The following is a 72089-nucleotide window of genomic DNA, read 5'->3' as shown; positions in this document are numbered from 1 at the left end:
GTGGAGATTCTTCTGCTTCGTGGGTTTATCCGGCGTAAGGTCGTCCGGAGTGCCATTTTCGCCGGGGGAGGGATGTTCAGTTTCTCTATCCGTGTTGCCATGTTCAGATGGTTGCTCTGAGGCCTGCTCGTCGTCTACCGGCTCACCCTGCTCTATGGCTGGGTCTTTATCGAGGTGGGGCTTGGGTCAGTGTTTGCGCCGACGCTTTGATTGTTTTTCAAGGGATCAGTCCCCCGTTCCATCCCCTTTTTCCTCGTTGTCGCTTCCTTTAGGGGTATCCACCATGTACACATCGTGAGATGAGGTAGCTGTCCAATGCCCTATGGGCGTTGGTTCATCTGTGTCTCCTGCATCGTCGTCCATGCTGTCGATGTCTGCGGAGTTGAAGTTGAGCACGTCGTTTAAATTGTCGACAGTGGCTACCAAGTGGGTGGTGGGCGGGCTTTGAATTTCTCCATCGTCCGTATCCCATCCTTGCTGACCGTAGTCCAGCCAGGGCTCTCCTGATAAAGAGAGAGACTTTAGAGAATTCAGGATGTCGTCGAAGGGCGAGTGCTGAAAGATTTCCGCGGTGGTGAACTCCATTATCGGCGCCCAATCGGATTCGATCGGCAGGGGCGTGCGAGGCTCGAAGTTTGGAGAGGAATTCGGCTCCTCGGAGTCACGGGTTGTGCGGAGCGCGGGGATGGCGTTCGGCTCGATCGCCTTTGAGATCACAGCCCCCGAGGTGACGTCCAACCGCTCATCCTCGATTGGCGCAATAGGCTCCTAATTAAGGGTTGGAACCGGTGCGTGTGCGGCCTCCAGGGCACTGTTCGGCGGCAGAGCTAGATCATGCCCCTCGAGACAGTGCGGCACGCTCGGCTGTGACTCGAATCCGTCGAAGATCAAATCCCCGCGGATGTCGGCCGTGTAGTTTAAGCTTCCAAACCTGACCTGATGGCCAGGGGCGTAGCTTTCGATCTGCTCCAGGTGGCCAAGCGAATTGGCCCGTAGTGTGAAGCCGCCGAAGACGAAGATCTGTCCGGGGCGAAAAATCTCGCCCTGGACTTCATCGTTATAGATGATCGAAGGAGCCATCGAGCCCAAAAGTGACTACACAGAGGAACTCTCAATGAAAGCACCAATGTCGGTGTCAAAACCGGCGGATCTCGGGTAGGGGGTCCCGAACTGTGCGTCTAGGCCGGATGGTAATAGGAGACAAGGGACACGAAGTTTTACCCAGGTTCGGGCCCTCTTGATGGAGGTAAAACCCTACGTCCTGCTTGATTAATATTGATGATATGGGTAGTACAAGAGTATATCTACCACGAGATCAAGGAGGCTAAACCCTAGAAGGTAGCCTATGGCATGATTGTTCTATGATGAAGTCGTCCTACGGACTAAAACCCTCCGGTTTATATAGACACCGGAGAGGGTTAGGGTTACACAAAGTCGGTTAAAATGGTAGGAGATCTTGAATATCCGCATCGCCAAGCTTGCCTTCCACGCCAAGGAAAGTCCCATCCGGACACGGGACGAAGTCTTCAATCTTGTATCTTCATAGTCCAGGAGTCCGGCTGATGGTATAGTCCGGCTACCCGAACACCCCCTAATCCAGGACTCCCTCAATGACCCGGAGTTGTACCTTGACCTTATGACAACTAGAACTGGATACTTAATAAAACACACCCCTTTCAAGTGCCAGATACAACCCGGTGATCGCTCTCTAACAGGGCAACGAGGAGGGGATTGCCGGGTAGGATTATGCTATGCGAGGCTACTTGGAGGACTTCAGTCTACTCTCTTCTACATGCTGCAAGACGGAGGCTACCAGAAGCGTAGTCTTCGACAGGATTAGCTATCCCCCTCTTATTCTGGCATTCTGCAGTTCAGTCCACTAATATGGCCCTTTACACATATATCCATGCATATGTAGTGTAGCTCCTTGCTTGCGAGTACTTTGGATGAGTACTCACGGTTGCCTTGTTCCCCCTTTTTCCCATTTCTCTACCCGATTGCTGCGACCAGACGATGGAGCCCAGGATCCAGACGCCACCTTTGATGACGACTCCTACTACTCTGGAGGTGCCTACTACTACGTGCAGCCCGCTGACGACGACCAGGAGTAGTTAGGAGGAACCCAGGCAGGAGGCCTACGCCTAGTTCGATCTGTATCCCCAGTTTGTGCTAGCCATCTTATGGCAACTTGTTTAACTCATGTCTGTACTCAGATATTGTTGCTTCCGCTGACTCATCTATGATCGAGCAATTGTATTCGAGCCCTCGAGGCCCCTGACTTGTATTATGATGCTTGTATGACTTATTTATGTTTTAGAGTTGTGTTGTGATATCTTCCCGTGAGTCCCTGATCTTGATCATACACATTTACGTGCATGATTAGTGTACGATTGAATCGGGGGCATCACAGACATCATGCTTTCCGTATTACTCTCCCTGCTCCTGCCTTCTTTGATTATCAGGCAAAAGGAAGACATTTTATTACCAGAGAGGAGGCAGATGAGTACGAGAGGAGGGCGGAGGCAGCTCGCCGCCACGCTGCAGCTCAGGAAGCAATAACCGCTGCATCTCAGTACGACCCCAGCTACACCTACGGGTATCCGCTAGGCCATCCCTGGCAATGAACCAACTTAGGCCAAAAGCCTAAGCTTGGGGGAGTACGTATTTCCCACCGACATTACATTTATGTTCACACACTCATTGCTAGATGTCGGTGCTCATACTCTTTCACTGTAATATCCATGCTAGTTTATTTTTCTTTTTCTTGCTTTCTTCTTGTGTGTTTGTTAAACTTTAAGAAAACCCAAAAAAAAAATTAGAGTAATTTTTAGTCAGTTTACTTTTCTTGCCGTAGTAGTAATAATTAAAAAGAAAACCCAAAAATATTTCCCATTCTTCTTTTGCTTGTTGGGAGCTTTCCCGTGTAAATAGTTTTTATTTCTTTTCTTTTCTTTGGGGGTCGATAGGAGAATACCATGATTAAAATTGTTGAAGTGGCTCTTATATGCTTTGTTGTTGATTTAACCAAGAGCCCATATTGCCTTGTCTTCTCCTGTTTATTGAATGCTCGCAGATTCCAGCTTAGTCCAATGCACGTGCACTCTTATTATTATTCACATCATTCGATCGTGCAAGTGAAAGGCAATTATGATGATATATGATGGACTAACTAAGATGAGAAAAGCTGGTATGAACTCGACCTCTCTTGTTTTTGTAAATATGATGAGTTCATCGTTCCTGATTCAGCCTATTATGAATAAACATGTTTGCAATGACAATTAGAGATCATAGTTGCTCATGCCATGCTTGATTAGCTATGAGTTATAATGGTTTACCTTGCGTGCCAACATGCTATTAAAATGGTTGTGATGTGGTATAGTGGGGTGGTATCCTCCTTTGAATGATTTAAGTGACTTGACTTGGCACATGTTCACACATGTAGTTGAAACAAAATCAACATAGCGTTCACGATATTTATGTTCATGGTGGATTATATCCTACTCATGCTTGCATCTAATGTTTATTAATTTTAATGCATGTTCATGACTGTTGTCGCTCTCTAGTTGGTCGCTTCCCAGTCTTTTGCTAGCCTTCACTTGTACTAAGCAGGAATACTGCTTGTGCATCCAATCCCTTAAACCCCAAAGTTATTCCATATGAGTCCACTATACCTTCCTATATGCGGTATCTACCTGCCGTTCCAAGTAAATTTGTATGTGACAAACTCTAAACCTTTAAATAAACATTCTGTTTTGTATGCTCGAATAGCTCATGTATCAACTAGGGCTTCCCTTATCTTCCATGTTAGGCGGATTATTCTCAAGAGGAGTGGACTCTGCTCCTCACTCACGAGAAAATGGTTGGTCACCGGGATGCCCAGTCCCATGCTTTATGCACACTAAATCAAAATAATTGCAAACAAAACTCCCCTTGGGACTGTTGCTAGTTCGAGACACTCGTTGTTTTGAGCAAGTCATGGATTGATGCTTGTTGGTGGAGGGGGAGTATAAACTTTACCATTCTGTTTGTGAACCGCCTATAATGTGTGTAGCATGGAAGATATCGCCATCTCTTGGTTGTTATGTTGACAATGAAAGTATGCCGCTCAAAATATTATTTATCTCTATTTCAAAACCGAGCTCTGGCACCTTTACAAATCCCCGCTTCCCTCTACGAAGGGCCTATCTATTTACTTTAATGTTGAGTCATCACCTTCTTATTAAAAAGCACTAGCTGGAGACGCAGCTGTCATTTGCATCCATTACTATTAATTTATATTGGGTATGACTACGATTGGATCTCTTTTACCATGAATTACAATGTCTAGTCAGTCCTTGATCTTTAAAGGTGCTCCGCATTTATGTTTTGCGGTCTCAGAAAGGTCTAGCGAGATACCATCTTGTTATATCATATTATGATTGTTTTAAGAAAGTGTTGTCATCCGAGATTTATTATTATGGCTTGCTAGTTGATTATGTTATTGATATGAGTAAACATGAGACCTAAGAGTTATTGAAAATGTGGTTAGTCATAATCTTTGCTAAAAACTTGAATGTTGGCTTTATATATTTACAACAACAAGAGCAAACAGAGTTCGTAAAAGTTTTTCTTTATCACTTTCAGTTTGTCAACTGAATTGCTTGAGGACAAGCAAAGGTTTAAGCTTGGGGGAGTTGATACGTCTCCGTCGTATCTACTTTTCCAAACACTTTTTCCCTTGTTTTGGACTCTAACTTGCATGATTTGAATGGAATTAACCCGGACTGACGCTGTTTTCAGCAGACTTTCCATGGTGTTATATATGTGCAGAAACAAAAGTTCTCGGAATGACCTGAAACTCCACGGAACGTCTATTTGGAAATAATAAAAAAATCCTTGCAAAAGATGAAGACCAAGGGGCCCACACCTTGTCCACGAGGGTGGGGGCGCCCCCCCTAGGGCACGCCCCCCTACCTCATGGGCCCCCTAGAGCTCCATTGACCTCAACTCCAACTCTATATATTTGCTTTCGGGGAGAAAAAAATCAGAGAGAAATCATCATGTTTTACGATACAGAGCCGCCGCCAAGCCCTAAAACCTCTCGGGAGGGCTGATCTGGAGTCTGTTCGGGACTCCAAAGAGGGGGATCCGTCGCCGTCATCATCATCCACCATCCTCCATCACCAATTTCATGACGCTCACCGCCATGCATGGGTAATTCCATCGTAGGCTTGCTAGACGGTGATGGGTTGGATGAGATCTATCATGCAATCGAGTTAGTTTTGTTAGGGTTTGATCCCTAGTATCCACTATGTTCTGAGATTGATGTTGCTATGACTTTGCTATGCTTAATGCTTGTCACTAGGGCCCGAGTGCCATGATTTCAGATCTGAACCTATTATTTTTTCATGAATATTTTTGGTGTTTTGTAGTGATTGTATCAGTAGCAACGGGAAAGTAAATAAGCGAGAACCAGTATATGGAAAGCTCGTAGACATCGTATCGGTGATGGATAATTATGCCGGATGCGGTTCATCATGTAACAGTCATAACATAGGGTGACACATAACTAGCTCCAATTCGTCAATGTAATGTAGGCATGTATTTCGAATATAGTCATACGTGCTTATGGAAAAGAACTTGCATGACATCTTTTGTCCTACCCTCCCGTGGCAGTGGGGTCCTAGTGGAAACTAAGGGATATTAAGGCCTCCTTTTAATAGAGTACCGGAACAAAGCATTAGCACTTAGTGAATACATGAACTCCTCAAACTATGGTCATCACAGGGAGTGGTCCCGATTATTGTCACTTCGGGGTTGCCGGATCATAACACATAGTAGGTGACTATAGACTTGCAAGATAGGATCAAGAACTCACATATATTCATGAAAACATAATAGGTTCAGATCTGAAATCATGGCACTCGGGCCCTAGTGACAAGCATTAAGCATAGCAAAGTCATAGCAACATCAATCTCAGAACATAGTGGATACTAGGGATCAAACCCTAACAAAACTAACTCGATTACATGATAGATATCATCCAACCCATCACCGTCCAGCAAGCCTAGGATGGAATTACTCACGCACGGCGGTGAGCATCATGAAATTGGTGATGGGGGATGGTTGATGATGATGACGGCGATGAATCCCCCTCTCCGGAGCCTCGAACGGACTCCAGACCAGCCCTCCCGAGAGGTTTTAGGGCTTGACGGCGGCTCCATATCGTAAAACGCGATGATTTCTTCAATAGGAGGTAAATTCTTAACATCTTCAGCTTTAATACATTTTTCTTTCATAGATTTCTTTGCCTCTTGCATATCTTCAGGACTGAGAAATAGAACACCTCTCTTCTTCGGAGTTGGTTTAGGAATAGGCTCAGGAATTGGCTCTGGAAGTGTCCAACTATTTTCATTTGTCAACATATTATTTAATAGAATCTCAGCTTCATCCGGTGTTCTTTCCCTGAAAACAGAACCAGCACAACTATCCAGGTAATCTCTGGAAGCATCGATTAGTTCATTATAAAAGATATCAAGTATTTCCTTTTTCTTGAGAGGATGATCAGGCAAAGCATTAAGTAACTTGAGAAGCCTCCCCCAACCTTGTGGGATACTCTCTTCTTCAATTTGCACAAAGTTGTATATTTCCTTTAAAGCAGCTTGTTTCTTATGAGCAGGGAAATATTTAGCAGAGAAGTAATAAATCATATCCTGGGGACTACGCACACAACCAGGATCAAGAGAATTAAACCATATCTTAGCATCACCCTTTAATAAGAACGGAAATATTTTAAGGATATAAAAGTAGCGAGATCTCTCATCATTAGTGAACAGGGTGGCTATATCATTTAATTTAGTAAGATGTGCCACAAAAGTTTTAGATTCATAGCCATGAAAAGGATCAGATTCAACCAAAGTAATTATATCAGGATCAACAGAGAATTCATAATCCTTATCGGCAATACAAATAGGTGAAGTAGCAAAAGCAGGGTCAGGTTTCATTCTATCTCTAAGAGATTCCTTACTCCATTTAGTTAATAGCCTCTTAAGCTCAGATCTACCTTTGCAGGCCAAAATAGCCGCAGAAGCTTCCATATCAAAAACATAACCCTCAGGAATAACAGGCATATCTTCATCATCACTTTCATCAATATAATCAGTTTCAATAATTTCTTTCTCTCTAGCCCTAGCAATATGTTCATCAAGAAATTCACTAAGGGGCACAGTAGTATCAAGCATAGAAGTAGTTTCATCATAAGTATCATGCATAGCTGAAGTGGCATCATCAATAACATGCGACATATCAGAACGAATAGCAGAAGCAGGTTTAGGTGTCGCAAGCTTACTCATAACAGAAGGTGAATCAAGTGCAGAGCTAGATGGCAGTTCCTTACCTCCCCTCGTAGTTGAGGGATAAGTTGTTGTCTTAGCGTCTTTCAAGTTCTTCATAGTGACCAGCAGATATAAATCCCAAGTGACTCAAAGAATAGAGCTATACTCCGCGGCAACGGCGCCAGAAATTAGTCTTGATAACCCACAAGTGTAGGGGATCGCAACAGCTTTCGAGGGTAGAGTATTCAACCCAAATTTATTGATTTGACACAAGGGGAGCCAAAGAATATTCTCAAGTATTAGCAGTTGAGTTGTCAATTCAACCACACCTGGATAACTTAATATCTGCATCAAAGTATTTAGTAGCAAATTAGTATGATAGTAGTGGCAACGGTAACAAAAGAGTAATGAAAGCAAAAGTAACATTTTGGGTGTTTTGTAGTGATTGTAACAGTAGCAACGGGAAAGTAAATAAGCGAGAACCAGTATATGGAAAGCTCGTAGGCATCGGATCGATGATGGATAATTATGCCGGATGCGGTTCATCATGTAACAGTCATAACATAGGGTGACACATAACTAGCTCCAATTCATCAATGTAATGTAGGCATGTATTCTGAATATAGTCATACGTGCTTATGGAAAAGAACTTGCATGACATCTTTTGTCCTTCCCTCCCGTGGCAGCGGGGTCCTAATGGAAACTAAGGGATATTAAGGCCTCCTTTTAATAGAGTACCGGAACAAAGCATTAGCACTTAGTGAATACATGAACTCGTCAAACTATGGTCATCACCGGGAGTGGTCCCGATTATTGCCACTTCGGGGTTGCCGGATCATAACACATAGTAGGTGACTATAGACTTGCAAGATAGGATCAAGAACTCACATATATTCATGAAAACATAATTGGTTCAGATCTGAAATCATGGCACTCGGGCCCTAGTGACAAGCATTAAGCATAGCAAAGTCATAGCAACATCAATCTCAGAACATAGTGGATACTAGGGATCAAACCCTAACAAAACTAACTCGATTACATGATAGATCTCATCCAAACCATCACCGTCCAGCAAGCCTATGATGGAATTACTCACGCACGGCAGTGAGCATCATGAAATTGGTGATGGAGGATGGTTGATGATGACGCCGGCGATGAATCCCCCTCTCCAGAGCCCCGAACGGACTCCAGATCAGCCCTCCCGACAGGTGTTAGGGCTTGGCGGCGGCTCCGTATCGTAAAACGCGATGATTTCTTCTCCTTGATTTTTTTCTCCCCGAAAGCAAATATATAGAGTTGGAGTTGGCGTCGAAGGAGCTCCAGGGGGCCCACGAGGTAGGGGGCGCGCCCTAGGAGGGGCGCCCCCCACCCTCGTGGACAGGGTGTGGGCCCCCTGGTCTTTATCTTTGTCAAGGATTTTTTATTATTTTTAACTAGACGTTTCGTGGAGTTTCAGGTCATTCCAAGAACTTTTGTTTCTGCACATAAATAACACCATGGCAATTCTGCTGAAAACAGCGTCAGTCCGGGTTAGTTCCATTCAAATCATGCAAGTTAGAGTCCAAAACAAGGGCAAAAGTGTTTGGAAAAGTAGATATGACGGAGACGTATCAGAAGGCGTCGCGGGGGCGTCCGGCGTCCTGCGGCTTGTCGAGGGGGCGTAGTCGAGGGAGGTGGAGTGCTTGGACACGTCGGTGAGGCACGAGGTCGACGGTTGCCATGGCGGTGCGAGCTGGCCGACGACGGGCGCATCGCGCGCGGGTGGCCCACGCGGATCTGGGGGAGAGGGGAAGGCGGAAAGGGCGAGGGGAAGCGTGAGGGGACAAGTGGGGAGGGGCCCAAGGAGGGGGGCGCTGGAGGCCTTATCCTCGGTGGGGCGTCGCCGGTGAGGTGGTCAGGGACGACCACGTCTTGTAGCGGCGCGGTCGGGGGCACATGCGTGTGGAGCGACCGGGGGAGAAAACCAGGCCGGCTTAGGTGGGCGGCCGGCTGGGCTGAGGCCTAGTTGGGCCACGGCCCAAGGGGTCGCCCCTTTTATTTTTTGTTTTCTTTTTGTTTTCTCCAAGTTTTAGTTTATTTTTAATTTTATTAAATGTAAAACTAGCTAAGAATTAGTGTTGTCGATTAACCCACTGCCACAAAAAGTTTCGCACAATAATAAATAGCTTACATTTGTTTATTAATTAAATAGCATTAAAACAATTGCTTTAGGCATTGTTTTACTCATTTTAGAGCAATTAAAATTTTTATAAAAAATATGATTTCTCCACCAATATTACCAAATTATTATTTGAAACAACTTGAACATTTTAGTTTGCATGCTTGACAAAATTTGAATATTGACTTCAAACTCGGTTTTGAATTTGAATTACGATTTGGATCAAGCGAAGATTAGCAACAGTAATATGATGACATGGCACCATTAGCAGGGGATCACTATAGCATAATTATATGGGCATTACACAGTTTTAGACCGAACAGTTTAGGGAAGTTAGAACAAAACCATCCGAATTTGACTAGGGTTTTGGACGTGAATCCAAGCTTTTTCCTTGCAAGGGAAGTCCAGGCGCCTCTTATATACCTAAGGGGTGATGGCCGATTAAACAGTACACAATCAAACAAATCATCTACCACTTTTTATTCTTTATCTTTTCTCCTTAACCCTAGTTCGTCTTCTTCTCGTTCTTCGTTTGTAGGGCGGCGATCCACGTGGCCCTAGGGGCGATCAGGTCGACCTAGGGCAGCCCATAGCCTCCGCGCGCCCTGACGGGGTCCCTCCCGGGCATGTGGGGTTTTCGGGTCTTCAAAAGCACCCGCCGGACTGCTTGCGCACTGCGCTTCCGGCGGGTCTCCTTCGATGTGAGCTGCGGTGCATCATCCCCGGTGTCGAGAGTACACGGTGATGTGTTCGTGTGCGAACACACTTTTTGGTGACTCCGCTGGGGACGAAGCTTTGAACGGGCTCTAGCCCGTTCTTGCTACAAAGAGATCATCGTCTAGGGTTTGCAATCTATAAATGTAATATGAATACTCAATCCCCGTGTGTAGATGCAAGTAATTCATATGGTGTTACTAGACCATTCGATGAATATACTCTATCGACCAACCCTAGTTTTTTAATCATGCATCTGATTACATGCAAGGGCCGATTCAAAGCAATTTGCATGCTTCAACTTCTTATGATACTAGTAACATGCACCATATGTACTCCAACTCTCATGCATCGGCAACCCCAGAAATCATTATGCCGATGAACAACATGATGAGTTTGGTCAATCAAGTTGGACACCTCTTGTAGGAACTTCCAATAGCATGCGACAAAGTGTTTTACCTTTTTATTCATCGGCAACTAATTTGCAATATACTTGTTCAAACATGCCGATGGATGGGAGAATTGGCCATCCTACTACTAGCTATTCGACTAGTTACTCTCAACCGTCATATGCTACACCTCATGTTAGTAACTTTTCGGCACCATATACAACTATAGATGCTCATAATTCGGCTCCGCACCTTCATGGTCACAACGGAATAAGTGAAAATTTTGCAGGAGTGCACATCCCATCATCTAATATTGTAGCATATAATGCATCCTCTGTGCAATTGCATAATTTTGGCAACACCTCATTGCCGAAAGAATCTAAAAGTATTGTGGAGCAACCCCTTACAGATTGGGAAGTGGCTACATTAAAAATGGATATAGCCCGAAATAACAAGATTAGTTCTCTTTGCCTTGAAGAGCATGATAAGGGATTAGTTCCTGATTATAATGCAGTAAAAGCTAGAGTTTTACAAAAAGATGAATCTTTGCCAATTGATAAAATTTGTGAGCAAAAATAAGGTTTTACAACAATGCATATGCCTTCACCTAGTACTACATCATATTATAAACCCCCTACACAATTGCAAAGTTTCAGCAACACCCATGTGTCATTTCCGAAAGAATGTAAAAGCATTGGGGGGGCAATCATATCCAGAGTGGCTGAAATTGAGAAAAAGCTTAAAGCCAATTTTGCCGCTCGCCAGCAGAAACAAACAGAAAAAGAATTGGCTCAAATAAAAGAAGCATTGCCAATTGGTAGAATCAATGAAAAAAGGATGATTTAGAATATGAAAGTGCTTCGGTTGAAAAAGCTGAATCAAGTAGTATATATTCCGAGTCCATCAAATCCAAAGAGTTTCGTGCCACAGAAATGGACAAGCCTCAAGGACAAGAACAAGTAGCCAAACAAAGTTTGGTTGACAAGGATCTTCAAAGTAACGACGCACGAAATCAAGAGAAGGGTGATGAAAAAGCGTTGGGGGGACATCCAAAGATGGATCAAGATATTGTTCAAGTCATATCACCATCATGCTCTCCAAACCTAATTGAAGAGGTATGTATATTCTGATTTGGTCATAACTTTGCTATTGATGCATCTACTAGAAAAATCTTCATAAGCAATATTGAGAGACCAATGAAGAGGGTAATTTATTTGTTAGCAATCAAATTGTCACAAAGCATATCGGTCAACATATTGCACCATTCAGAAAGACCGATAGTGAAAAATTATTACAATTGAAGCTTTCCCCGTTATTTTATTTCAAGTTTATACCTACATGGGTAGCTTTGCTTGTTTCATACTTGGATTACACTTGGTCTCGATTGAGGCATGTATGTTCTAACTATTTTCGTTTCAGAAACTTAAAGCCAAGGTTAAATTCTTTTGAGAAAACTAATGCTAGTATAATATCTTACACAATGACATCAGAAAGAGAATGCGAAAGAGAATTCATAGCTGAATGGGAAGATGGCCAATCTGCACCATTCATATGCTTGATTCCAAAGCTGTTCTCATAACAAGATTGACTAGAGAATGAAAATTGTACCTTCAATTCAAACATGTGTGATCAAATCTTTGATTTGTTGTTGAGAAATAATTATATTAGAATTGTTGATGACAATGTCTAACCATCTATCCATGGACGAATGTATTGTAAGTTGCATGATTCGTTCAAGCATAATTTTGAGGATTGCAACATGTTTCGTCAAATAGTTAAATCATCCACTGAAAAAGGATGATTGAAATTTGTTGAAACACCAAGAGATGATTAGTCTACTCCAATTGGTCCTGATGGCAAAAAGTTTATGCATTGGCTGCTTCAAGCCGATCCATTTAAAGAGAAGGTAAAAATTGCAGGTGACGGGATCAAGATTTCAAGAAGAGAAGTTGTTGAAGAGCATAATGAACATAATCTTGAGGGTGAGAATTCAGTCAAAGCTACAATGAAGATGCCAAGGACTGGGGGCAGCAAGTAAATCCAATGATCGATGAACGCAAACCAAAAGAAAACAAAGGCCGAAATAAGCACAAGTGTAAGAGATCAAAAATCACCTTCGCTGAACTATTGGATAAATATCAAAAGAAGAGTGAAGAGAAGAATGCTTATCGCCCAAATCATGCAAAGAAATCACAATCACCCCCAAGGCGCAAGTATGAGGATTGGTACTAGCAAAGTGAGAATTTTAATGCAACATATTAATATCCTTATTTTGGACCACCAATGCCAATGACGTGGATGCCTCCCTGTGCTCATGTAGATCCATATCCATCATGGGATAGGTATGATACAAGGGCACATTCTCCACCTTATTTTAGACAATCTCACCAATATTATGCAGCTCCGAGAAGATCATCATTTGAACAATCGCATGTCAAAGACCATTTTAATTATAAGGAATCGGTCTGGAGCTCAAGGAAGAAGAAAGAGGTGGTCAAGCAAGTTTACCGCATTAAAAGAGATGGTCGTAAGAGTGCTACTTCACATTTGGTCTCAAATGTAAAAGAGCCAATTAAAGAGTTAACATTGGCTATAAAAGGCAAAGAAGTGAAGCAACCAATTGTTAAAAATCAAAGCGCCAAATCTGAAGGGAAGAAGTTGAGAGTGCACAAGGCCAAAAAAGAGTTACCAATTCTTGACACAAAATCACAGCCGAGTCACCCACTCAGCTTATCATATTGGAAAAAAAAGGAATTACAAAAACTTAGTGCACAAGAGCTCTAAAAGAAGAAACATCGCATGGGTTCCCAAGAGGGGCAGTCAAAACAAAAATGATGTGCGACCTTCTATTGCAACAAGTGTTAGAAAAGTGAAGAAAGAGAAGGATGGAAGCCAAAAACAATTAAACCGAAGGTTTGCATCAACCCATCAAAATCTTTGGCTAGCACATCATCGATATTCGCCAAACTGCCATGAAATTCATCCCCACGTACAACCGGTCACCCTCCATGGGCTTATTTAGATCCATGGATGCAATATGATTTCTTATATTATGAAAGGGTATTATCAAATCACTATATATTTGATTAGCTACAAGTTTATTGCTGATCCAAATGGCCGAAATATTTGATTTGTCATTTCATTTGTTTATTTAGGCTATTCATGCTTTGGTGGATAAAGTTTACATGTACCGTATGTTAATGGCTGATATTTATATATCGTCCTAAGAATATGTCAAAGTATGGCTGGTGTAGTACCCTAACATCGTCCTTAGTTCGATTGGAGAGCCAGCCAAGGTACGTGTTTGAAATTTATACTTATACATATATTATGCTTGCATGGAGATGAGACATTATGACGGGTGCCATTAAAAATATTTTGCATAGACAAATTCATAGAAAATTTGGTGAGTGGGCTTATGCTTTGATTTAATATGATTTGGCCTACAAATCTTTCAAGTCCATGAGAGGCCAAATTATTGTTGGTTTTATTATTGAGCATCGGATTTACGACATGCATAATATTGATATTAGCCTTGTCTCTCTAGTACTATGGAGATTATGTTTTGATGGTTCATTTTGTAGCAATGGCCAAGGTGTTGGTGTTGTTTATATACCTCCTTATGATACTATTTTTGAAGCCTCGTGTCGCTTAGAATATTTTGGATTTGAGATCACTTGATGTATGTCTTGCATGTGGATACTAGTGGTGACATTGGGGTAATATAGGCATAGAGGTTGATACACGTTTTCATCCTACTTTCTTCGATAGAAACTTTGGGGTAATCTTTGAAGTTCTTTGTGTTGGATATGTATGTCTTGCATATCGAATAATTAACTCACGGATACTAACTTGTGGTGACATTGGAGTATCTACGTGACATTAGAGTTCATTGATGCGTATCATATGGTGTTATTGTAGTACGACCTCTTGGGCTGTTCGTGATAGTTATAGAGATGTCTCAATAGATTGATCGGAAAGATAATTTTGATGTGGTTTTCTACCTACAACAATTTCATATTATGTTCTCCGCTATTGAGTGATTCTTTGTTGCACGTTGAGGGATTGTTATATGATTCAATTATGTTAGCACTGTTGAGAGATTGCACTAGTGAAAGTATGAAGCCTAGGCCTTGTTTCTAAGCATTGAAATATTGTTTGTGCTCACTTTTGTTACTTTCTACCTTGCTGTTTTTATTATTTGAGATTTCAAAAACCTATATCTACTATTCATACTACACTTGTATCACCATCTCTTCGGCGAACTAGTGCACCTATACAATTTACCATTGTATTGGGTGTGTTGGGGACATAAGAGATTTCTTGTATTTGATTGCAGGGTTGTTTGAGAGAGACCATCTTCATCCTACGCCTCCCACAGATTGATAAAACTTAGGTCATCTACTTGAGGGAAATTTGTTGCTATCCTACTAAACTCTGCGCTTGGAGGCCCAACAGAGTCTACAAGAATAAAAATTTTGTATTAGACATCAGGGGGTTTGGGTGTCATCAACTTGAAAATTCAGAATGAAGAAATTCTTTTGAAACATCTGCATAAGTTTTATACTAGAGATGGTGTGCTTTGGATATCTCTAGTTTCGGGATGCTTATTATTTTAATGTAGTCCCACATGGAACTATACTTTGTGGATCATTTTGGTGGAGGGATATTATTAATCTAACAGATAAATATCTATCAAAAGGCACTATTCAGGTAAATGATGGAATTTCAGTGTTGTACTGGCCAGACACTTGGCTAAAACAAAACAATGTACCAGCCCTTAGAGATAGATTCCCCAGGTTGTTTTCTTATGTTATTGATGACAAAGTGTTTGTCCATGATGTGGTCCATACTGTGGATTGATACGTCTCCAACGTATCTATAATTTTTGATTGCTCCATGCTATATTATCTTCTGTTTTGGACATTATTGGGCTTTATTATTCACTTTTATATTATTTTTGGGACTAACCTATTAACCGAAGGCCCAGCCCAGAATTGCTGTTTTTTGCCTATTCCAGAGTTTCACAGAAAAAGAATATCAGACGGAGTCCAAACGGAATGAAACCTTCGGGAACGTGATTTTTGGAATGAACATGATCCAGGAGACTTGGACCCTAAGTCAAGGAAGCTTCCAGGAAGCCACGAGGTAGGGGCGCGCCTACCCCCCCCCCCCCCAGGCGCGCCCTCCACCCTCGTGGGCCCCATGTTGCTCCACCGACGTACTCCTTCCTCCTATATATACCTACGTACCCCCAAACGATTAGATACGGAGCCAAAAACCTAATTCCACCGCCGCAACCTTCTGTACCCACGAGATCCCATCTTGGGGCCTGTTTCGGAGCTCCGCCGGAGGGGGCATCGATCACGGAGGGCTTCTACATCAACACCATAGCCTCTCCGATGAAGTGTGAGTAGTTTACCTCAGACCTTCGGGTCCATAGTTATTAGCTAGATGGCTTCCTCTCTCTTTTTGGATCTCAATACAATGTTCTCCCCCTCTCTCGTGGAGATCTATTCGATGTAATCTTCTTTTGCGGTGTGTTTGTTGAGACCGATGAATTGTGGGTTTATGATCAAGTTTATCTATGAACAATATTTGAATCTTCTGAATTCTTTTATGTATGATTGGTTATCTTTGCAAGTCTCTTCGAATTATCAGTTTGGTTTGGCCTACTAGATTGATCTTTCTTGCAATGGGAGAAGTGCTTAGCTTTGGGTTCAATCTTGCGGTGTCCTTTCCCAGTGACAGTAGGGGCAGCAAGGCACGTATTGTATTGTTGCCATCGAGGATAACAAGATGGGGTTTTTTATCATATTGCATGATTTATCCCTCTACATCATGTCATCTTGCTTAAGGCGTTACTCTGTTCTTATGAACTTAATACTCTAGATGCATGCTGGATAGCGGTCGATGTGTGGAGTAATAGTAGTAGATGCAGGCAGGAGTCGGTCTACTTGTCTCGGACGTGATGCCTATATACATGATCATACCTAGATATTCTCATAACTATGCTCAATTCTGTCAATTGCTCAACAGTAATTTGTTCACCCACCGTAAAATACTTATGCTCTTGAGAGAAGCCACTAGTGAAACCTATGGCCCCCGGGTCTATCTTCATCATATTAATCTTCCAACACTTAGTTATTTCCGTTGCTTTTTACTTTGCTTTTATTTTACTTTGCATATTTATCATAAAAATACCAAAAATATTATCCTATCATATCTATCAGATCTCACTCTCGTAAGTGACCGTGTAGGGATTGACAACCCCTTATCGCGTTGGTTGTGAGGATTTATTTGTTTGTGTAGGTGCGAGGGACTCGCGCGTTGCCTCCTACTGGATTGATACCTTGGTTCTCAAAAACTAAGGGAAATACTTACGCTACTTTGCTGCATCACCCTTTCCTCTTCAAGGGAAAACCAACGCAGTGCTCAAGAGGTAGCAAGAAGGATTTCTGGCGCCGTTGCCGGGGAGGTCTACGCAAAAGTCAACATACCGAGTACCCATCACAAACCCTTATCTCCCGCATTACATTATTTGCCATTTGCCTCTCATTTTCCTCTCCCCCACTTCACCCTTGCCGTTTTATTCGCCCTCTCTTTTTTGTTCGCCTCTTTTCTGTTTGCTTGTCGTTATGGCTAGTCCCTTATCTACTCCGTTGTCCCCTGAGTTTGAAGTCTTCCACTTCAAACAAAGACAAGGAGAAAACTTAAAAGATTCCTGGTTGAGAACAATGGAGTCTTACCGTAATTGTACCTTTAAAGTGAACCTGAGAATTTTGCTTCGCAATTTTTATGTTGGATTAAATATGTCTCATAGACAACTCTTGGATTGCGTTGCCAAAGGCAATTTTATTGAAATTGATCCCCATATTGCGCATGAAGTTATAGAAGGTATAGTGGGAACACTACCTCATCAAAAGGGGCCTCATCCTACCCAGGAAGAGACACAAGTTTTTGAAAAAAATTGCAAAGTAACTAAGATTTTACAGAAGTCTCTTGAACCTCTTAAGAACGTTAGCGGAAATATTCACCGCATGAATATGTTGATTACTCTTTGCAATAAGCGGTTGATTCTTTAGATCTAAAAATTTCAGAATATGAAGGGAAACGTAAAGAACCTCCTGGATTCGAGCTTGATTCCGCTAAAAAGTTGAAAACCAAAGATGGCAATACCTAGATCTATCCTTGCTTTTATGCCTAGCTAGGGGCGTTAAACGATAGCGCTTGTTGGGAGGCAACCCAATTTTATTTTTAGTTTTTTTTTGCTTTTTCCTTCTATTTAGGAATAAATATTTGATCTAGCCTCTGGTTAGATGTGTTTTTATGTTTTAATTAGTGTTTGTGCCAAGTTAAACCTATAGGATCTTCTTGGATGATAGTTATTTGATCTTGCAGAAAATTCCAGAAACTTTCTGTTCACGAAAATAATTGTTAAAAATCACCAGAACGTGATAAAATATTGATTCCAATTGCTGCTGATCAATAAACAAATTGTCTAGGTCTTCCTATTTTGGCTGAGTTTTTGGAGTTCCAGAAGTTTGCGTTAGTTACAGATTACTACAGACTGTTCGGTTTTTGACAGATTCTGTTTTTCGTGTGTTGTTTGCTTATTTTGATGAATCTATGGCTAGTAAAAGAGTTTATAAACCATAGAGAAGTTGGAATACAGTAGGTTTAACACCAATATAAATAAAGAATGAGTTCATTACAGTACCTTGAAGTGGTCTTTTGTTTTCTTTCGCTAACGGAGCTCACGAGATTTTCTGTTGAGTTTTGTGTTGTGAAGTTTTCAAGTTTTGGGTGAAAGATTTGATGGATTATGGAACAAGGAGTGGCAAGAGCCTAAGCTTGGGGATGCCCATGGCACCCCCAAGATAATCTAAGGACACCTAAAAGCCAAAGCTTGGGGATGCCCCGGAAGGCATCCCCTCTTTCGTCTACTTCCATCGGTAACTTTACTTGGAGCTATATTTTTATTCACCACATGATATGTGTTTTGCTTGGAGCGTCTTGTATGATTTGAGTCTTTGCTTTTTAGTTTACCACAATCATCCTTGCTGTACACACCTTTTGAGAGAGACACACATGATTCGGAAATTATTAGAATACTCTATGTGCTTCACTTATATCTTTTGAGTTATATAGTTTTTGCTCTAGTACTTCACTTATATCTTTTAGAGCACGGTGGTGGATTTGTTTTATAGAAACTATTGATCTCTCATGCTTCACTTAGATTATTTTGAGAGTCTTAAATAGCATGGTAATTTGCTTAAATAATCCTAATATGCTAGGTATTCAAGATTAGTAAAAACTTTCTTATGAGTGTGTTGAATACTAAGAGAAGTTTGATGCTTGATGATTGTTTTGAGACATGGAGGTAGTGATATCAAAGTTGTGCTAGTTGAGTAGTTGTGAATTTGAGAAATACTTGTGTTGAAGTTTGCAAGTCCCGTAGCATGCACGTATGGTAAACGTTATGTAACAAATTTGAAACATGAGGTGTTCTTTGATTGTCCTCCTTATGAGTGGCGGTCGGGGACGAGCGATGGTCTTTTCCTACCAATCTATCCCCCTAGGAGCATGCGCGTAGTGCTTGGTTTTTGATGACTTGTAGATTTTTGCAATAAGTATGTGAGTTCTTTATGACTAATGTTGAGTCCATGGATTATACGCACTCTCACCTTTCCATCATTGCTAGCCTCTTCGGTACCGTGCATTGCCCTTTCTCACATTGAGAGTTGGTGCAAACTTCGCCGGTGCATCCAAACCCCGTGATATGATACGCTCTTTCACACATAAACCTCCTTATATCTTCCTCAAAACAGCCACCATACCTACCTATTATGGCATTTCCATAGCCATTCCGAGATATATTGCCATGCAACTTTCCACCATTCCGTTTATCATGACACGTTCATCATTGTCATATTGCTTTGCATGATCATGTAGTTGACATAGTATTTGTGGCAAAGCCACCGTTCATAATTCTTTCATACATGTCACTCTTGGTTCATTGCATATCCCGGTACACCGCCGGAGGCATTCATATAGAGTCATACTTTGTTCTAGTATCGAGTTGTAATCATTGAGTTGTAAATAAATAGAAGTGTGATGATCATCATTTTCTAGAGCATTGTCCCAAGTGAGGAATAAAAAAAAGAGAGAAAGGCCATAAAAAAGAGAAGGCCCAAAACAAAAACAAAAATGAGAGAAAAAGAGAGAATGGAGAATGTTACTATCCTTTTACCACACTTGTGCTTCAAAGTAGCACCATAATCTTCATGATAGAGAGTCTCTTGTTTTGTCACTTTCATATACTAGTGGGAATTTTTCATTATAGAACTTGGCTTGTATATTCCAACAATGGGCCTCCTCAAGTGCCCTAGGTCTTCGTGAGCAAGCAAGTTGGATGCACACCCACTTAGTTTCTTTTGTTGAGCTTTCATATATTTATAGCTCTAGTGCATCCGTTGCATGGCAATCCCTACTCCTTGCATTAACATCAATCGATGGGCATCTCCATAGCTCATTGATTAGCCTCGTTGATGTGAGACTTTCTCCTTTTTTGTCTTCTCCACATAACCCCCATCATCATATTCTATTCCACCCATAGTGCTATATCCATGGCTCACGCTCATGTATTGCGTGAAGGTTGAAAAAGTTTGAGATTACTAAAGTATGAAACAATTGCTTGGCTTGTCATCGGGGTTGTGCATGATGAGAGCATTCTTGTGTGACGAAAATGGAGCATGACTAAACTATATGATTTTGTAGGGATGAACTTTCTTTGGCCATGTTATTTTGAGAGGACATAATTGCTTAGTTAGTATGCTTGATATTATTTTTATGTCAATATTGAACTTTTATCTTGAATCTTTCGGATCTGAATATTCATACCACAATTAAGAAGAATTACATTGAAATTATGCCAAGTAGCATTCCACATCAAAAATTCTGTTTTTATCATTTACCTACTCGAGGACGAGCAGGAATTAAGCTTGGGGATGCTTGATACGTCTCCAACGTATCTATAATTTTTGATTGCTCCATGCTATATTATCTTCTGTTTTGGACATTATTGGGCTTTATTATTCACTTTTATATTATTTTGGGACTAACCTATTAACCGGAGGCCCAGCCCAGAATTGTTGTTTTTTGCCTATTTCAGAGTTTCGCAGAAAAAGAATATCAAACGGAGTCCAAACGGAATGAAACCTTCGGGAACGTGATTTTCGGAACGAACATGATCCAGAGACTTGGACCCTACGTCAAGAAGCTACCAGGAAGCCACGAGGTAGGGGGCGCGCCTACCCCCCCCCCAGGCGCGCCCTCCACCCTCGTGGGCCCCACGTTGCTCCACCGACGTACTCCTTCCTCCTATATATACCTACGTACCCCCAAACGATCAGATACGGAGCCAAAAACCTAATTCCACCGCCGCAACCTTCTGTACCCATGAGATCCCATCTTGGGGCCTGTTCCGGAGCTCCGCCGGAGGGGGCATCGATCACGGAGGGCTTCTACATCAACACCATAGCCTCTCCGATGAAGTGTGAGTAGTTTACCTCAGACCTTCGGGTCCATAGTTATTAGCTAGATGGCTTCCTCTCTCTTTTTGGATCTCAATACAATGTTCTCCCCCTCTCTTGTGGAGATCTATTCGATGTAATCTTCTTTTGCGGTGTGTTTGTTGAGACCGATGAATTGTGGGTTTATGATCAAGTTTATCTATGAACAATATTTGAATCTTCTGAATTCTTTTATGTATGATTGGTTATCTTTGCAAGTCTCTTCGAATTATCAGTTTGGTTTGGCCTACTAGATTGATCTTTCTTGCAATGGGAGAAGTGCTTAGCTTTGGGTTCAATCTTGCGGTGTCCTTTCCCAGTGACAGTAGGGGCAGCAAGGCACGTATTGTATTGTTGCCATCGAGGATAACAAGATGGGGTTTTTTATCATATTGCATGAATTTATCCCTCTACATCATGTCATCTTGCTTAAGCGTTACTCTGTTCTTATGAACTTAATACTCTAGATGCATGCTGGATAGCGGTCGATGTGTGGAGTAATAGTAGTAGATGCAGGCAGGAGTCGGTCTACTTGTCTCGGACGTGATGCCTATATACATGATCATACCTAGATATTCTCATAACTATGCTCAATTCTGTCAATTGCTCAACAGTAATTTGTTCACCCACCGTAAAATACTTATGCTCTTGAGAGAAGCCACTAGTGAAACCTATGGCCCCCGGGTCTATCTTCATCATATTAATCTTCCAACACTTAGTTATTTCCGTTGCTTTTTACTTTGCTTTATTTTACTTTGCATCTTTATCATAAAAATACCAAAAATATTATCCTATCATATCTATCAGATCTCACTCTCGTAAGTGACCGTGTAGGGATTGACAACCCCTTATCGCGTTGGTTGCGAGGATTTATTTGTTTGTGTAGGTGCGAGGGACTCGCGCGTAGCCTCCTACTGGATTGATACCTTGGTTCTCAAAAACTGAGGGAAATACTTACGCTACTTTGCTGCATCACCCTTTCCTCTTCAAGGGAAAACCAACGCAGTGCTCAAGAGGTAGCAAGAAGGATTTCTGGCGCCGTTGCCGGGGAGGTCTACGCAAAAGTCAACATACCAAGTACCCATCACAAACCCTTATCTCCCGCATTACATTATTTGCCATTTGCCTCTCGTTTTCCTCTCCCCCACTTCACCCTTGCCGTTTTATTCGCCGCCTCTTTTCCGTTTGCTTGTCGTTATGGCTAGTCCCTTATCTACTCCGTTGTCCCCTGAGTTTGAAGTCTTTCACTTCAAACAAAGACAAGGAGAAAACTTAAAAGATTCCTGGTTGAGAACAATGGAGTCTTACCGTAATTGTACCTTTAAAGTGAACCTGAGAATTTTGCTTCGCAATTTTTATGTTGGATTAAATATGTCTCATAGACAACTCTTGGATTGCGTTGCCAAAGGCAATTTTATTGAAATTGATCCCCATATTGCGCATGAAGTTATAGAAGGTATAGTGGGAACACTACCTCATCAAAAGGGGCCTCATCCTACCCAGGAAGAGACACAAGTTTTTGAAAAAAATTGCAAAGTAACTAAGATTTTACAAAAGTCTCTTGAACCTCTTAAGAACATTAGCGGAAATATTCACCGCATGAATATGTTGATTACTCTTTGCAATAAGCGGCTCGATTCTTTATATCTAAAATTTTCAGAATATGAAGGGAAACGTAAAGAACCTCCTGGATTCGAGCTTGATTCTGCTAAAAAATTGAAAACCAAAGATGGCAATACCTAGATATATCCCTGCTTTTATGCCTAGCTAGGGGCGTTAAACGATAGCGCTTGTTGGGAGGCAACCCAATTTTATTTTTAGTTTTTTTTGCTTTTTGCATCCATTTAGGAATAAATATTTGATCTAGCCTCTGGTTAGATGTGTTTTTATGTTTTAATTAGTGTTTGTGCCAAGTTAAACCTATAGGATCTTCTTGGATGTTAGTTATTTGATCTTACAGAAAATTTCAGAAACTTTCTGTTCACGAAAATAGTTTTAAAAAATCACCAGAATGTGATAAAATATTGATTCCAATTGCTGCTGATCAATAAAAAATTGTCTAGGTCTTCGTATTTTGGCTGAAGTTTTGGAGTTCCAGATGTTTGCGTTACTTACATATTACTACAGACTATTCTGTTTTTGACAGATTCTGTTTTTCGTGTGTTGTTTGCTTATTTTGATGAATCTATGGCTAGTAAAAGAGTTTATAAACCATGGAGAAGTTGGAATACAGTAGGTTCAACACCAATATAAATAAAGAATGATTTCATTACAGTACCTTGAAGTGGTCTTTTGTTTTCTTTCGCTAACGGAGCTCACGAGATTTTCTGTTGAGTTTTGTGTTGTGAAGTTTTCAAGTTTTGGGTGAAAGATTTGATGGATTATGAAACAAGGAGTGGCAAGAGCCTAAGCTTGGGGATGCCCATGGCACCCCAAGATAATCTAAGGACACCAAAAAGCCAAAGCTTTGGGATGCCCCGAAAGGCATCCCCTCTTTCGTCTACTTCCATCGGTAACTTTACTTGGAGCTATATTTTTATTCACCACATGATATGTGTTTTGCTTGGAGCGTCTTGTATGATTTGAGTATTTGGTTTTTAGTTTATCACAATCATCCTTGCTGTACACACCTTTTGAGAGATACAAACATTATTCAAAATTATTAGAATACTCTATGTGCTTCACTTATATCTTTTGAGTTATATAGTTTTGCTCTAGTACTTCACTTATATCTTTTAGAGCACGGTGGTGGATTTGTTTTATAGAAAATATTGATCTCTCATGCTTCACTTAGATTATTTTGAGAGTCTTAAATAGCATGGTAATTTTCTTAAATAATCCTAATATGCTAGGTATTCAAGATTAGTAAAAACTTTCTTATGAGTGTGTTGAATACTAAGAGAAGTTTGATGCTTGATGATTGTTTTGAGACATGGAGGTAGTGATATCAAAGTCGTGCTAGTTGAGTAGTTGTGAATTTGAGAAATATTTGCGTTGAAGTTTGCAAGTCCCGTAGCATGCACGTATGGTAAACGTTATGTAACAAATTTGAAACATGAGGTGTTCTTTGATTGTCCTCCTTATGAGTGGCGGTCGGGGACGAGCGATGGTCTTTTCCTACCAATCTATCCCCCTAGGAGCATGCATGTAGTGCTTGGTTTTTGATGACTTGTAGATTTTTCCAATAAGTATGTGAGTTCTTTATGACTAATGTTGAGTCCATGGATTATACGCACTCTCACCTTTCCATCGTTGCTAGCCTCTTCAGTACCGTGCATTGCCCTTTCTCACATTGAGAGTTGGTGCAAACTTCGCCGGTGCATCCAAACCCCGTGATATGATATGCTCTTTCACACATAAACCTCCTTATATCTTCCTCAAAACAGACACCATACCTACCTATTATGGCATTTCCATAGCCATTCCGAGATATATTGCCATGCAAATTTTCACCATTCCGTTTATCATGACACGTTCATCATTGTCATATTGCTTAGCATGCTCATGTAGTTGACATAGTATTTATGGCAAAGCCACCATTCATAATTCTTCCATACATGTCACTCTTGGTTCATTGCATATCTCGGTACACCGCTGGAGGCATTCATATAGAGTCATACTTTGTTCTAGTATCGAGTTGTAATCATTGAGTTGTAAATAAATAGAAGTGTGATGATTATGATTTTCTAGAGCATTGTCCCAAGTGAGGAATATAAAAAAAAGAGAAAGGCCATAAAAAAGAGAAGGCCCAAAAAAGGAAAAAATGAGAGAAAAAGAGAGAAGGGACAATGTTACTATCCTTTACCACACTTGTGCTTGAAAGTAGCACCATAATCTTCATGATAGAGAGTCTCTTGTTTTGTCACTTTCATATACTAGTGGAAATTTTTCATTATAGAACTTGGCTTGTATATTCCAACAATGGGCCTCCTCAAGTGCCCTAGGTCTTCGTGAGCAAGCAAGTTGGATGCACACCCACTTAGTTCCTTTTGTTGAGCTTTCATATATTTATAGCTCTAGTGCATCTGTTGCATGGCAATCCCTACTCCTTGCATTAACATCAATCGATGGGCATCTCCATAGCTCATTTATTAGCCTCGTTGATGTGAGACTTTCTCCTTTTTTGTCTTCTCAACATAACCCCCATCATCATATTCTATTCCACCCATAGTGCTATATCCATGGCTCACGCTCATGTATTGCGTGAAGATTGAATAAGTTTGAGATTACTAAAGTATGAAACAATTGCTTGGCTTGTCATCGGGGTTGTGCATGATGAGAGCATTCTTGTATGACGAAGATGGAGCATGACTAAACTATATGATTTTGTAGGGATGAACTTTCTTTGGCCATGTTATTTTGAGAGGACATAATTGCTTAGTTAGTATGCTTGAAGTATTATTATTTTTATATCAGTATTGAACTTTTATCTTGAATCTTTTGGATCTGAATATTCATACCACAATTAAGAAGAACTACATTGAAATTATGCCTAGTAGCATTCCACATCAAAAAAAATCTGTTTTTATCATTTACCTACTCGAGGACGAGCATGAATTAAGCTTGGGGATGCTTGATACGTCTCCAACGTATCTATAATTTTTGATTGCTCCATGCTATATAATCTTCTGTTTTGGACATTATTGGGCTTTATTATTCACTTCTATATTATTTTTGGGACTAACTATTAACCGGAGGCCCAGCCCAGAATTAATGTTTTCGCCTATTTCAGAGTTTTGCAGAAAAAGAATATAAAACGGAGTCCAAACGGAATGAAACCTTCGGGAACGTGATTTTTGGAATGAACATGATCCAAGAGACTTGGACCCTAAGTCAAGGAAGCTTCCAGGAAGCCACGAGGTAGGGGGCGCGCCTACCCCCCCAGGCGCGCCCTCCACCCTCGTGGGCCCCACGTTGCTCCACCGAAGTACTCCTTCCTCCTATATATACCTACGTACCCCCAAACGATCAGATACGGAGCCAAAAACCTAATTCCACCGCTGCAACCTTCTGTACCCACGAGATCCCATCTTGGGGCCTATTCCGGAGCTCCGCCGGAGGGGGCATCGATCATGGAGGGCATCTACATCAACACCATAGCCTCTCCAATGAAGTGTGAGTAGTTTACCTCAGACCTTCGGGTCCATAGTTATTAGCTAGATGGCTTCCTCTCTCTTTTTGGATCTCAATACAATGTTCTCGCCCTCTCTCGTGGAGATCTATTCGATGTAATCTTCTTTTGCGGTGTGTTTGTTGAGACCGATGAATTGTGGGTTTATGATCAATTTTATCTATGAACAATATTTGAATCTTCTGAATTCTTTTATGTATGATTGGTTATCTTTGCAAGTCTCTTTGAATTATCAGTTTGGTTTGGCCTACTAGATTAATCTTTCTTGCAATGGGAGAAGTGCTTAGCTTTGGGTTCAATCTTGCGGTGTCCTTTCCCAGTGACAGTAGGGGCAGCAAGGCACGTATTGTATTGTTGCCATCGAGGATAACAAGATGGGGTTTTTATCATTTTGCATGAATTTATCCCTCTACATCATGTCATCTTGCTTAAGGCGTTACTCTGTTCTTATGAACTTAATACTGTAGATGCATGCTAGATAGCGGTCGATGTGTGGAGTAATAGTAGTAGATGCAGGCAGGAGTCGGTCTACTTGTCTCGGACGTGATGCCTATATACAGGATCATACCTAGATATTCTCATAACTATGCTCAATTCTGTCAATTGCTCAACAGTAATTTGTTCACCCACCGTAAAATACTTATGCTCTTGAGAGAAGCCACTAGTGAAACCTATGGCCCCCGGGTCTATCTTTCATCATATTAATCTTCCAACACTTAGTTATTTCCGTTGCTTTTTTACTTTGCTTTTATTTTACTTTGCATCTTTATCATAAATATACCAAAAATATTATCCTATCATATCTATCAGATCTCACTCTCGTAAGTGACCGTGTAGGGATTGACATCCCCTTATCGCGTTGGTTGCGAGGATTTATTTGTTTGTGTAGGTGCGAGGGACTCGCGCGTAGCCTCCTACTGGATTGATACCTTGGTTCTCAAAAACTGAGGGAAATACTTACGCTACTTTGCTACATCACCCTTTCCTCTTCAAGGGAAAACCAACGCAGTGCTCAAGAGGTAGCATGGATCTGCCCGGTTTGTTTAATTTACCCCTTTCAGCACAAGCTTTTCAGGAATGGTAGTAGACGTCAGGAATATTGGAGAATATTTCTTTAAATGCAAACATGTCAGATGTTTGGACATGGTCCACCATATCAGGCAGTATAGTGTCAGTCATTTACCTAATGAATTTGAGCACAAACAGGTGGATCAATTATTCAAATGGATCTGGAGATGTTCATGCATTCTCAAGATAAAGGTGTTTGGATGGCTACTTTTAATGGACATACTAAAGTGATATGCTTCAAAGATGACATTGGCATGTGGATGATGGTACCTATGTTTTATGTCCTATGTTGGTTCATGAAGATAGAGCACATTTGTTCTTTGAATGTAACTTCAGTCAGAGAGTATGGAACTATCTACAATTTTCTTGGGTGATGCAGCCCAATGGTTCTTGGTTTCAAATGGTCAAGGAGTTCAGGGATGCTTTTGGTAAGCCATCTTCTCTGAAGTAGTTTTTACTGCTGCCTGGAACATCTGGATTGTGGGGAATGGGAAGGTATTCATAAATGAAGCACCGAGATTTGTTGCTTGGAGAAGAAATTTCCTTCATGACATAACACTTTTGTCTCACAGGATCAAATGTAAATACACAGAGGGCCTTTGAGATGGAATTCCTCTCTGCCTTAGTCTAGATGCTTTTGGTTTTCTTTCTTTCATGTTTTCTAGAGGCAGGTGTGTAAATACTTGTATTGGACTTTTTCCTTGTGCTTTATTAATAAAGGACAGTGGGGCTTTTGCATTGCAGTACACAGTAAAAAGAAAAGGAGCCTCCTCCGTTCCCAATTCCGTTTGGTCATTTTTGTTGGCATTGGACTAAATGTCTCCCCCTCATCCCAATTATGGACTAAACGTCTCTCCCTCTTTTCGATATATTGTGAAGTGTCTAAATTGTTTAGATGGACCCATAAGTTCCATAATAAACATGTTAGAAGTACTAAAAATGTGCACACCTAACCATTTTATTACAAACCATAAGTTTGTTTATGCAAAAAAATATTTTTAATATACAATTTGAGAAATTGTATACTTGAGGATGATTTCTCGATGATCATGTACCGCTGTTATGAGTGAGTCCCCAAGTAATATGGCGGGCCATACTTGCCAATGGTATTTACATCTCGAGCCCATACGCTAGGCTTAGTAGACTTGATCCATCAAAGGAGAGGAGCGGGCCACAAGGATTACGAAATTAGATCCACCCTAAATTCTTTAGTATTGCAATGGAATACTAAGCAAATATGTAGCCATATGAAATTACCATTTGAATCTTCGTGTGTTGATATTTTCACATTGAATCCATGGGAAATTGAAATGTGAATAAGTTAACTAAATTTGACGCCACAACTCTTGTTTATGCATCAGTGGGATATCCACATCAATATATGTGAGTCATTTTCTGCATTATTCATATCTACTTTCTCACATGCGCACTCACATATCCAGTATTTTGTCTACTCCCTCCATTCCCTTATACAGGGTCACAAACTCAAATTACAAGTACCAAGGTAAACTTTAATGACTGCTTTGCAATCAAATTTTCTTTTTGTTAACCGGGATCATTAATAGGTGAAAGGATCGATATAGTTGACTAGAGGGGGGTGAATATGCAACTAACAAGTTTTAGCTTTTCTTTACCAATTTAAACTTTGCATCAAAGTAGGTTGTCTAGATATGCAACTAGGTGAGCAACCTATATGATGCCACAACAACAAGTACACAAGCAAGCAAGGAATGTAATACAAGATAAGCTTGCACAAGTAAAGGGACGAGATAACCAAGAGTGGAGCCGGTGAAGACGAGGATGTGTTATCGAAGTTCCTTCCCTTTGAGAGGAAGTATGTCTCCGTTGGAGCGGTGTGGAGGCACAATGCTCTCCAAGAAGCCACTAGGGCCACCGTATTCTCCTCACGCCCTCACACAATGCGAGATGCCGTGATTCCACTATTGGTGCCCTTGGGGGCGGCGACTGAACCTTTACAAACAAGGTTGGGGCAATCTCCACAACTTAATTGGAGGCTCCCAACAACACCACGAAGCTTCACCACAATGGAATATGGCTCCGCGGTGACCTCAACCATCTAGGGTGCTCAAACACCCAAGAGTGACAAGATCCACAAGGGATTAGTGGGGGGAATCAAATTTCTCTTGGTGGAAGTGTAGATCATGGCCTCCTCAACCAATCCCTAGAAAATCAACAAGTTTGATTGGCTAGGGAGAGAGATCTGGCGAAAATGGATCTTAGAGCAACAATGGAGCTTAAGGGTGAAAGAGGTGGTCAACTCAGAGAAGAAGACTCCCCTTTTATAGTGAAAGAACAAATCCAACCATTATCCACTAACTCAGCCTGCGAAGAGCGATACTACCGCACCAGACAAGCGATACTACTGCATGGCTCTGCGGTACTACCGCTGGCGTGGCAGGAGCTAGACCAGCCCTGTTGCGTAGAAGCAGAGAGCGGTAGAACCGTTGGCGCGGTACTACTGCTCCCCCTTGCGGTACTACCGCAAGGCAGGGTTAGTCTAGGCTGGGAAGGCACGGACATATAAAAATACATTTGTGGCTACTTCCCTGAGTTTCGATCTATCCAAAAATCTGACAAGGTACTACTGCAAGCCTGGCGCAGTACTACCGCGCAGATGTAAAAAATTACATCCGCCCCTACTTCCGCTCGTGCTGTTGTGCCTGGCCCGAGGCCACGGTACTACCGGAAGCCTAGAGCGGTACTACCGGAAGCCTGGAGCGGTACTACCGCGCAGGGCGTGGATGTAAAAAATTACATCCGCCCCTACTTCCGCTCGTGCAGTTGTGCTTGGCCTGACGCCACGGTACTACCGCGCCCAAGGAGCGGTACTACCGTGAGCACCTATGGTACTACCGCGCCCATTGTCGGTACTACTGCATGCCCCAGTTCAGCAACACTAGAAGTCCTTTATTTTCCATAGACACGGAGAAACGGAGGATGCTCCAAAGAGCCAAAGGAAAGGTGGTGCATAAAGGAACAAACATGTACGTGATGATTCCGCCCAAACCTTTCCAACGCGGAACCCCTCTTAATAGTACGGCTTTCCTACGACTCAAATCCACCGAAAAGAAACATAGAGAAACGCCGTCTTCAATAAACTCCGAGGGGCACCAAATCGTCTTGTGCTTAGACATGATATATCTGAAATGCTCAATGCACACAATTAGTCCGCAAAAGCATTGTCATCAATCACCAAAACTACTAAGGGATAAATATGTCCTTACAATCTCCCCCTTTTTGGTGGATTGATGACAATACGGGATTTGCACATAGGGATATAAAATGAACTATAGGCAAACCCAACATCTATAAAATATAGACGGGCTCCCCTAGATGTGTGCACTCTAGATAAGTGCTTTGGACTGCACGGCACACATACTAGGATCAACACTCCCCCTATATTTTATAGACAAGGCATATCTTGCCATAAAATGACTAAAACTAAGCAAGGAGGCAAGATAATAACTATGAGCATAGAGTAACTGGCACAAGATAGCATAAGCTCATGGGCTACTAAGCATGAAAGACAATAAGATACGCTAGAGTGCATATGTCTTACACCATATGAAAGGGAAATACGACCCACGAGCACAAGCCAAACCAAAGCAAACAAGGTTCAACAGAAAGAAAGCAAAGCGACAAGGTGAAACACCACGACACACGACTTGCAAATTGCAAATCCTACACTCTCTCCCCCTTTGGCATCAAGACACCAAAAAGGTAGAGAGGACAACTACAACACAAGTGGTAGCCCAAGCTGAAGTGATCATTCATCACGCTCCTCGTCGGACTCGACAGCGAGGATGGGCTCCTCCTCAGATTCAGTCCACTGATAGCCCTGCTTCACCATCCATTCTACCTCTAGGGTGATGTGCTTCTCGGCCCCGCTTTATATCTCCTCGCCAAACGTCCTCAAGATCCTCTTGTTGCGACGGCGACTCTCCTTCTGAGCAACATGAGACATGTACTATCCCTTGGCCTGCATGCAGAATAGAGCCTTCATCTTGTTCTTCAGCTTTGTAGCCCAAGAAGGCTCAGAAGATGAGGGCGAGTAGCCGGCAGAGCTGTCCTCATCAGCGTCCTCCTCCTCAACCGCATCCTCATCCACATCCTTCTGAGCAGCCGCTGCCTCAGCACGGGTAGTGGTGTTAGCCCACTAGCTCTTGATGCAGAGCTTGATGGGCTCATGACGAATCCAGTCGAGGGCAACAAACTCATCATCAGGATAGAGCTTCTCCCAAGTCTTCATGATCAAGAGAAACATGTAAGGTCCATAGATGGGTACCTTATGGTTGGACACCGCAAACCGTAGCTCACACCACATGATATGTGAGGCATCAAATGGTTGCGTCTGAGCACGATGCGCCTCCTCACAAATGAGCATCATATCCACGAGATAGGCATGCACCTTATCCTTGTGACCAATGCGTGGAAAGAGGGAGTTGCTAAAGATCCGATGCATGATGTCAAGGAATGAGTTCAGCACCCATGCCTTCTTGCCACTGGGAAGCGTCTTCTCAACATAGTAGGGCTGAAGCTTGTTCTTGCTGGCTGACTCGGGGTTGGCATGAGGGCGAACACCAACGGGCGTGTTGAGCCCCTCATCAGGAACCTGTAGCAAATCCATGAAGTCCTTCCACTTAGCAGTCATCTGTTGTCCATTGGTCATCCAGGTCATGGTCCATTCCTCATCAGTATGGAAGTGGACCGAAGCAAAGAACTGGGCCACAATCTCAGGGTCAAAGTCCAGGTGGAAAGTAAGCAAGTTCTCAATGCCAAATTGCTCCACCAGGTCCAAGGCCTCACCAAAATATGCCTGGTGTTGATCCTTCCTCATATGAACCATGACAATCCAGTGCACCCCACGTACATGTTGTGCTTGGCCTTGATCACATCCAGAAAGATAAGATTCTGCTGCTTGGTCCAGAACAAATCATTCCCTCTGAAATTTGCGTGGGGATTCACATAGGGGTTGATCTTCCTTCCGAGTGACAAACTCAGCCAGTGGTATCTCATCCATGCCCATTGATGGCTCCCTGGTCTTGGTGGCGGTGGTCTTGTTCTGCGCTGGGGAGCATTGGAGCACTCTGGAGCCTCCTCTTGGTTGAGCAGCCGCTTTGACCCTGTGTCACGGCTGGGATTCGAGCGACGGACATTGGAACCGGAGCCACCACCTATGACACACAACACAAGAACACGCAAGAGAAGCGAGAAGGATCAATGCAAAGACCACAACAAAAACAGATGAAACATGTATAAATAACATTGGGTAATGGCCACGAGGAAGGTTTGAAGTCAACGGTAGTACTGCTCCATGATGCGAAACTAAAATTTTATTGCTGCTCTAGACGCGGTAGTGCTGCGCCGGGATGGCACGGTAGTACCACACCTAGAGCGGAAGTAAAATTTTACTTCCGCGTCGCGCGCGGTAGTACCGCTCCGGAGGAGCGGTAGTACCATACGAGGCGAACGCGGCGAGAGCGGTAGTACCGTACGGGAGGTGCGGTAGTATCGCTCGGCGTCAGATCCGAAACGGATCAGATCTAGGTACAACCCAACAATGGAGCGGTACTACGGTTGATCAAAACTATCGAGTAGCAACAAACCAAATAGCATCTCTACTGCATTACTACTCTCCTACACCTTACTCTTGCAAAGATTTGGCCTAAAATCTCAAGAACAACATGCATCTCCCCAAAACCTAGAGACAAAACAACGAAGCAAAAAGAGGGGCAAAAATAGAGGGATTTGGGGAGAAACCTTGTTCCATGGCAAGAGGGCGAGGTGGGGAATGATCCCACCGGACATAATGCGAGGAGAGTGGCCGGAGATGGAGATCCGGCGAGGTCCTCCGGCACCGTTCCTGGGCATGAGAGAGAGACGACATGGGAAAAAGGAGTTGAATGAGTATGGGGGGTTGGAACTCCCCTGCCCGCTCTTGACCCCCACCCGCTCGTGACGGTGCGGTAGTACCACGGGTCATTGCGGTAGTACCGCCTGGGCGGAAATACCGCACACAGGGCGGTAGTACTTCTCCTCCAGCGGCAGTAAAAAATTACTGCCGTGCTGGTTGCGGTAGTACCGTGCATAGCTCCTGCGGTAGTACCGTGGCAAGCCACGGTAGTACTGTAGACCCAAGAAAATGCAAGTTTCGCAAACAAGAGAGAAAATGGCCTTTGCAATGCAACCTTCAAGCGAATGGACACACCAAAGAGCTAACACACGAGGCAACTCAAACACAAGCTTGGCTCAAAGAAAGACAGGCAAAAGACAACAAGGACCAAACATGAGACACAACCTCTCCATAGAGAGGGCGGTGGCCGGAGCCACCTATGTTTGAGTTAATTGGTATGGCACCGCAAAGAATTATCCTTGGGCCCATGACCAACACTCTTCTTTGAAGCACAAGTCCCATCAAAAATGGCCAATGTGAAAGATTTGATCTATTTATGCATAATGGGGGGAGGGAGAGTTCATTGAGAGAACAACACTCCCCCTATGTCCATGCCTACACCTAAATAAGATATAAAGTTGACATTTGACGGGCATTGGAGTGGAAGCCGGCTTGACATCACTTAGCTTGAATCTCTTGAGCATGTCTTGAGTGTATTTGGCTTGGTTGATGAAGGTTCCTTCTCTTCTTTGCTTGACTTCGAACCTAAGAAAGAACTTCAACTCTCCCATCATGGACATCTTGAACTTTGAGGTCATGAGAGCAAAAAATTCCTCATTGAAAGCTTTGTTAGGGGGACCAAAGATAATATCATCAACATATAGTTGGCACACAAACAACTCCCCTTTGACCTTCTTAGTAAAAAGAGTGGGGTCAATTTTCCCAATTTCAAACCCACGATCTTGCAACAACTTGGTAAGGTGGTCATACCACGCACATGGGGCTTGTTTAAGGCCATAGAGTGCCTTATCGAGTTGATACACATGATCGGGGAAATAGGGATCCTCGAACCCGGGGGGTTGTTTGACATACACCAACTCATTAATAGGACCATTAAGAAAAGCACTCTTCACATCCATTTGTTGCAACTTAAAGTTATGATGAGAAGCATAAGCAATCAACAAACGAATGGATTCAAGGCGAGCAATGGGAGCAAAGGTTTCACTGTAGTCGATACCCTCGACTTGGGAGTAGCCTTGTGATACCAAACGAGCCTTGTTGCGAACGATAATCCCATGAGCATCTTGCTTGTTCTTGAAGATCCACTTGGTTCCAATGACATTATTATTCCCCGTTGGCCTTGGCACCAATCGCCACACCTTGTTGTGCTCTAAGTTGTTGAGTTCTTCATGCATGGCATTAAGCCAATCCGGATCCTCGAGCACCTCATAAACCTTTTGGGGTTCAACACAAGAAACAAACGTGTGATGTTCACAATAGTTTGCTAATTTTCTACGAGTGCTTACCCCCTTTTGTATGCTTCCAAGCACATTCGTCATGAGATGACCCTTGGCAGTCAGCTTGGAAGCAATCTTGGCGGCACGACACACCAATTCCTCCTCAGAAGCGAGTCGAGAAGCGGAAACTTGATCATCTTGAGCGTCGTCTTGAGCTTGTTCTTGACCTTGAACTTGCTCGGAGGAGAGAACTTGACCTTGGGCATCACATGGTGGTTCAACACCATCTTGAGGTTGATCTTGCCCTTGATCTTGTTCATGAGGTTGAGGGCCTTCACTTTGTTCTTCATAAGGGAGTGGGTCTTAGGTTGGTGATCATTCCACTTGAGTGGAACATTGTCCTTCTCCTTCGGCCACAAGGGTTCCTCAATGGGTAGGATAAAACCAACACCCATTCTTCTTATGGCTTGGGGAGGAATTTCATCACCTACATCACAAGTACCACTTTGCTCCACTTGGGAGCCATTATTCTCATCAAACTCCACGTTACACGTTTCCTCTTTAAGTCCCATGGACTTATTGAGGACACGGTAAGCATGAGAGTTTGTAGCATAACCAACAAATATGCCCTCATGAGCTCTAGCCTCAAATTTTGACAAACGAACACCTTTCTTGAGAATGAAACACTTACACCCGAACACCCGGAAGTACTTGAGGTTGGGCTTGTTATCGGTGAGTATCTCATATGGAGTTTTGTTCAAGCCTTTGCGGAGGTAGAGCCGATTGGATGCATGACGCGCGGCGTTGATGGCTTCGGCCCAAAAGTTGTATGGAGACTTGAACTCCGCCATCATGGTCCTTGCCACGTCCATCAACGTCCGGTTCTTCCTCTCCGCTACACCATTTTGTTGAGGGGTGTAAGGTGCGGAATATTGATGCTTGATCCCCTCATCACTAAGTAACTCATCCAAGGTGTAGTTCTTGAACTCGGTGCCATTATCACTTCTTATTGTCAAGATCTTTGCATTGTGTTGGCGTTGAGCTTCATTTGCAAAGTCAATAACGGTTTGTTGAGTCTCACTCTTCCTTTTGAAGAAGTACACCCAAGTGTATCTTGAATAGTCATCCACAATCACCAAGTAATACTTTCTACCCCCAAGACTATCAAAGGATGGAGGCCCAAGAGATCCAAGTGAAGGAGCTCCAAAGGCCTCTTTGAGTAAATGATAGTCATGGGAGGGTGAGCCTTCTCATGTAGCTTTCCTTCAATGCAAGTACTGCAAGCACAATCTTTGGAAAAACTAACATTTGTTAGTCCACGGACATGGTCCCCCTTGAGAAGACTTTGCAAAGATCTCATATTGAAATGGGCTAAAAGGTGATGCCAAAGCCATCCCATGTCAACTTTAGCCATTAGGCATGTCGCGGTCTTAGTGGGTCGCTCTGAAAAGTTAATTACATAGAGACCATTCTCGACATGCCCAACAAAGGCTACTTTAAGAGTCTTGTTCCACAAGAGGGCCACGGTATCAATATCAAAGAAAGTAGCAAAGCCCATGATTGCAAGTTGACGAACGGAAAGTAAATTCTATGCAAGGGACTCAACAAGCATGACCTTCTCGATCGTGAGATCATGAGAAATGACAACCTTGCCAAGTCCCAATACCTTAGAGGACGAGGCATCACCCCACTCGACATTGGTGGGCATAGATGGAATCTTGTGCACCTCCACCACCCAGTCCTTTCTTCCGGTCATATGATTAGTGGCTCCACTATCGAGCAACCATGATCCCCCACCGGAAGCAAACACCTACAAGAGATCAATGCTTGGTTTTAGGTACCCATTTTGTAATGGGTCCTTTGATGTTAGTGACAAGGGTCTTAGGAACCCAAATAGACCATTCAATGTACTCATAAGGAGAACCAACAAATTTAGCATAAACATGTCCATCACTAGCACGACATAACACATAGGAAGGGTTAAACTCGCCGGCTTTGTTGGAAGGGGTGGCATTGCCTTTCTTGACACCACCACCCTTCACATTGTTCTTCTTCTCCTTAGAAGCACCCTCTCCCTCTTTCACAAAAGTTTGCTTGAGAGGAGGAGGTTGTTTGGCCTTGTCATTCTTCTTCTTGTTCTTGGACTTGGGTGCGAACCCAATCCCTTCCTTGGCCACAACTTCCTTTTGATTGCTCAAAAGGTCGTTGAGGTTCTTCTAACCTTGTATGCATGACACAAGGCCTTTCTCAAGTTGCTCCTTTAACTTTGCATTCTCCTCAACAAGATGCACATGCTCACAACAAGGGTTAGTAGCATTTCCATTATCAATTAAAACCATATGAGGAAAAGTGGCTTTCTCCTTGGTTAGCTTCACTTAGAGTTGATCATGAGACTATTTAAGACTAGCATGAGTACCCTTCAAGGCCTTGTGAGCCTTGTCAAGTATATCAAACTCCTCTTTCAGTCTAGCAAGATCAACCCCAAGTTTGGCCTTCTCGGAATTTAGCACACGAGATACAATAAGAGCATGATCAAGATCTTTCTTTAATTTAGCATGGTCATCGTTGTGTGACTCCTCAAGAGCCAAACGGTGACCGCGCTCTTCCTCAAGCGCATTAGAGAGATCCGATATCTCATCGGCATAGTCATGACTATGCCCCTCCATCTTAGAGATGGTTTCTTCATGAGCCTCGATCATGTCATTGTCTTCACCAAGTTGTTCCAAGAGAGCAACAAAGTGCTTCTTGGATTTACCCTTGAGCTTACTCATAAAAGACTCAAATTCATTTTCCTCCTCATTAGGCCCCTCATTTTCATCAATGCAATCCGTCAAAGAAGGATTAGTAATGATGGTAGTCTTGATGTTGGAGGTTACCTTGTTGGTGGCTTTAGCCATGAGGCACTTGGCGGTGATGTTCTCGTTGGGTGAGTCGAAGAGAGACACCCTTGGAGTTGTCGCAATGGCAACGGAGGCCATGGCAACTGATGCACCATCATCATCATCATCATTATCATCATTGTACTCTTCTTATGCCACCAACCCCTTGGGAGGAGTCTTCTTGGTGAAGTTGCTCTTGTTGGGGAAGGACTTGGCCTTGTCTTTTCGGATGAGCTTGCCACCATTGTCTTCCCTCTTCTCATATGGGCACTCCGCGACAAAGTGTCTTACATTGCCACAATTATAGCAAGTCCTCACTCGTTGCTTGCCCTTTGCGCCACTTGAGTTGTTCTTGTTGAAGTTGGGCCTCGTGTTCTTCTTGCTCCAAAATTGCCTTGAAGCAAGAGCCATGTGCTCATGATAATCATATTTTGTATCTTCGGGATTGCTCTCCTCTTCTTCCTCTTCATCCTCTTCTTCCACACTAACCTTGGCCTTCAAAGGAAGTTTGGGCTTCTTAGCTCTTTGAGAACGTAACACCGCATTATCGGCAGTCTTGTCCAAGATCCTCATTGCCACAAACTCATCCAACACTTCACTTGAGGACAAGGTGTGGAAGTCCGGACTTTGACGGATGATGACGGAGGACATGGCCTTGTGGTAAGGCATCATGGCCTTGAGGAACTTGCGCTTAATCCAATTGTCATCTGTATCCTTGCTCCCATAATCTCGGAGTGAGACCGCGAGAGTGGTTAACCTCCGGTAAAGCTCACGAGGTTCTTCATCTTCATTCATTGCAAACTCATCGACTTCATCTTGCACCACTTCATAGTTGGAGTGTTGAATGCTTGTGCTTCCCTTGTAAAGGGAGACAACATGGTGCCATGCTTCCTTGGCCATGGTGAAAGGTCAGAGATGTGCAAGATCTTCGGATGGAATTGCATCTTGGATGATGAAGAGAGCATTCTCGTTGAATTGATGATCCGCGACTTCTCTAGGGGTGAAGTTGCTTGGGTCATGCGGATAAAAACCTTGCTCAATGATTCTCCAAAGGTTAGTATTAACATAAATGACGTTTAAAGTGATAAACCCAAGCTTCAAAATCCTCATTTTTCACAATCTTAGGAGGAGAGCCGGCATGATTTAAATGAGTGGAGGGAATAGGTCCTCCATAAGTAATAGGGGTTCCACATGGGCAAAGATGCCACTACCATTTTTACCACTAGACACAGGAACTTTCTCACTAGTAGCTTCCTCCTTGTCGGAGTTAGCATCCATCACCTTGTTAGTGGGATCGACCACTTCCAACGGTGTGGTGGATAATTTGAGACCATCAAGAAAGTTCTCAAGCATGCCTTTAACCTCGGCCATCATGGAGGTTTTCAATGTGTCCAAAGCCACATTGAACCCCTCACGTGAGATCGAGGTTCCCCCATCGGCCGTAAACGAGGATGGAATCACACCGGGGTGCTCCTCCTCACCGTCTATGGTGTCAACCATACTCTTCGGACGACAAAGTCCTTAATAAAGAGACGAGGCTCTAATACCAATTGAAAGGATCGATATAGTTGACTAGAGGGTGGTGAATGGCAACTAACATTTTTTTAGCTTTTCTTTACCAATTTAAACTTTGCATCAAAGTAGGTTGTCTAGATATGCAACTAGGTGAGCAACCTATATGATGCCACAACAACAAGTACACAAGCAAGCAAGGAATGTAATACATGATAAGCTTGCATAAGTAAAGGGACGAGATAACCAAGAGTGGAGCCGGTGAAGATGAGGATGTGTTACCGAAGTTCCTTCCCTTTGAGAGGAAGTACGTCCCCGTTGGAGCGGTGTGGAGGCACAATGCTCCCCAAGAGGCCACTAGGGCCACCATATTCTCCTCACGCCCTCACACAATGCGAGATGCCGTGATTCCACTATTGGTGCCCTTGGAGGCGGCGACCGAACCTTTACAAACAAGGTTGGGGCAATCTCCACAACTTAATTGGAGGCTCCCAACAACACCACGAAGCTTCACCACAATGGAATATAGCTTCACGATGACCTCAACCGTCTAGGGTGCTCAAACACCCAAGAGTGACAAGATTCACAAGGGATTAGTGGGGGGAATCAAATTTCTGTTAGTGGAAGTGTAGATCGTGGCCTCCTCAACCAATCCCTAGAAAATCAACAAGTTTGATTGGCTAGGGAGAGAGATCGGGCAAAAATGGAGCTTAGAGCAACAATGGAGCTTAAGGGTGGAAGAGGTGGTCAATTCGGAGAAGAAGACTCCCCTTTTATAGTGAAAGAACAAATCCAACCGTTATCCACTAACTCAGCCTGCGAAGAGCAGTACTACCGCACCAGACAAGCGGTACTACCACAAGGGCCTACTGTACTACCGCATGGCTCTATGGTACTACTGCTGGTGTGGCAGGAGCTAGACCAACCCTATTGTGTAGAAGCAGAGAGCGATAGAACCGTTGGCGCGGTACTACCGCTCCCCCTTGCGGTACTATCGCAAGGCAGGGTTAGTCTAGGCTGGGAAGGCACAGACATATAAAAATACATCCGTGGCTACTTCCCTGAGTTTTGATCTATGCAAAAATCCGACAATGTACTACCGCAAGCCTGGCACGGTACTACCGCGTAGGGCGCAGATGTAAAAAATTACATCCGCCCATACTTCCGCTCGTGCTGTTGTGCCTGGCCAGAGGCCATGGTACTACCGCAAGCCTGGAGCAGTACTACCGTGTAAGGCGTGGATGTAAAATATTACATCCGCCCCTACTTCCGCTCGTGCAGTTGTGCCTGGCCTGAGGCCACGGTACTACCGCGCCCAAGGAGCGGTACTACCGTGAGCACCTGTGGTACTACCGCGCCCATTGCCGGTACTACCGCAAGGCCCTGTGGTACTACTACTCCGAAGAGCAGTACTACCGCATGCCCCAGTTCAGCAACACTAGAAGTCCTTTATTTTGCATAGACACGGAGAAACGGAGGATGCTCCAAAGAGCCAAAGGAAAAGTGGTGCAGAAAGGAACAGACGTGTACATGATGATTCCACCCAAACCTTTCCAACGCGGACCCCCTCTTAATGGTACGGCTTTCCTACGACTCAAATCCACCGAAAAGAAACGTAGATAAACGCCGTCTTCAATAAGCTCCGGGGGGCTCCAAATCGTCTTGTGCCTAGACATGATACATCTGAAATGCTCAATGCACACGATTAGTCCGCAAAAGCATTGTCATCAATCACCAAAACTATTAAGGGATAAATATGCCCTTACAATAGGCCTGCATACATGCAAGGAAGGATCGAGAAGGAAGTAGCGCAGTGTCATTATGACTACATGCACGCAAGTATTAAACAAGTTGCTTGTACGAGGAAACATCATTAATGTTTGCCTCGATCACTGTTTGTGGCCTTGTATAGATGCAAAATGTATTTTTCATAGTGGCCTTCTATAAGGGAATGGAGGGAGTATTATAAAAATAATCAGATATCAAAATGCTTTAGAGTTTTGTTGTTAACAAACCAGTGATATATCTCTCGATCTATTGCAGTATCTCACGAATCTAGTGGCAATTAGGATTACAATCACTGGATACACAAATTGGGGAGGAAGGGAAAGGGAAAGAGAGCCGCCGCCGGTTTCGCTGTGATCCACTGGATACCTAGCGCTTGCATGTGAGTCAGCGTTAAGTAGCTGGTGGGGAACTGGTTCACACCCACTCCGGCCCACTGACCTTGCTGTTGGGCCGCTTCTGCCTGATGGGCCGAGCCGGTGGCGAGGCCGGGTCTTTGTCCTTTGTCAAGCCTGAGTTGTCTGTGGCCTTGACACCCCCTCCTTCTTACGATGAGGCTTGACTCCAAACCTCTGCAGCAGGAAAACGAGCTTGGAGTTCTTGTTTCTTTTCCCAAGTGTCACCGAGTGCTGCAGGATCAGACCACCTGATAAAGACCTGCTCAACCATTGCACCTCGCTTGCGACGCTAGCGTGAAGTCAAAATCTGTATTGGAACTGCGGGTGCATCAGGTGTGGTAGGGAGCTATTGTTGAACTGGCGTACCTGGCAGAAGAGCGTTCCTAAGTAGTGACACATGGAAGACTGGGTGCACCGAGGCGTCTGCCGGTAGCTCCAGTTTGTAGACCACATGGTTGATCTTGGAGATGATGGAGTATGGCACGTAGTAGCGGAAGGAGAGCTTGTGGTTGGCGCGTTTGGCCACCGATGTTTGCAGGTAAACCTTGTCGCCGACCTCAAACACGCGTTCCGAGCATTTCTTGTTTGCTTGTTGCTTCATACGTAGGAGAGCTCGTTGAAGGTGTTGCTGCAACAAGTCCTGAATCATGACACACTCATCGAGCCAGGTCTGTAGGGCGGGAACCGAACAAGAAGATGTGGCAGTGATGCCCCAATGGCGGGGTTCATGCCCAAACATGGCCATGAAGGGAATCATGCCAATTGCCGAATGTGGCGCTGCATTGTACCAGAACTGCGCGAGGGGAATCGAGTGGCTCCAACGCTTAGGGCAAGAATGTGTGAAGCAACACAAAAATGTTTCAAGGCATTGATTCACACGCTCTGATTGTCCATCGGTTTGTGGGTGGTTGGAAGTGCTCATGCGGAGATCAGTACCAGCATGACGAAAAAGCTCTTGCCAAAAATGGCTAGTGAAGACGGGATCACGGTTAGAAATGATTGACTGAGGGAAGCCGTGGATAGGATAGATGCGTTGCATGTAGAGCAGAGCAACGCGAGAAGCAGTGTAAGGATGGGCAAGTGGCAGGAAGTGCGTGAATTTGGTCATCTTATCGACCAAGACCCAGATGCAATTGTACTGACCTAATTGTGGAAGGCCATCAATGAAGTCCATCGTGATCATATCCCATGACACGTTATGAATTGGGAGTGGCTGGAGAAGGCCTGGCGAAGCCACCCGCTCTGACTTGGCCTGTTGACAAATTTGGCAGCACTGAACATATTGAAGGACATGAGTTTTCATTTTTGGCCACACGAATAGACGCCTGATCTGTTTGTAGGTGACCAGGAATCCAGAGTGTCCCCCCACTGGGCTGTCATGGAAGGCAGAGATGATCTGTTGCTGTAGCGCGGTGCTACCTCCAAGCCAAATGCGATTTCTGAAACGTAGGATCCCTTGCGACAAGCTGAAACGCCCTTTAGGATGCGGCCTGACTGCCAATTGTTCCAGGAGGCACTGTGCTTGAGGGTTGGAATTGTAGCTTGCCACGATATCCTCGAGCCATGTTGGTTGGCAGCTTGAGATCGCCATGGTATGCTCTGGATGGTGTAAGCGAGATAGTGCGTCTGCAGCTTCATTCTCCACGCCTTTCTTGTACACAATCTTGTATTGCAACCCGAGCAACTTGGTGAAAGCTCGCTGCTGCCAGGGAGTAGTGAGTCACTGCTCCTGTAAGTAAACCAAACTGCATTGGTCTGTCTTGATGATGAACTCCACGGACTGCAGGTACGGTCGCCACTGGTTAACTGCAGCAATCACTGCCAGGTACTCCTTCTCGTAAGTGGACAGACCCTGATACCTGGGTAGAGTGCTTTACTCATAAAAGCGATGGGATGCCCTTCTTGCTGCAGGAATACCCCAATTCCTGTATCGCATGCGTCAGTTTCCACGGTGATCTGTTTTTGAAAATCTGGTAGGGAAAGCACCGATGCTGTGACCAGACCCCGTTTGAGGATTTGAAAGCTCTGTTTAGTGTTGTCTGTCCATACAAACAGTGTTCCCTTCTTGAGGAGATTGAAGAGTGGTCGAGCTAGAATTCCAAACTGCCGAGCGAAACGGTGATAGTACCCTGCCAGCCCCAAGAACTGTCTGACTTCCTTCACGTTCGTGGGTGTGGGCCACGCAACTACTGCTTCAGTCTTTGTGGGATCTGTTGCCACACCTTCAACACTGATAACATGCCCCAAGTAGGTTATCCTTTGCTGCCCAAAACTGCACTTGCTTCGTTTCATCTTCCATTGGTCACGGTGAAGGAGTTCAAAGACTTGTCTGAGGTGTTCGGCATGCTCTTGCAGTGTCTTGCTGAACACTAATATGTCGTCGAAGAAGGACATGACACACTCGCGCATCAATGGGTGAAGTGTGTCGATGATAGCATCGTTAAAGGTTGTGGGCCCTCCAGCCAGGACATATGAAAAGATCTTGAATTCAAAATGACCCGAGTGAGTTTGGAAGGAAATATTGAATTCCTCCCCTTCAGCCAGTCTGATTTGATGATAACCTGGTCGCAAGTCGAGCTTGGAGAACCACTGAGCCCCGTGTAATTCATCAAGTAGCTCCTCGATCACGGGCACATGATACTTGCCCACTATGGTCATAGCGTTGAGCTGTCGATAATCTATGCATAACAGCCACGTGCCATCTTTCTTTTTGACTAGGATCACGGGTGAAGAGAAGGGACTGTGGCTGGGCTGAATAACACCTGACCTTAATATCTCCTGTACTTGCTTCTCGATCTCATCTTTGTGTTCAGGTTTGTGCCTGTATGGCCTCAGGTTCACCGGCTATGCTCCAGCCATCAGCGGTATCCTGTGATCGCAATCTCGGCGCGGGGGAAGGCCTGTTGGTTCTCCAAACACATCTTCAAACTGGTCGATAACTTTCTGAATGTTGTCAGGTGTTGGTGTGTACACTTCGTCTCCTTCAGTGACTTGATATAGCTGGACAACTTGCGTCAGTGAGCCCTGTTTTTGCAAGGATTGCAGCTGCAAGGCATTGATCTCGGGGCAGGGGCCAACGCCCTCTTGGTGGCCTCGCAATTGTGCCGGTCCACGCGGAGTGGTGATCAACAACTGTTTGCCCGGCCAGTCCACGCTCATCGGGCTATGTTCCTCGAGCCAGTCCATGCCGAGGATGGCGTCATACACGCCCAACGACAACACCTTCATGTCAGTAATGAACTCGTGCGTCTGCGATACCCAACTGCATTGTGGTATGTGGGAGACACAGAAAAGTTCGCCTCCTCAGCAACCTTGACGCGACAGGGTCGGCAGAGAGGTAACATGCCCATCAAAACTGACGCGAGGCGCGCGTCGATGAAGGACATAGAGCTCATGGAATCCACCAGCAACAGCACCTCGTGGTCTTGCAACCACGTGTGAAGGCGAATCGCCTTCGGGGACGTGTCACCGGTAAGGGCGTGGCGCGAGATCGCCATCGCTGTTTCTGCTAACGCGTCGTCGAGCGGCGGGCTTGGGGAATCGTCGTCAGAGTCTAGGCCGAATAGCTCGAGGAGCTCCTCGAGGACGTGGAGTTGAACGCTGGTGGGGTAGCTGTGGTCCTGCCCCCAGCGCTCCCCGCACTTGAAGCATAGGCCCTTTGCACGGCGATATTCCCGCAATGCCTTGAGTTTGGTGCTGTCAGCACGGCTAGCCTCCACCGCGCGCCGATCTGTGGCTATCGGCGTCATCGGCGGTCGTCCTTGAGGTGGTGGTGGAAGCGCCATGGGTACGCCTGTGCTGTTACGGTGGCTCCAATCCGGGATGGTGGCACGCGCCATGCTGGAGCGTGCGCGCTCTTGCGAGGCACGATCCGCCACCTCCACCTGGAGCAGCGCCAGGGCGCACGCGGTGTCGAGGTCGGGCGGCCGCTGCACCAGCACCACCGCGTGGATGTCGGCTCAGAGTCCCTCGAAAAAATGGGTAAGGTAATAATAAGGATGAATGGATTCAGAGTATGCAGACAGGTGACTAATAATCAACTCAAATTGCTCAATGTAATCAGCTACGGATGTTTTCCGTGACAGAGAATAAAACTGGCGGATTAGGAGCTGGTGACGGTCGCGACCAAATCTCGTACACAGCAGTGACGAGAATGACTCCCAATCAAACTCAGTCAACTTCCTCTGCACCGATTGCAACCACACCGATGCGGAGCCAGAAAAATTCACTGAGGCCACTGGGACCCAAAACTTCTCATGTATGTCAAACATGTGAAAATACTGCTCGCACAGTGTCTTCCACAGCCACGGGTTCTCGCCGTGAATTGGGGAAACCCGATCCATGGATGAGCCTGGCCAATTCCCGCGAGAAGTTAGCTGGCATGCGCGTATGGAGATGCGATGGTAGACGAGATGGGGAGTTGTGACTGACCGTTGGCCGGGGTGGCCACCCACGCGAATGCCGGTGCCAGACCCCGTGGTAGGACGTCGATGCCGTGGTCGATTGACCCGAGGGCGTCGCCCTCCGCGCGCTTGCTGGTGCTGACGTGGTCATGCAGCGGCGCTGCTGGTGCGGGTGGTGGTGGCGCTGGTGCCTCCACCGACCGCTCCTCCGTGGTGATTGCAGGTCGCGCTTGGAGTTTGGCGACCGCCGTCGAGCTGATCCACACGCCGCTCCAGATCGGGGCGCCATTGGCCCAGATCGTCCAGCTTGGCGGTGTGGGAGCGGATGTCGGAGTGGATCGCGTCGAGAGAGTTGGTGAGCTTGTCGAAGTAGTCTTTGAAGGACGGATCCATGGCGCTGAGTCGATCCTTGATCGATTTCTGCAGCCTCATCTCGATCAGATGCGCCAGGGTGTGGATCGATGGCTCTGAATACCAGATGTTAACAACCCAGTGATATCTCTCTCGATCTATTGCAGTATCTCACGAATCTGGTGGCAATTAGGATTACAATCACTGGATACACAAAATTGGGAGGAAGGGAAAGGGAAAGAGAGCCGCCGCCGGTTTCGCCGTGATCCACTGGATACCTAGCGCTTGCGTGTGAGTCAGCGTTAAGTAGCTGGTGGGGAACTGGTTCACACCCACTCCGGCCTGCTGACCCTGCTGTTGGGCCGCTTCTGCCTGATGGGCCGAGCCGGTGGTGAGGCCGGGTCTCTGTCCTTTGTCGAGCCTGAGCTGTCTGTGGCCTTGACATTCGTACTCTCTTTATCCCAAAATACTCCGTCCGTTCTTAAATATAAGTCTTTTTAAAGATTTCAATGCGGACTACATACGAAGCAAAATGAGTGAATGTACTCTTGAAAATGTCTATATACATTTGTATGTAGTCTTTATTAAAACCTAGGAGTACTTATATTTAGAAACGGGTGGCTGATTTAGTATGGATTTGAACTGACTGAGCTTCATGGCAGCAGCGCATTCTTTTCCCTGTCCACTTGACCTGACGTGGCACCCGTTCCTGGCGCACAGCGCTCCCCCGGTTAATCAACGCGGCCACACGTACGTACTCCCATCCCCAAAGCCGATTCCTCGCCGCGCCTAACGGTCGCGAGGGGCATCTAGGTCCATTCACCGCCCCCGCAAACCCCAGAATTTCAAAATCCCGCAGCCGAGAGCGGCGCCTCCATCCTCCCCCACTCCCCCCCCCCCCCCCCCCCCGATTCGATCCCCACCCCACCATCCGACGCGACGCCGCCGCCGACACGACACCGAAGGCGCGCGCCCGAGCCTAGACCGCGGGCCATGCGACGGGACGCCGCTGGCCCCGGCGGCGGCGCCGGCGCCGGGTTCCACGATCTGTTCGACTCCGTGCGCCGATCCATCAACTTCCGCACCAGCGCCGCCGCGCCCCCGGAGCCTCCGGCGGGCCCCCTCGGCGGGGGCCCTGCGGGGGGTATCGGCGTCCGGATCAGCTCCTGCCTCCGCAAGTCGAGGGGGATGGGGCTGCTCGGGCTCATCTCCAAGAGCCCCTCGCCGCCGCGCCGCCTGCTGCCGCCGACGCCCGTGCCCGCCGACGGGGGCGGCCGCGCGGGGGAGATCCCGCCGATCCGGTGGCGGAAGGGCGAGATGATCGGCTCCGGCGCGTTCGGGCAGGTCTACCTCGGGATGAACCTGGACACCGGGGAGCTCCTCGCAGTAAAGCAGGTGCCGGGATTTCGCGATTTGGTGATCTGGTTTGTACTGTCTGGAGACTTGGAGTCATTCGTTAGACTAACTCCTCTCCCTTGTATGATTTTCGGTTCCAGGTTTTGATCGGGAGCACCAACGCGACCCGGGAGAAAGCCCAAGTGAGTAGCACTTCTCCAACCGATTTGGTTACCAGTTTAGTTGTTGAGGCTTTCCTTTATGTGAGGTGATTTGTGGCTTTTGTTTCTACGATTAGGCGCATATAAGAGAACTTGAGGAAGAAGTGAAGCTCCTCAAGAACCTTTCGCACCCCAATATTGTGGTTAGTAGATGAAAGATCGATTACATTTTAGATTCTCTATACTTGACTGCTAGACTAGTTGTTTGATCTATGTGCTTCCTTTGGTTTGAGAAGAGGTACCTTGGGACAGTCCGTGAGGAAGACACACTGAATATCCTGCTGGAGTTTGTTCCTGGAGGGTCTATCCAGTCGCTTCTTGGAAAACTCGGTTCATTCCCGGAGGCAGTAAGTAACCATCAATCATGTGGTTTTCTGTGATTTGACTCACAGAAGAGAAACTGATTCGTTGTGTATTTTGATCAGGTCATTAGGAAGTATACTAGGCAGATTTTGCAAGGGTTGGAATATCTGCATAGCAATGCAATAATACATAGAGACATTAAGGTAAAAACTCTGAAGCCTGAATATACTAGAGTCTTTGTGTCATTTGATTGTTTGGCTGTGCTAATTATCTTGATGATCATGGGATTGTTTTTAATTCAGGGTGCAAACATTCTTGTTGATAACAAAGGCTGCATTAAGCTTGCTGATTTTGGGGCATCTAAGCAAGTTGCCAAGTTGGTAAGATCGATGTTCAGTATGCTGTTAAGGTCGAGTATAATCTAGCTTGGAAGAAGTAAAGCCTTCATGTGCTTGTCAAGTGATCAAAACAGTAATTTACAACAGAATAGCAAATGTTAAACCTTTCCTGTGTAATTATGCCATCAGATTATGGATTCTTATTTATTGCTCTTGACTACCTGTGTGCATGAAACATGGAAGTGTGAAAAGTGTGAGTTTAGTTCCGAGCAGGCTTATCCAAGGATTAATACATGGTTTGTTAAACTTGCAATTCCAAAATAGGATGGTCCAAAGGATAACATGTTGTTATCCCCCCCTTTATTTTCTTGCGGAGTAACATTATCTTATGTTGCAGTGCCAATCCTCCTAACTTACAATAATATGATTACTGATTTCATGGAAAGACCCTTGCGCACCGTATTGTTGATAACTCCGCACGTTTGTTGCAACATCATTGTATATAAGTTATCCGCCTGCTACAACTTTATCTGTCATTAGTAGATGTGATGATTCATTTGTCACTGTGCTTTCTTTGTGCAAGTAATTCCCATGTCAATGCACTTAACGACAATGTTCAATGCTTTGGTGTCAGGCTACTATGACAGCAGCTAAAACGATGAAAGGCACACCACACTGGATGGCACCTGAAGTCATTGTGGGGAGTGGGCATACCTTGTATGTGAAACTCTTCCAGTACTTTATTTCTTGCCTTTATTTTTGAATTTGGACAGGCCCAAAGCCTATGCACTAATTAATCCCAGAGTACCATATTTTAGTTCAATATTTTTCCAATACTTTTAAGAAATAAAAAATGCTAAAAGTTTCCCTGCTTCAATGATAAGTTGATAACTTGGAAAATGGAAGTTTTATACCAAATCATGGACCTGGATTGGAACTATCCACTAGACCACTAATAGATTTCGGGGAAGCACGAAAGCACTACTTGGTCAGAACAATATGTCTACCTCCTGAGTTACCCATATGGCCTTACAGTTCCATTTTGATGTATTAGTTTATTTATGCCTTATTTTTGTCCAAGCACAGAACAAGCTGAGCAGCAAGCAGCAAGCAGCAACAGTATTTCTTATTGTGAGATAATCGGCTAATATTTAATGTGTAGCTTTAATATACACTAAAAAAAGATTCTTATGGATGTTTACCTAAAAATATATTCTTATGGATGTCTAATTTGTACTAACAACTAAGGGAGTATAAGATTATTCTAATGTACAAAAAAACTATTTCATTCATCTCATTCTCTATTTGTTCTTATTTTATGAGCTGATCCCCACCCTTCCAATCTCTCAGCTCTGCAGATATCTGGAGTGTGGGATGCACAGTCATTGAAATGGCTACTGGTAAACCACCATGGAGCCAGCAGTATCAGGAGGTAAACTTTTGTCCTCCCAGGTCCTAAAAGTTGTTTTATTTTTTGGTTATTCATTGCACTAACGAAATCTTTTTCAGGTTGCGCTTCTATTTCATGTTGGAACCACAAAGTCGCACCCACCAATACCTGAACATATCTCACCAGAGGCTAAAGATTTTCTGCTGAAATGCCTGCAGAAGTATGCCTGTTGTTGTCATATCTTTCACCTCACTAATATTTTGTCTGAAAGCATTACAAAACTACTTGCAACTGAAGTTTTCTGACTTTCTTATCTGTTGCTGTGGGTAATTTTCTTCTTCCAGGGAACCAGAGCTGAGGTCTAGCGCGTCAGATTTATTGAAGGTACATTCGATTTGATTTCCTGCATCTTAAACATGTCTATGGTTCTAAGTGTATGATGATGCTATTTTCGTTTGTTTGTAAATGTGACATCTCAAACGACTTATTGCAGCATCCGTTTGTGACCGGAGAATTTGATGACCGGCAGCTACTCAATCGTACTCCACAGAAGGTTGGATTGCTGGCATAATGACGTCGCTTGCTCAGCTTGTTTGGCTTAGTACTAACCTAACCTCTCTAAACAATGACACAGGATGCTTCCGTGAATGAGCTTTTCGCACATGATGCGGATACGCCAACAGAGATGTAAGTAACTCCTGTGATTCCTGAGCTCGTGCCATTCTACACAATCTCATTTTTGTTTTCTTTTTATGACACTGCAACTTATTTAATTGCTCCCAGGGGTTTGAATCATTCTGGCAACTGGTCAACAATTAATTCAAACAGATCATCTAAAATCAAACCCCTATGGGAGGGTGGTGGTGATGACGATGACATGTGTGAGTTTGCTGACAAAGACGATCATCCAGCAGTTGGATCTGTAAGAGTTTTGCTTCAGCTGTTAACTTCTCTAAGAATTTCGTTTGATCTTCTACTCTGCATTTCAAAATTCGATATATGAAAGAAGTTGTTATGTCCTCATGTTTAATTCTGGGGTCTGTCAATTCCAGAGCTATAATCCTATGTCTGAACCATTTGATGATGACTGGAAAAGCAAGTACGACATGAGCCCAGAGCAAAGTTCTCATCAGTCGAGGGAATTTGGTGGATTAGCCAAGCATCCTGAAAGCAGCATGACCGAAAATGATTTTACCTTCCCTTGCGAGGGAAGTTGTGAAGATGACGATGTACTTACCGAGTCAAAAATAGAAGCATTTCTTGATGAAAAGGTACTTTACACTTATGAGAATACACAAATACAGTACCTTACTGCTAGTACTTAAATGCTACTTGCTGGTTTTCTCGTCAGGCCCTTGATCTGAAGAAGCTACAAACACCTTTATATGAAGAATTCTACAATAAAGTGAATGCCGGGAGCTCTCATGGAGTTGATCAAACTTCCAATGGTAAATTCATAAATAGTCCGAAACTACCCCCTCGTGGAAAGTCGCCCCCAGGTAAGATGAGGGGAGGTCCAGCGGTGGCAACGCCTTGTGATACCATTTTGAATAGCAGTACGATGGCTGAAAGCTGCAGCAGGCAATTCTCAAGAGACGGCGGTGTAGATAGCAGCCGGATTTTGAGAGAAATAGCTTCCCCTCAGCTCAATGAGCTTGGGGATAAAGTTCATATTGATGTCCAAGATAGCCCAAGGTTTGCTTACATACCTAAACCTTGCTTCGATGACAGAAATTCTATGCAAAAACCTTAGGTGCACTGCATCTCTGCTAGAACTGGTACATGATCTAATAGGGGACCTATTCCTGTGAACAGCATCAGCTTTGCTGAGAGGCAACGAAAATGGAAAGAGGAGTTGGACCAGGAGCTTGAGAGGGAAAGAGGTAAGTGTAGCTTCTGTAACCTACTCCTAAGTAAGTCGACTCATGAAATAGTTTATTGAATGTTGATTTCATTTCACCAACAGTGATGAGGTTAGCTGGCTGTGGCAAGACACCGTCTCCAAGTAGACGGCCCAGCATCGGGAAGCGAGAGCGCCATCAATAGACAGCAACACTCGTTCCACAGTGAGCGAAGATAGCTATACAGTGCTAGTGACTGGCGGCAACAGCAGTACAGTCTGCAAGGCTTGATTGTTCGCCACACAGTGCATATCCAGATGGCTGCCCAAATCAGCCTGGTGCAAGTAGATCTTCTTCCAACTTCAAAGAGGACCGGGGTAGGGGGCAGCCTTCTGGACTCATGGCCATGACCATAGTGGCGACGCTACCCGAAGAACGGCGTACTAACCTGGGAGAACGTTGTGCTGACAGTTTCCTGCCAAGGGTTGTGCATTTTTCATTCTTTGCGGTGCTATGCGTGCTCTGTTTCAGTCGCATGGCTTATATTTGAGGCCTATATATTGAAAACAAAGTTTGTTGTATAGATTTTGGGTTGGCGAGCAACATGGGGCATGGGGCTTGGTTTTGTATGGAGCTTGTTTATGGAAAGCGTGTAATAAGCCAAGTAATGCAGATTGTGGAAGATTTCGTTTGTTGATTGTTAATTTCCTTCAGGCGCTTCAGTTTGGTGAAGTTGTTGTACACTCTGAGCAGCTGCAATACTGAACACATGCCACTATGTAAGTTTGATTCTCTCTCTCGCTGAAAGTATAAAATGATACGAGGATATGATTTGCTTCTTTCTCATTCGAGCTGAACAAAGCAACATCAGGGCCTGCATACTCTGCTACACACTTAACATTGCTGAAGAAACGTTTAATCTGCTAAAAAAATTGGAAATTGGTGAAATTGCTCTTTGTTGTGTTCATCGAGTAGACAGGATTACATGAAAGAGGACAATGAGAAAACAGAGAAGGGAGGGCGACAGTTTCAACACCAAAGTCCTGTTTAGGCGAGGGAGTACGCAAAAAATGGGTTAACGACTTGAGATCCTCCAAGTCCCTTTCTTTTTTCTGACAGAGGGGTCATCCAAGTCCTTGTACAAGAGAGGTGCTTATATTCATGTGAGCATTTACAAGAGGTGACATAAAGAACTTAAACTATTATACAATGTTGACGTATAAATGTATTGCTTAGTCTCTTCTATCAGACCGGTCTTTTGGTTGCATTGGCTAGAGCATGCACTTCTACATATAACACATACTTTTACTGTACTGTCTAGATCTTGCCCTGCTTGTTTCGGCTTTAGGCTGGCAAGTCTTTTGCCCGGTTTAAAAAAAAAACAGATTCTTGCAGGAAAAACTAGAAGCTGAAACAAAACAACTATTTGGAATTAGCTTTGCCAAAGAAGGTGAATCTGAATTCAGACCATTTTTAGTGCAATTACCCAAAGTACGATCCCACTATGCGTTAGCACCCCCCTCTAATCCCCACACTAAACAAAAACACAAAACCACCGTATGTTAGCCCCCTCCCCCCAGCCCACCTCGAATCCCACACTAAACCAAAACACAAATTATGCATGCCCTTAGCGATTCTTCACATATTTTTTGGGTGCAAAGTTGTTGTGGGAAATTGGGATTGAGGAAAATCTCTTTCCCCGGTCAGCTTTACAAATTTGTTCGTTCATATCTAAAATTGTTCACGGTTGTGATAATTTTTTCATTGGGTGCAAAACATATTGTATCGTCTCAGACTCTCGGTTGGTTGAAAAATAGAATTTCTCAGGTGAACTTGTTTTTTCTTATTAGAAAATATGGTATCTTTGACAGTTCTCAACATCGACTGAGAATTAGCATATGTCTTTTTGCAGGAATTCAAAAAAAAAAAGGATGTGGCAAAGACACAAGATAAATCTTCGTGAATCTTGTCGAGGTCATCGCCGCCATCCTCTACTTCACAAGTTGCAATTACATCTATGGTGAAATCAAGCTCACGTCGAGCCGGCGGTGATGAAACTCTTCTCATAAGAACGTCGCTAATCCAACACCAGTGTCGAAGTTTTCCTAGTGAGATACCTATCGCCACAACACCATTTAGGGAAAAGAGAAAATAGAGGTGACCCGGCAACCAACATCACCGGGGTTTCCTCAGCCCCGTCGACTGCTCTATCGGTAGCAAGAGGGAGGGGAACCTAAAAATGCATCTAATTTCCTTGATGGATTTTTGGTAATTAATGTCAACATATCTCAAGAAACTAATGATTTATCTAGCTTATCTCAGGAAAGTTCCTTCTAGTTGCAACGAAGGAAATGAAAGGCGGCCCCCACAAATTATCATGAAGAAAAGTGTTGGCAAAGCTAAGGATTCTCCATTTTTATTTTAGTGGTCCAAAATCGCACTGAGTCCATAGACATTGCTGATACTATTTAAAAGGGACGAGGATGTTATGATGAGTTTCTTTCCCCGTGTGCTTAAAACTCAAACCAAATGCCCTCAAAAGCCTTCGAACTTCCTCCACTATATGTAGCTAACTTTCCTACCTTTTCGGAGCTGCCAAGCTCTTCCAGTGGAACCGCCGAGTAGTTCGTCTAGATATAGCCGTTGCAAACTCTAGCATGTCGAAGTTGCCAACCATTCCGTTCGAAACCACCGACATAGTTGGCAAACCTTCGGCTGCCCTCTCGAAATTTCCAAACACCGCTCGCTCAGAATTTCTAAAGTGGTTACAAAGAATGTGCCACTTCCAAGGTAGTTGCCTTGGAGACTGAATGCTATCTGATGAAACACAAACTAGCGAGACGCTAATTCATGTGTGTAGATGGCCCGATCTTTCACAACGACCCTTGATCAACTGTTCGTCGTCCACCTTGTTCCTCCTCACAACCTCCAATAATAATTTTCACCCGCGTACAAAATACACAAATAAAAATAATGATCCCCTTGGATCAGTATGTAGGCATCGATATGATGATCAACCCTCCGTCGCTCGTAAATTTTCACGATGGAAAAATCATAGATAATACACAAGATATGGCCGCCCATAACTCGGACGTTTTTCTATATATCTCGTAACTCACGAATAAACAAAAGCTATCTAACTCCTCGGTACACTCGCTGTAGCCTGCCTATTATATGGACAATGCATGTCAACCAAGTCGTGGATGGCTAGGACTAGGAAAGTAAATAGGATCCTAAGAGCATCTCTAGTAGATCCCTTAAAAGTTGACCCATAAAAACGAGTATAAGAGCATCTCCAGTCGTTCAGCCCCAGGGAGTCGAAATATTGCCACTTGGGGGCCAACCGGCAGTAGTTTCGGCGTGCGAGGGGGGGGGGGCTCGGGTTCCCAGCCGACCCCCCAAAGTTCGCCCCCCAGCCAGCGATATCGGCCCAAATTTGGCGCAAATTGGCCCAAATTCATCATTCTTCGGCACAAAATTCATCATAAACTAATTTTTATCACATAGTTCGTCACATAAATTAATACAAATCAAGTAGTTCAACGAAGCAAACTCATAATTCAAACACAAATTAAAACTCATAGTTCATCAGGCATCGAACTAGGCGTTGCCCTTGAGCCTCCATAGGTGCTCCACCAGATCGTGTTGCAGTTCTTGATGCACCTGTGGGTCTCTGATCTCCTGACGCATATTGAGGAAGGCAACCCATGATGCCGGTAACTGGTGATCAATTTAGACAAGAGGACCCTGCCTATAATATGGTTCAGTGTCGAACACTAGCTCTTCCTGCTCGCTCTCAATGATCATGTTGTGCAAGATGACACAACAAGTCATGACTTTCCACATTTGATCTTTCGACCAGGTCAGAGCGGGGTACCGGACAACAGCAAATCGAGATTGGAGCACACCAAATGCCCGCTCGACATCCTTCCTGCAAGCCTCGTGACACTTGGCAAAGTAGGAGTTTTTGCCTCCTGGCACAGGGGTTAGTCTTCACAAATGTGGACCATCTCGGATAGATGCCATCTGCTAGGTAGTATCCGTTGTTTTAGTGGCGCCCATTGACCTCGAAGTTCACCGGAGGAGCATGACCTTCAACAAGCTTGGCAAAGACATTCGAGCACTGCCAGTACGTTGATGTCATTGTGATTTCCTGGCATACCAAAGAAGGAGTGCCAAATCCAGAGGTCCTATGTGGCCACCACCTCAAGTACCACACTGCAAGCTCCTTTGGCGCCTTTGTACATCCCATGCCAAGCAAATGGACAGTTTTTTCATGCCCAATGCATGCAGTCGATGCTTCCGAGCATCCCAGGGAATCCTCTTGCTGCATTATGTGCTAGAATCCGAGCAGTGTCTTCAGCATTGGGTAATCGCAAGTATTGTGGTCCAAACACTGCCACCACTGCCCTGCAGTACTTGTACAAACACTCAATGGTGGTGGACTCGACCATGCGTCCATAGTCTTCCAGTGTATCATCAGGAGCTATGTAAGCAAGCATCCTCATAGCTGTCATGCACTTCTGAGTGAGGTGAATCCAAGTGTGCCGGTGCAATCCTTCTTGCAGATTAAGTAGTTGTCGAACTCCCGGATGGAATTCGCAATCTTGAGGAAGAGCTTTCGGCTCATCCGATAACGGCACTGAAATACTTTCTCGTCGTGCAGTGGAGCGTCGGCGAAGTAGTCGGTGTAGAGAAAGCAGTAACCCTCCAGCCGATGCCTTTACTTGCTCTTACGGCGGCCCGGCGCCGAGCCATCTCGCCGCAGCTTTGCATTGCTCGCAAACAAGCCGGCCAGAGCCGTGAGGACCATGAGGTGCTCTTCGTCCTGGGTGTCGGTCTCGGCTTCCTACTCCAGCAACGCTGTGACCGCCTCCTCGTCGTCGGAGTCCATCACCGAACAAGAAAATCGTCGAACACCTGGCGGGCGTGGGAGGTGCGCAGCCGCCGGTATCCCCTGCCTGTGTGGTCGTAGCGCTGGAAAGCTCGCCCAGGAACGGGATGGAGGCAGCGCGGCGAAACCCTCTCTTTTCGGCGGGGAAATGGCCTTTCTAGCGGTGGACCACCGGCCGTGGCAGGTGGGCGACATCAGGGTCGGCACGGCAGTGAAAAGGCAGGTGTCGTCCTATATATAGCGCGCGGGGGCGAATTCTGGCGGAGAAAAGTATTTTTTTTCGTCTGACAGTGGTGGCCCCTGTGGCGCTTTTCCTTCCTCCGGAGCCCCCAAGCGCCCCCAGTGCGCTGGGTTCGGCCTGAGATCGCCGGGCCAAAAAATTGGCCGAATCGGCGCAATTCGGCGTCCTGGGGGCGCCACTGGGGTTTTTTTCGGCGCCGGCAGAAAAATCGCGTCCTGGGGGCCTGTTGGGGGCGCGAGTGGAGATGCTCTAAGGGGCACTGCAAACTGTTTTTACGGTGCGAAATTGCTCCGGGCAGAGCAGGCCCGTAAATGAAACTATATCCCACTATAGCCCTTTTTTTCCTCCCGTCCCGGCAGATCCCGTCTCCGGCCACGACGTGCCTCGCCCCGGCGCCGCCCGCCTCCCCCCCGCCCTGACTGCGTGCTCCCTGGCGCGTCTTCCCGTCCTAGATTGAGTCGGTACCGCCCGCCGCCGCGCACGCGCTCCATGGCTTGGCCGCGTGAGCTCCCGCCCCCCACCGGCATGGCCGCGTGAGCTCCCCGACACCCCCTGCCCTTATTTGGCGTCGCCTCGCCCTGATTCGGGCCACCGGTGGCATGCTCCGCCATACCCATGGACGGCCTCGCCTCAGCAGTGGAGGTCGAGCCAGCTGCAACTCGGATCTGCGGTGGCAAATTCCGGCGTGCGAGGGCTTCTTTCGACATGTAGCGACGGATTCTGGTGAGATCCGGGTAGATTCCGGCCAGTTCCACGGCGACGCGTCTGCTCTAATGAGGTTTGACCGGTTTGCAGGTTGAACTGTGTACTGCCTTCGAAACTGTACATATAAGGTTCTCATGGATAGATTTTTAGTGCCCTTTAAAAGGTTTAAGGGCCGAACAAGTTTTATCGGATCTGCCAGACGTTGTTTTCGTGACCGAAACTGTAAACACCTCTTTTTTTACGGATTTGACCACTTTAAGGGGTCTCCTAGAGATGCTCTAACTACCCAAAGGAATGTAACTACACTAGGAAACTTCCTAACAGAAAATCCTTATTGATTACACTAGGACAATGCCCGTGTGCTGCAACGGGATATAAATATTTTAGTTTGTTATCTCGTGATTTAACTGTCCATACAAGTGTGATTGTGTAAACAAATGTTTACCAAATCCTGCCCATATTAACGTGTTGCGGTTTAGTAAGTAAATTAATGTGATTGAGCTATATACTGTGAAGGTGCGTCTGCCGTGTAAATGATGAAGAGTTCTACCTGGCAGGAAATTAAATGCTACTTAGTTTTTAAGTAGTAGGGATTTATGTGATCCATTTGGAAGGTCTCATTGTACTACTGAGTAAATAGACAGTTTTTCGATTAAATTAATCCATGAATAAATTACTAGCATGGCATTGACAGAAATAAACACATGTTGATATTCGATCATGCAAGTACATACTATGCTAATAGCAGATCCATCTATGGATAACGCTAGCATGGTTAAAACAGAAATCAATAGGAGCGGGATAAACAAGTTATACCCTCCAATCGGCCAGGCAGAGGCCACGGTGGTGACAGCAGCGGCGTCCTCGGCGACCTTCTTCTTGGTTTCGAGCTTCTCGGCGGTGGCACGTTTGGCGTCAGTGGACATGGTGATGACGAAGGCGACGTGGACGTAGAGGAAGTACTCAATCGGAGGCGAGCAGTCACGTAGTCGCTCCCCAAAAGCCTAATCGCCCCTCTCCCGTACAGGATCCAGAGAGGCGGGGTTTCGGATACATGCTCTTCCGTCAACCGTGTACACGGTGAACGGGATGGAGTCATCGGTGGCAGCTGTTGGGGAACGTAGCAGAATTTTTAAATTTTCTACGCATCACCAAGATCAATCTATGGAGTAATCTAGCAACGAGGGGAAGGGGAGTGCATCTACATACCCTTGTAGATCGCTAAGCGGAAGCGTTGCGAGAACGCGGATGAAGGAGTCGTACTCGTAGCGATTCAGATCGCGGTTGATTCCGATCTAAGCGCCGAACAACGGCGCCTCCGCGTTCAACACACGTGCAGCCCGGTGACGTCTCCTACGCCTTGATCCAGCAAGGGGAGAAGGAGAGGTTGGGGAAGACTCCATCCAGCAGCAGCACGACGGCGTGGTGGTGGTGGAGGAGCGCGGAACTCCAGCAGGGCTTCGCCAAGCACTATGAGAGACAAGGAGGGAGAGAGGTAGGGTTGCGCCTTGGGAGAGAATAACTCATGTCTTGGGCAGCCCCTAGACCTCAACTATATATAGGGGGGGGGAGGGGCTGCGCCCCCTCTAGGGTTCCCACCCCAAGGGGTGCGGCAGCCCCAGATCCCATCTAGGGTGGCGGCCAAAGGGGGAGAGGGGGAGGCGCACCTGGGGTGGGCCTTAGGGCCCATCTGCCCTAGGGTTTGCCCCTCTCTTCTCTTGAGGCGCCTTGGGCCTTGGTGGGGGGCGCCCCAGCCCACCTAGGGGCTGGTACCTTCCCACTATTGGCCCACGCAAGCCTCTGGGCTCGTGGCCCCTCCCGGTGGACCCCCGGACCCTTCCGGTGGTCCCGGTACATTACCCGGTGATGCCCGGAACACTTCCGGTGGCCAAATCCTCACTTCCTATATATGAATCTTTACCTCCGGACCATTCCGGAACTCCTCGTGACGTCCAGGATCTCATCCGGGACTCCGAACAACATTCGGTAACTGCGTACATACTTTCCCTATAACCCTAGCGTCATCGAACCTTAAGTGTGTAGACCCTACGGGCTCGGAAATCATGTAGACATGGCCGAGATAACTCTCCGGTCAATAACCAACAGCGGGATCTGGATACCCATGTTGGCTCCCACATGCTCCACGATGATCTCATCGGATGAACCACGATGTCAAGGATTCAATCAATCCCGTATAAAATTCCCTTTGTCTATTACTTGCCCGAGATTCGATCGTCGGTATCCTGATACCTTGTTCAATCTCGTTACCGGCAAGTCTCTTTACTCGTTCCGTAACACATCATCCCGTGATCAACTCCTTGATCACATTGTGCACATTATGATGATGTCCTACCGAGTGGGCCCAGAGATACCTCTCCGTCACACGGAGTGACAAATCCCAGTCTCGATTCGTGCCAACCCAACAGACACTTTCGGAGATACCTGTAGTGCACCTTTATAGCCACCCAGTTACGTTGTGACGTTTGGTACACCCAAAGCATTCCTACGGTATCCGGGAGTTGCCCAATCTCATGGTCTAAGTAAATGATACTTGACATTAGAAAAGCTTTAGCATACGAACTACACGATCTTGTGCTAGGCTTAGGATTGGGTCTTGTCCATCACATCATTCTCCTAATGATGTGATCCCGTTGTCAACGACATCCAATGTCCATGGTCAGGAAACCGTAACCATCTATTGATCAACGAGCTAGTCAACTAGAGGCTTACTAGGGACATGGTGTTGTCTATGTATCCACACATGTATCTGAGTTTCCTATCAATACAATTCTAGCATGGGTAATAAACGATTATCATGAACAAGGAAATATAATAATAACCAATTTATTATTGCCTCTAGGGCATATTTCCAACAGTCTCCCACTTGCACTAGAGTCAATAATCTAGTTCACATCGCCATGTGATTAACACTCACAGGTCACATTGCCATGTAACCAACATCCAAAGAGTTTACTAGAGTCAATAATCTAGTTCACATCACTATGTGATTATCACTCAATGAGTTCTGGGTTTGATCATGTTATGCTTGTGAGAGAGGTTGTAGTCAATGGGTCTGCAATATTCAGATCCCTATGTATTTCGCAAAACTTTATGTCATATCATAGATGCTGCTACCACGTTCCACTTGGAGCTATTCCAAATTGTTGCTCCATTATACGTATCCGGCATCTCTACTCAGAGCTATCCGGATAGGTGTTAGGCTTGCATCGATGTAACTCTTTACGTCAAACTCTTTATCACCTCCATAACCGAGAAACATTTCCTTATTCCTCTAAGGATAATTTTGACCGTTATCTGGTGATTCACTCCTAGATCACCTTTGTACCCTCTTGCCAGACATGTGGCAAGGCACACATCAGGTGCGGTACTCAGCATGGCATACCGTATAGAGCCTATGACAAAAGCATAGGGGACGACCTTCGTCCTTCCTCTTTCTTCTGCCGTGGTCAATCTTTAAGTCTTACTCAACTTCACACCTTACAACTCAGGTAAGAATCCCTTCTTTGACTGATCTATTTTGAACTCCTTCAAAATCATGTCAAGGTGTGTGTTCTTTGAAAGTATCATCAGGCATCTTGATCTATCTCTATATATCTTGATGCCCAATATGTAAGCAGCTTTATCCAGGTCTTCCTTTGAAAATCACTCTTCAAACAACCGTTTATGCTTTCTATAAATTCTACATTATTTTGGATCAACAATATGTCATCCACATATACATATCAGTAATGTTGTAGTGCTCCCACTCACTTTCTTGTAAATACAAGTTTCTAGCAAACATTGTATAAACCTAAAAGCTTTGATCACTCCATCAAAGCATATATTCCGACTCCGAGATGCTTGCTCTAGTCCATAGAAGGATCGCTGGAGCCAGCATACCTTTTAGCATCCTTAGGATCGACAAAAACTTTGATTGTATCACATACAACTCTTTCTTACGAAAACTGGTAAGAAAACTTGTTTTGACATCCATGTGTGAGATTTCATAATCGAAAAATACAGCTAATGCTAACATGATTCCGACGGACTTAAGCATCGCTACGGGTGAGAAAATCTCATCGTAGTCAACTCCTTGAACTTGTGAGAAACTCTTTGCCACAAGTTGAGCTTCATAGACGGTGACATTACCGTCCGTGTTCGTCTTCTTCTTAAAGATCAATTTATTCTCAATGGCTTGCCGATCATTGGGCAAGTCCACCAAAGTCCATACTTTGTTCTGATACATGGATCCTATCTCAGATTTCATGGCTTCTAACCATTTGTCGGAATACAGGCCCACCATCACTTCTCCATAGCTCGTAGGTTCATTGTTGTCTGACAACATGATATCTAAGACAGGATCACCGTACCACTCAGGAGTAGTACATATCCTTGTCGACCTACGAGGTTCGATAGCAACTTGATCCGAAGCTTCATGAGCACTATCATTAACTTCCTCTTCAACCGACATAGGCGCCACGGGAACATCTTTCTGTGTTGCACCACTTTATGGTTGAAGTAGAGGTTCAACAACCTCATCAAGTTCTATCTTCCTCCCACTCAATTCTTTCGAGAGAAACTCCTTCTCGAGAAAGGACCCGTTCTTAGCAACAAACAATTTGCCCTCAGATCTGAGATAGAAGGTACACCCAACTGTCACCTTTGGGTATCCTATGAAGATGTGTTTGTCCGCTTTTGGGTTCGAGCTTCTCCGGCTTGAAGCCTTAAGCATCGCAGACCCAAACATTAAGAAACGACAACTTTGGTTTCTTGCCAAACCAATGTTCATACGACGTCGTCTCAACAGACTTAGATGGTGTCCTATCTAAAGTGAATGCAGCTGTCTCTAACGCATAACCTCAAAATGAAAACGGCAGATCCGTAAGAGACATCATAGATCGCACCATATCTCATAGGGTTCGATTACGATGTCTGGACACACCATTACCCTGTGGTGTTCCAGGTGGCTTCAACTGTGAAACAATTCCACAATGTCTTAAGTAATTGCCAAGCTCATAACTCAGAAATTCTCATCGATCAGATCGTAGGAATTTGATCTTGTTGTTATGATGATTCTTAACTTCACTCTGAAATCGCTTGAACTTTTCAAACGTTTCAGACGTGTGCTTCATTAAGTAAATATAACTTTATCTACTCAAATCATCAGTGAAGATGAGAAAATAGCGATATCCACTGCACGCTTCAATTCTCATTGGATCACACACATCAGCATGTATTATTTCCAACAAGTCACTTGCCCGTTTCATTGTACCTGAAAACGGGGTCTTAGTCATCCTGCCCATGAGGCATGGCTCGCATGTGTCAAGCGATTCAAAATCAAGTGACTCCAAACATCCATCGACATGGAGTTTCTTCATGCATCTTACGGCAATATGACCTAAGCGGCAGTGCCACGAGAAAGTGGTACTATCATTATTAACTCTACATCTTTTGGCGTGAACATGTGTATTACCACGACCGAGATTCAATGAACCATTCACATAGGGTGCATGCCCATGAAAGGTATCATTCATGTAAACAGAATAACCATTATTCTCTAACTTAAATGAATGACCGTATTGCAATGAACATGATCTAATCATATTCATGCTCAACGTAGACACATGATAACATTTATCTAGGTTCAATACTAACCCCGAAGGAAGATGGAGCGTGCGATGGTGATCTCATCAACTTTGGAAATACTTCCAACACACATCGTCACCTCGCCCTTAGCCAGTCTCCGTTTAGTCTGTAGCTTTTGCTTCAAGTCACCAATAATAGCAACTGAACCGGTATCCAATACCCAGGTGCTACCAGGACTACTAGTAAGGCACATATTAATAACATGTATATACTTTGTTGAAGTTGCCAGCCTTCTTATCTACCATGTATTTGGGGTAGTTCCACTACCAGTGACCGTTCCCCTTACAATAGAAGCACTTAGTCTCGGGTTTGGGTTCAACCTTGGGTTCCTTCACTGGAGCGGCAACTGGTTTGCCATTCATGAAGTTTCCCTTCTGCCCTTGCCCTTCTTGAAACTAGTGGTCTTGTTAAACCATCAACACTTGATGCTCCTTCTTGATTTCTACTTGTTGCGGTCTTAAGCACCGCGAACAGCTCCGGGATCATCTCCATCCCTTGCATGTCATAGTTCATCACGAAGATCTAGTAGCTTAGTGATAGTGACTAGAGAACTCAATCAATCACTATCTTATCTGGAAGTTTAACTCCCACTTGATTTAAGTGATTTTAGCACCCAGACATTCTGAGCACATGCTCACTAGCTGAGCTATTCTCCTCCATATTGTTGGCAAAATAACTTGTGAGAGGTCTCATACCTCTCAACACCGGCATGAGCCTGAAATCCCAATTTCAGCTCTTGGAACATCTCATATAACAAAGAGTCTCTAGTGTCCCCAACACACCCAATATAACAAAGAGTCTCTAGTGTCCCCAACACACCCAATATAATGGTAAATTGCATAGGTGCACTAGTTCGGCGAAGAGATGGTGATACAAGTGCAATGTGGATGGTATATATATGTTTTTATAATCTGAAAATATAAAAACAGCAAGGTGGCGAGTAATAAAAGTGAGCGAAAACGGTATTGCAATGCTTTGAAACAAGGCCTAGGGTTCATACTTTCACTAGTGCAAGTTCTATCAACAAGGATAACATAATTAGATCATATAACTATCCCTCAACATGCAACAAAGAGTCACTCCAAAGTCACTAATAGCGGAGAACAAACAAAGAGATTATTGTAGGGCGCGAAACCACCTCAAAGTTATCCTTTCTGATCGATCTATTCAAGAGTCCATAGTAAAATAACACGAAGCTATTCTTTCCGTTCGATATATCCTAGAGTTCGTACTAGAATAACACCTTAAGACACAAATCAACCAAAACCCTAATGTCACCACAAGTATCGCAGGTATGATTATACGATATGCATCACACAATCTCAGATTCATCTATTCAACCAACACAAAGAACTTCAAAGAGTGCTCCAAAGTTTCTACCGGAGAGTCAAGACGAAAACATGTGCCAACCCCTATGCATAAGTTCACAAGGTCATAGAACTCGCAAGTTGATCACCAAAACATACATCAAGTAGATCACGTGAATATCCCATTGTCACCACAGATAAGCACATGAAAGACATACATCAAGTATTCTCAACACTACAAAAAAAGACACATCCGTGACATTTTGGGCCGAACGAAACATATGACACTTTGAAAGTGCTAGTTATCGACTAGAGGGGGGGGGTGAATAGGCGATTTTTATGAAAGTCTTCAAAACATGGAAGTTTCGAAGACAAACAATAGAAATGAACCTATTGAAATGCAGCGGAAGATAAACTACACTAAGCAAGCCATAGTCAAGTATGCAATAACGTGAGAGTACGAAGACTAATAGCAGCTAGGTAGTAAGGATCAGGATGGAAGATGGTATGAAGCCAAACTACGAATAGTAGTCAGACAGTGAAGACAAACAGGTAAGCAAACAGGCAATGACTTCACGAAGACAAACTCTAAGTAAAGAGAGGGAGAGGATAGAACCAGTCACTTGTTGAGGACACATGATTTGTTGGACCAGTTCCAGTTGCTGTGACAACTGTACGTCTGGTTAGGGAGGCTGAGATTCAACTCAGAAGACCGCGTCTTCACCTTATTCCCCTTGAGCTAAGGACACCCAGTCCTCGCCCAATTACTCTGGTAAGTCTTCAAGGTAGACTTCCAAACCTTCACAGACTTCGTTCACCGGCGATCCACAATGACTCTTGGATGCTCAGAACGCGACGCCTAACCGGCTGGAGGATTCACAATCCTCAAGTGTAATAAGTCTTCAGGTCACGCAGACAGAAAGACTTCAGTGATGCCTAACACTCTTTGGCTCTGGGTGTTTGGGCTTTGTCCTCGCAAGGATTTCTCTCTCTCAAAGGCTTCGGAGGTGGGTTGCTCTCAAACGACAAAATCCGTGTACTAACTCTGAGCAGCCACCAATTTATGGTGTAGGGGGTGGGCTATTTATAGCCACTAGGCAACCCGACCTGATTTGTCCGAAATGACCCTGGGTCACTAAGGAACTGACACGTGTTCCAACGGTCAGATTTCAAACACACACGGCAACTTTACTTGGGCTACAAGCAAAGCTGACTCATCCAGCTCTGGATAAGATTTGCTCTCATTGTCTTCGCTCGAAGACATAGGATTTTGGTTGAGCATCACTTCAGTCACTCTGACTTTGTTCACTTGGACCCCACTTAACAGTACGGTGGTTCCTATGACTCAACAAAGAAGAAAAGGAAACAACGAAACGACTAAGTCTTCGCGCTCCATAGTCTTCACTCAATGTTTTCTCATGTCATAGTCTTCAATCTGAATATCTTCATATACCACCATTGTCGTCAATGTCTTCATACATTTTTAGGGGTCATCTCCGGTAGGTAAACCGAATCAATGAGGGACTACTACCTGTGTTATCCTGCAATTCTCACAAACACATTAGTCCCTCAACCAGGTTTGTCGTCAATACTCCAAAACCAACTAGGGGTGGCACTAGATGCACTTACAATCTCCCCCTTTTTGGTGATTGATGACAAACTGGTTGAAGTTTTCAACGGGGATAAAGTATGTGAAATTGTAAAGGATAGGGTATTGTCTTCATAAGTGGCAAAGGCTCCCCCTGAAGATGTGCATATGAGTAATTTGCTTTTGGAATGCAAATGCACATGGCAGGTTGTACTTGTGGAGATCCTCTTCAACTTATGACGACAATTCATCATGCATGATTTGATATAACGAAGATAGTGACATGCATAATGAAAAATGGACGTCTGCAAGATGACCTAAGTGCGGAAGTTATCATCGCACATGCGGAATTTATCATCGCATCACAGAATAGCAGAAAATGTAGCAGACGACCATCAAGTTTAAGTGTTACAACTCAAAGAACCAAATGTATCAAAAAGCGGGAGTTGTAAACACTAGGCAAAATATAAAGCAACCGCCCATATGGACCCGCTTGAAGACTATCAACTCATATGCTTCTCCCCCTTTTGTCAGTAAGGACCAAAAAGGTTTGAAGACATAGAGTCTCTACGCGTTCCCAGAAGGAGTAGGAGAAGCAGCAGGGTCGTCAGTGTTGTTTGGCGGAGCAGACGAACTTGATGCAGTTTCGATTCGCGCTGAAGGTAGTGAAGTAGCATCGTCTTCATCATCGATGACACGGGCATTCACTGTTGCAGCAGAAGAGGAGAACTCAGAGTCTTCAAGAGACGGAGTGCGCCGCAGCACAGTCCTTCTTGGAGGTGTTGTGTCAAACTTGAAATGTTCAGAGAAGCCATCGTCTTGAAGATCATCTTCAGAACACATAAACGTCAGCCCTTTCCATGTACGTCGACAAGTTTCATGGGCGACAAAGGCATTCTTGGTGGCAAGGTTGCGAATCCTGTTTACGTCCACCAAGAGGCTTTTCATTTGACGCTTCAGCCAGTCATGATGCTTATCCTGTTTCTGATGAAGGGCAACAAGAAGCTCTCGGTCATTGAGAACACGAGATCGCTTCTTAGGGCGTTGTGCAATGGTGCTTTCGGTGGCTTCAGTGAGGGCACGGTGAGGTGCACGCGTAGTACCAGCCAGGGGATAAACACGAGTGACTGCTTGGACTCCTTCAATGTTTTGTGAGAAGCTTTGATTATCAGCATTTTGAAGACAAAGAGGCTCCTTGGCAGGCTCTGGATAGATGGCTTCAACTGACATATCAACCTCAGGCAGAAAAATCAGATGATTGCGAGCAGAGGGCTGATAGTTGACAGCTGAGTGTAGTTTGATCAGACGCATGATCCATGGAGCGTAAAACTTCAAACCAAAGAGATCAGAGCCTGATGCAGCAAGTTGGCGGATAAAGAAGTCTTGAGCATTGAAGCTTTTGCCGTGAAGAATATGGAAGACCAAAGTCTTCATTGCACCTTCAAGCTTTGCATGTGGAGAATGTCCTTTGATGGGCCAGAGAATTCGCCTTATAATGTGATAGATAGTACGTGGCAGATACTCAAGGTCTTCAACAAAGAACTCCTTAGGATATTCAGCATCTGGAGGCAAGGGCTTCATCATGCTAAGCATCTGGCTCATGTTGGGCTCAGGCTTGTGAAAAATGCTTTTCAAAGCAGCACTGTGAAGCTGACAACCAGGTTCATAAAGATCACCTGGAGTGGGCAGGCCAGTGAGCTCAATGACATCAAAGGCTTTGGCTTCATGATGGACATTGCCTGTCATCCACTCAAGGACCCAAGTCTTCGGATCCCTGTTGTAGCCACGAATATGAAGAGTGGCATAGAATTGGAGCAGAAATTCTTCATTCCAGTGCTCCTTGTCAGTGACGAACTGCAACAAGCCAGACTCTCTGAAGCAATCCAGACGCTTCTTCCAAACAGGGCAGACCAGTTATGGCTTCAGTGTCAAGACGCATATGTGGAAAAATGCGACCTTGATTGTATAAGATGCATGAGTAATAACTGCGCTGCTGATAGCTCCAGAACCGATCAGAAGATATTCTTGCCTTAGAGTAGGGGTTCTTGGCGCTATCAAAGAAGGTGTTGTGTGCCTTTGAAAGCCATTGATATTGAATGATCCGGGTGCAGATGCAGTACCTGGAAACCTAGGCAGCCTTGGCATTGGCTTCTGAACCTGAGGCCTGTGCTCGACGTGATAGTCAAATTGGGGACCAGCAGCAGGCGGAGGAACAAGAAGAGGCCATTTGACAGTGATAAGCTGGCCATAGTTGTATGCTTGCTCGATAGTGTGTGGCCTTGGTGGTGGAACAGGAGCAGTGGCATCAACAGAGGCGTCAGGCTGCACATCTGTTGCAGGTGCATCATTGCCTTCTGGCACAGTGTTGGTGCAGGCTCCACATTTGCTTCAGCCATGACTACGTCATTGGCTTCATTGGTGTTAGTGGTGGCAGCCTCAAGATTCTCAACCTCCACTTGATGAGCTGGAGGATCGGGCATAGACACGTTCACTTCAGGAACAACTTCTTCAGTGATGGGGGGAGTAGGGACACATTCTTCTGCTTGATTGTATTCGGCTGATGCAGCCGGATTGTCTTCAACAACTTTAGCTTCAGACTGGGAGACATTCACAGTAGGAGTGGCTTCTGGGAACACTTGACGTGCAACAGATTGGTGGGTGCACTTCTCCTTCTGGAACGCTCGAAAGAGGGACTTGGGCCTTGGTCCTTTGCGAAGCCTGCGTAACGCTGGCGACGCCTGTGGAGATGGAGTTGGCTGGGCCGCAAAGTCATCTTCTTATTCTTGCACAGGTGGTGTGACTTGTTGATGGGGAGTACTCGGGGTGTCTTGTTGTTGTGGGTGATCAACCCATGATGCATCATGAGCAATTGGCGTCAGAGGACGACCAATGCTGATGAGTTCGCTGTTCGTGAGAACAGGCGATGATACCAAGTTGTGCTCGATCTAAGGAAGAACTACATCATCTTCAACATTGTCATGGTGACCAATGTCTTCAGCAGTGGTGGGGTCAACTGCTGGAATGGTCTTCGGCTTCGGGAGCCTCTGTGGAAGCAGGCTCATGAGCTACCATCCGTCATTCTTGATGCGAAGAGTCAGGACGAGCAACCGAGATGGGCTCGACAACAAGGGGCTCTGTGGGAGCAGCCCGATCTTTCTTGGTTTTGCACTTCTTCTTGGAGGGAGTGACATCAGAAGCTGCATGATTTTTCCTCTTTCTGGCTTCAGCCTCGGTAGTCCTTGTCTTCTTCAGTCTGAAGTAGTTGACCTGACCTTTGGCTTTCAAGCCAGTCATGCTGCTTGGGAAGACAATGCGAGGTTCTTCCTGCCTTGAAGGTGCAGATTGGTCAGTCGATGGCTTCTTCTTCTTTGCAGCCATTCTGGGTCGATGCCAGGACGACCAAGAGCCTTGCGCTTTTCAGCCTCATTGTAGGCTTGCACACACTTGTCAGCCCAGACTCTTCATGCGCTCACGAGAACCTTTAGCTTCTTCGCGCTTCTTGAGAAAGGCTTCCTTGAGCTCGTGCAGCATGATCTTGAAGTTTTTGACATCTTGCACGCTGAGCTTTGCCATGTGCTTCTTGAACTGAGCTTTCTCATAGTCAATCTTGTGCTTCAGTTCAACGATGCGCTGAGCTAAGAGCTAGCTCAGAAGCAATGGCGCCATTGAAAGAGACGCTGAGGCCAATGGGAAGTTGCAGATCTTCAAAGCTGAGATTGGAGGTGTCAAACCACTCATCAATGAAGTTATGGATGATTGCCACATCAAAGAGAGGCAAATCATTGAAGATTTCTGCTTCTTCCTTGGCTCTTAATCAGTTGCTCAAGAGCGTCATCTGCAAGATCTTCATCACTTGACAGATCAATGTGTTCGTCTTGGCAGAATGGCAGCAGGGGTCATGCCTGATCAGTATTCTTTTCCATCTCCGTCTTCTTCGAGATACTTGAGCGATCTTCAAACTGCACACTGTCTTCAGGAGGTGCAGTAGCCAGTGGCTTTCGCACGTGAAGCTTTTGGAGGAGCAGCTGATCTTGAAGCTTTAGCCTTCTTTTGCTTCTGCGGCTTTGGAGTAGGAGGTGGGGCTTCATCAGTGTCGGCATCGTCATCGGAATGATTCCACTTTGGCACCTTAAACAGAAATGTGAGTTGATGAGGCCATCAAGGTTGTAGAACGGTCCGATGATATTGGGTTCAGCATCGCGTGAGCCGTCAGCCCGGGGAGTAGAAGGACCAGGGTTGATAGTCTAATCCCAATGAATTCTTGTTTTCCTTGGCCGATGCCTTTGCATGCTGGAAGTTACGCTTGAAGAGTTTATCGTCACGACACCAGAGCAGTGATGATTGGTCGGCATTGTCAGGCTGTGGTCCATGGACCATACATGGATAGAAACCCTGGGCAATACCTTCAGCTCTGTTCTTGGGTGGAAGGCTTCGAAAGAGAATATCACCCCAAGGACTCTTGATGGCATTCTTCTCAGCATACTCCTGGGTCACGAACTTGTATTTAAATCATTGTTCGGCCCAATATCTTCGAATCCATTGGATTCGTGTCTTGCGCTGATTGTAATCCTCTTCTAGATCTGTCTTGTACAACTCTGAGAGGTCATCAGGCAAATCTCTTGATGTTCCCCCACGACGCTGTCTGCCACCCTTCCTTGCTGATTTCTCTGTAGCCATGAAGTTTAGACTAAAAGGCTTCAACACTGTCAAAGGCTTCAAAGGCTTCCGCTTGCTGGTCAGACAGGAACTGGCTTCGGGAGAGTTAATGTGATGCTGTAAGAATTTTGCAAACGAATGCAGACTATGAGAACCAAGGGATTCTCCCACGGACATGTACCTGTGACAGCATTAGAGATGCGAGGGAAGGGGAAGAGGTCATATGCATTCTCAGAAGATTTTGAAGATAAATCAGTTTGAAGACATTGACCTCATGATGCGAAGACATTCACTTATATGTTGAGAGTTGGTTCCAGATTTGTACGAATCCGCGAATAAGTACAAGTGAGGAATCTAACTAGATATGAAGCTTAAGTGAATATACTAGGCAGTATGAGATGCAGACAGGATAGATCTAACATTGTATAGGCAGAAACCTATTTTGGCAGACAGGATGAATCTTTGAGGATCAAAAAGATGGTAAAAAGAGAGTTTTATTTACCACGCGAAGAACTGCTAGATGGGAAGAGTAGGAGACCGAGCAGTTCAATCCACCGTGCCCTAACTTGGCGACGGAGGACACCTACGGCGACGGCGGAGAGGACGATGTCCGTGGCCGGCGTGAGGACGGCGTCGGAGAAGTCGCGGCAGCTAAGCGCTTCGTCGCCGGCGTCGTCGAGAGCTAGCGGTGGCGCTAGGGTTTTGACGAGGTGGAGAGGTGGAAGAAGGTTTTCTTGACCGCAGGGGACATGTATTTATAAGGAAGTGTGCGGCACAGCGCAATTACGCAGGTGCCCCTGGCGGTTCACATCCGAGGGACACGTGGCAAGCATGCAACATACTCAGGAGTTGTCCCACGTTCCCACGCCCGCCAGGTTGTCGGATGGTCGTTCCGGCTTCTCCGGATTTCAGGCAATAAGGATGAAGCATTTTAAAACAGACTTAATGTTTGTCTCTGTATCTTCTGCTGACAAGGACGCAGAGAAGACATTCGACAGTTTCAATAGAATGCATATGATTTGGACAGATAGAGTTTGAGATAGAAAGCATAGAGAGATTAGGGTCCGATCACATTCACTTAGTTCAAAAGATTCAACAAGGAAGACATAGCTATAAGTGAATGTTGTAGAGGACAGAACACTAATATATATATCAGAAAGCAATCAAATCAACAAAGTGAAGATAATCATGAAGAATGAAATTGAAGACAAACCAAATGTGAAGATATAGTAAATGTAACGCCATGAGTGAAAACACTTCAAACAGAAAAATTTGGTGGTGGCGTTACCCACCGTATAGGAAGTATTAGACCCAGACACGGCGCACAATTATCGTGGCGCTCCGAAGTCAAATTCCACGTTAATGTATTCACACTCAGAATGTAAGTCTTCATTGATTGAAGATATACTTTACTTCGTGTGTTGCACATCTAAGTCATCAACATGCATAAGTGTTAGGATGTGTGCCTGATCACAGGACATTTGAGGATTCCAAGATATTTAGCTCACACCGTAACTTGCAAAACCTTTTCTCATCCAAGGGCTTTGTGAAGATATCTGCCAGTTGCTCTTCAGTGTT

The 72089-nt window shown here is 44.8% G+C and overlaps 1 protein-coding gene across 1 annotated transcript; it reads left to right on the top strand.

Annotated features, from left to right (window-relative positions):
• The first annotated feature begins 46958 nt into the window (after nt 1–46958).
• On the top strand, nt 46959–52178 carry LOC123103656 (mitogen-activated protein kinase kinase kinase NPK1). Its single transcript, XM_044525306.1, has 17 exons — nt 46959–47441; nt 47543–47584; nt 47680–47745; nt 47839–47949; nt 48028–48108; nt 48208–48285; nt 48878–48960; nt 49594–49675; nt 49753–49853; nt 49978–50017; nt 50127–50186; nt 50268–50320; nt 50417–50555; nt 50686–50904; nt 50985–51328; nt 51449–51516; nt 51600–52178. Exons 1-17 carry the CDS (start codon nt 47040–47042, stop codon nt 51677–51679), a joined length of 2049 nt encoding a protein of 682 aa, XP_044381241.1. The 5' UTR covers nt 46959–47039; the 3' UTR covers nt 51680–52178.
• Nucleotides 52179–72089: the final 19911 nt, after the last annotated feature.

This window comes from Triticum aestivum, chromosome 5A, assembly GCF_018294505.1.
Source record: "Triticum aestivum cultivar Chinese Spring chromosome 5A, IWGSC CS RefSeq v2.1, whole genome shotgun sequence".
NCBI classification, from domain to species: Eukaryota; Viridiplantae; Streptophyta; class Magnoliopsida; order Poales; family Poaceae; genus Triticum; species Triticum aestivum.
Note: the sequence above shows the minus strand (reverse complement) of the source record. Positions and strands in the feature narration are given on the sequence as shown.

Excerpts from the sequence above, each read along its gene's own strand:
- LOC123103656 (XM_044525306.1), top strand. The coding sequence starts at position 47,040 with ATGCGACGGGACGCCGCTGGCCCCGGCGGCGGCGCCGGCGCCGGGTTC. Across the intron at positions 48,961-49,593 it reads GTGGGGAGTGGGCATACCTT|CTCTGCAGATATCTGGAGTG; the intron begins GTATGTGAAACT and ends CCAATCTCTCAG. Across the intron at positions 51,517-51,599 it reads GGAGCTTGAGAGGGAAAGAG|TGATGAGGTTAGCTGGCTGT; the intron begins GTAAGTGTAGCT and ends TTTCACCAACAG.